At 47.8% G+C, this 71194-nt stretch overlaps 2 protein-coding genes across 2 annotated transcripts in view; one reads left to right on the forward strand and one right to left on the reverse strand.

Moving 5' to 3' along the window:
* Positions 1–13907: 13907 nt before the first annotated feature.
* LOC310697478 (acidic leucine-rich nuclear phosphoprotein 32 family member D-like) lies at positions 13908–38241 on the reverse strand. Its single transcript, XM_083484167.1, has 7 exons — positions 38056–38241; positions 22325–22474; positions 21098–21220; positions 19820–20015; positions 18555–18670; positions 17005–17041; positions 13908–15945 (listed from the first exon to the last, which is right to left on the reverse strand). Exons 1-7 carry the CDS (start codon positions 38107–38109, stop codon positions 15854–15856), a joined length of 768 nt encoding a protein of 255 aa, XP_083340293.1. The 5' UTR covers positions 38110–38241; the 3' UTR covers positions 13908–15853.
* A 23035-nt stretch (positions 38242–61276) lies between these two features.
* The window catches only part of ACER1 (alkaline ceramidase 1), a 28206-nt gene continuing 18288 nt past the window's right edge, over positions 61277–71194 (forward strand). The window contains exon 1 of the mRNA XM_083484157.1: positions 61277–61316. The gene's annotated coding sequence lies outside the window, so the exon portion shown is untranslated. The remainder of the gene's footprint in view (positions 61317–71194) is intronic.

A 71194-nucleotide genomic window follows, 5' to 3' on the forward strand; every position in this document is an offset into this window, starting at 1 on the left:
AGGGCCAGGTGTGCAGCCTGGGAGACATTTTGGACACACAGCTGTCCATGGAGGCGCAGGTCAGTTCTGTGTCCAGGGCAGCTCCATCTGGTACGCAGGATGAGACCCTCCCTGCCTGCGCACTGTCTTTCCAGAGTGGTGCATGCTCTGGTTATCTCCCGCTTGGACTACAGCAATGCATTCTACGTGGGGCTGCCTTTCAAGGTGACCCAGAAACTGCAACTAATCCAGAATGCGGCAGCTAGACCGGCGACTGGGAGCAGCCGCTGAGACCACATAACACCAGTCTTGAAAGACCTGCATTGGCTCCCAGGACGTTTCCGAGCACAATTCAAAGTGTTGGTGCTGACCTTTAAAACCCTAAATGGCCTTGGTCCAGCATACCTGAAGGAGCATCTCCACCCCAATTGTCCAGCCCGGACACTGAGGTCCAGCTCCGAGGGTCTTCTGGCAGTTCCCTCCCTGCGAGAAGTCAGATTACAAGGAACCAAGCAGAGGGCCTTCTTGGTAGTGGCGCCCGCCCTGTGGAACACCCTCCCATCAAGGAGATGAGTAACTATACAGCCTTTAGAAGACATCTGAAGAGAGGCCGGACACTGAGGTCCAGGTCCAAGGGTCTTCTGGCAGTTCCTTCACGGCGAGAAGTGAGGAACGCCCTCCCATCAGGAAATAAACAACTGTTTGACTTTTAGAAGACATCTGAAGGCAGCCCTGTTTAGGAAGTTTATTAATGTTCATGTTTGATTTTGTGTGTGTGTTTTTAAAATTCTGTTGGGAGCCGCCCAAAGAGGCTGGGGAAACCCAGCCAGATGGGCAGGGTATAAATAATAAACTATTATCATTGATCATCATTAAAGTTATCATCACCTTTCTTCCATGGAAAATATTCCTACATCCAGGCAGGTTATGGGGTTGGGGGCTAACAGCAGGGGTGGGGACCAGTTTACAGTGGTACCTCAGGTTAAGTACTTAATTCATTCTGGAGGTCCGTACTTACCGTATTTTTCGCTCTATAAGACGCACCAGACCACAAGACGCACCTAGTTTTTGGAGGAGGAAAACAAGAAAGAAAATATTCTGAATCTCAGAAGCCAGAACAGCAAGAGGGATCGCTGCGCAGCGAAAGCAGCAATCCCTCTTGCTGTTCTGGCTTCTGGGATAGCTGCGCAGCCTGCATTCGCTCCATAAGACGCACACACATTTCCCCTTACTTTTTAGGAGGGAAAAAGTGAGTCTTATAGAGCAAAAAATATGGTAACCTGAAACTGTTCTTAACCTAAAGCACCACTTTAGCTAATGGGGCCTCCCGCTGCGCCACCAGAGCACGATTTCTGTTCTCATCCTGAAGCAAAGTTCTTAACCCAAGGTAATATTTCTGGGTTAGCAGTGTCTGTAACCTGAAGCATATGTAACCTGAGGTACCACTGTATAGCTTAGGGACCATCTTTCCTTGTGTGCAGGCTTTTGGAGGCCGCATGCCAGCGGCTACGCAGAAACCAATCCCTGTGCTTTGTCTAAGCAAGGGAAACATCGCCACCATTTCAAGAGCACACCTGAGGCAGGTAAGACCAGCACGAGAAGAAAGGGCACCTGTTCTGCATGCCGGTGGTTTTGTTCCAGGAAGCATCTCCACATAGCACCCCCTGAGTCCGAGACCCTGGAAAGTTTGCTCGACGAGGGGTCATCCTAAGGAAAAGCGGGATATTCCAAGGCATAGCTGTCAACTTACAGATTTGAAAATAAGGGACCAGCAGCCTCAAAAATAAGGGATCAGCAGCCAAAATAAGGGATTTTCCGAGCACAGGCATGTTCAACTTCTGAGCCCCTCCGAGCCAAAGGCAGAAAGCCCAGCCAGCAGCCAAACGAAGCCTCAAGCGGTGGTTCCCACAGCGCAGCAACCCGGCAAAGGGGATGCAGCAAGGAAAACCACCGTCACCTCTCCGCTGGGAATCGCTGAGCAAAGGCGAGTCCCCAGGCAACGCGGCCGATTTGATCGGCACAAGGCATGCAAGCTCCACCCCCCAGTCGTTCTTAGACTCCTTATTGGGTGAGCAACGCAGCCAAGCAACACAGTTGGAGCCTCCCTCCTCCCTGGCCGGCCGGGAGGGAGGGAGAGGAGCTGCTTCCTTTGAAACCCGGGAAATTTAAGGGACATCATCAATAAGGGACAGCAGCGCTGGGATAAGGGACTTTCCCGCCATATAAGGGACGGTTGACAGCTATGTTCCAAGGTAAAATCAGAAACCAGGACGGCTTCTGTAAATCTGGGACTAGAAAATTGGGACAGTCAGAGGGGCTGCTTCTGAGGAGACCCTGCTCGTGGGTTGGCGACAACTCAGAAGCAGGCGACCCCTTCCCCCCGAATGCCCTGGATCAGATTAACTTGTGAAGCGGAGGCCAGAATGACCTTTAAACGCCTCTTAAAAATATACACGTTTGCACCAAGTTCTCCTGGACTCTGCCTCTCTTTACTGTTTTGAAGAATTCTCAGTTTGGGTTGGAGCCAGTCAAAGTCGTTCCACAAAGGGCAAAGACTACTGGCTGCCCAATAGAACTTCCCTACCCTCTCCCCTCCCCTCCCCACCCTCTAAATCTACTGGGGGGGGGGTTCCCTCCACCCTCCAGAGCAGATTTTCGGAGGGCAACGTGGTGGCCAGGGCAGGAGGGGCAATGGGGACTTTGCATTTCACCTGCAGAAACCCTTCCGTGCGCGGGGAGAATTCATTGACTAACAGGCTTCCGTTTGTGATTATACGGTTGCATTATTATTTGTTAAATAGTTTTCAATGAATTTTATTTATCTGCTTAAGGATCATGATATGGAACTGTTATATGAACTTCCTTAGAGATTGGACGGCCATCTGTCCTGGATGTTTCAGCTGAGATTCCTGCATTGCAGTGTTGTAAACAAAAATCTGCCCCTTTTCCCTTATGGGGTATCCAAGAGCCCATATAGAGTCCTTACATAGGTTCCCTATTGGTAGGAGAAAATAACAGAGGCCAGCCAGAGAATATTGAGAATCAATGCAGCTAGTAAGCCTGATCTGTATTGATCTGTTGCAACGGGGTGCTCCCCCCACACGCACGAAAGGAGGAGGAACCCAGAACCCAGGTGTGCCTGCCCTTATATAGACATTTTAAATTCCCTGCCCTGGAGCTCAAGACCACCCTTTCATACATCATACCTACATCACAGAGAAGGCGGTCTACAACAGAAATCCGAGTGCGTTGTTTATCTCGTCTGACAGGTTACCTGTTAATGCTCACTTGATTGGATACCCTGGGGAGCCTGGCCAGTCTTTTGTAATGATAAACACTTAGTTCCCGAGCCAGGTCACAGGCTTACCCTATTCAGACATACACACAACACAGACATACCCTTAAGAGAGGATTAGTGAAGGAAAGGACAGTGGGGAGGCTTTTCCATTTTCCTTTGACCTTGCAGAGAAAACATTTGGTCACTTTTGGAATCAAAAAATGGTTCCAGGTCGGTCTTCCTGTGCTGATCTATGTACGTGCTTGGTTGGTACAGTTATGAACATTTATTATACACAGTGGTGCCTTGCAAGACGAAAAGAATCCGTTCTGTGATTCTCTTTGTCTAGCGGTTTTTTTGTCTTGTGAAGCAAGCCCATTGACGGATTAGCGCTATTAGCGGCTTATCGGATCAGCTGATAAGCGGCTTAGCGGCTTAGAAAAAGGGGGGGAGGGGAAAAAACCAGCAGGAACTCGCAAGACATTTTCGTCTTGCGAAGCAAGCCCATAGGAGATTCGTTTTGCGAAGCACCTCCAAAACGGAAAACTCTTTCGTCTAGCGAGTTTTCCGTCTTGCGAGGCATTCGTCTTGCGGGGCACCACTGTATCTAAGACGTTAAAATTCTTATCACAGCAGGGGGTTGGGCTAGAGGACCTCTGGGGACGCCCCTTCCAACCCTACAATTCTATATTACACTTCATATTTCGCAGGAAAAGCCGGATATGAAAAAGTTAATCTCCTGCCGTCACTCCAGGTGCCCTTTGTGCCAGTCTCCCAGGCCAGGAATGATGCTGTGCTGCTTCCCAGCACCCAAATTTATCCCTCCCTCCTCTGTGCAGGCTTGCCATGTTTTGCCCCATTGCTCACGCCTCCCCATTCATCTGGAAAACAAGAGTGTTTTGGTGCTTAAATATAGCCGCTCCCAAGGCCTCAGGCGCTGATAAATCGCCTTGTTTACGCCTCATGAATGTTTACTGCCGTCCTGGGAAAGCTGGAACTTTCACCCTGATGTTGAGAGCTGCTGTTCAGACAACGTTCCCCGCCCCCCCGTGCTTCCCAGACCTGAATATAATATACAGTGGTGCCTCGCAAGACGAAATTAATCCGTTCCGCGAGTCTCTTCGTCTTGCGGTTTTTTCGTCTTGCGAAGCACAGCTATTAGCGGCTATTAACGGCTTAGCGGCTTTAAGAAAAAGGAAACAAACTTGCAAGATGTTTCGTCTTGCGAAGCAAGCCCATAGGGAAATTCGTCTTGCGGAACGACTCAAAAAACGGAAAACTCTTTCGGCTAGCGAGTTTTTCGTCTTGCGGGGCACCACCGTACAGTGGTACCTCGGGTTAAGTACTTAATTCGTTCTGGAGGTCCGTTCTTAACCTGAAACTGTTCTTAACCTGAAGCACCACTTTAGCTAATGCGGCCTCCTGCTGCTGCCGTGCCGCTGGAACACGATTTCTGTTCTTATCCTGAAGCAAAGTTCTTAACCTGAAGCACTATTTCTGGGTTAGCAGAGTCTGGTTCTAGGTGAGGAATCATATGATTATATGCTGCCTTAGAGTTTTTAATTTGATTCAAGTAATTATTAATATTGATTATTTTCAGTTCTTATCTCTGAGAAACGGAGGAAATAACAGGATATATTTATCCGAAAACTTACACAACCCTTAAAAAAATTAGGTAAGGAACCAAATGTTATATAATACTGTTTTATAATTTATGACTGTCTTATAATTTATGATAATGTAGAATTTAAATGTATTTTCATGTAATATTTGATGCTTCCAGCTGATGAAGTTGAATACATCAAAACAGCACCCTGTCCTGGTGTCTGATCCATAACTGACTTCTACTCAATGATTAAAACTAAGACCTTCACGTCAAATCTGACTATGGACTTAACATGATCTCATCTCTACTCATAAACCCTTATTTCTAATTCTGGAACGAATTATTGTGTTATACATATCCTTATGAGTCTGAGTTTGAAATCTCTATTTGAGTTTGTAATCCTTGTCAGAATACATACTTTTGAATGGATTAGTTTTTGTTACAATTGACTATTGATTTGCAAGTAGGGACCAATCCCAATGGGATGCGGGTGGCGCTGTGGGTTGAACCACAGAGCCTAGGACTTGCTGATCAGTAGGTCGGCGGTTTGAATCCCCAAGACGGGGTGAGCCCACGATGCTCGGTCCCTGCTCCTGCCAACCTAGCAGTTTGAAAGCACGTCAAAGTGCAAGTAGTTAAATAGGTACCACTCCAGCGGGAAGGTAAACGGCATTTCCGTGCGCTGCTCTGGTTCGCCAGACGCGGCTTTGTCCTGCTGGCCACTTGACCCGGAAGCTGTACGCCGGCTCCATTGGCCAGTAAAGCGAGATGAGCACCGCAACCCCAGAGTCGGCCACGACTGGACCTAATGGTCAGGGGTCCCTTGACCCTTACCAATCCCACTACTGAAACTTACATTGGCCTGAGTTCTCAGTGTGCTTTTTTCTTGGTACAGTGGTACCTCTGGTTACGTACTTAATTCGTTCTGGAGCTCCGTTCTTAACCTGAAACTGTTCTGAACCTGAAGTACCACTTTAGCTAATGGGGCCTCCTGCTGCTGCGCCGCCGGAGCATGATTTCTGTTCTCATCCTGAAGCAAAGTTCTTCACCTGAAGCACTATTTCTGGGTTAGCGGAGTCTGTAACCTGAAGCGCATGTAACCTGAAGCGTATGTAACCCGAGGTACCGCTGTATATTTAATAACAAGAACTCCAACTTATTTAACGTAAGTGCAGAACCGGAGATTGGCCCCTATTGAAATTCATTTTGCTAGCTTGGGCCCGGTTCTCCGATCTGAACCCGAGCTGTTCGAACCCACCAAGCTGTGGCCGTTCCCAGCTGCTCACTGAGCAACTCATTTTCGTGCAGCGCAGAGGCTGCCCTCCCCAAAATCACAAACTATCCCTCTCCGCCTCCAATCCCTCCCTGACAGTCCAGAGCTGCCCCAGGATCGATGGCTGTTGCATGTCAGCAGCAGCCACGAGCAAAACCATCGGCGCACCAGCAGCGAACAGCGGCTTTTGCTTTCCGGGGTTTATGAATATTGCAAGGGCGGCTGTGCCTTTTATCTCTCTGCCTCCTGGGGAGCCTCGAATTGGCGGACCGGATCCCATCTCGTCCTGCCTATCCCAGGCCCTGAATTATTTACCGTTTTGCTCCTCGGAAGCAATTTGTTGCAGGCCTCAGTTTCAAGCCAAAAGTTGCGCTGCAATCGAGTCTTTCAGGGGAAAACTCCCGCTGGAGTCCATGGCGCCTATTTCTGAATAGACACGTAGGGAATTTCTGCTTTTTCTTTCCTTTTTCCTTGGAAATAACCGCAAGGATTTTAAGTTGATTTTAAAAGGAACCAGTCCGGGTTCAAGTTCACCTAAATGGCCCTCAAAGAGAGAGAGAGAGAGAGAGAGAGAGAGAGAGAGAGAGGGAGAACGAACGAAGACATAGCTTTCCGAATATTCCAAGCTGGCTCAAATCATCAAAACACACACAGAAAGAGTGGAAGGGAACTAGTGTGTTTCCCCCTAAGATTACAGTCGTACCTTGGAAGTCGAACGGAATCCGTTCCAGAAGTCCGTTCGACTTCCAAAACGTTTGGAAACTAAAACACAGCTTCTGATTGGTTGCAGGAAGCTCCTGCAGCCAATCGGAAGCCACGGAAGCGCCGTCGGACGTTCGGCTTCCAAAAATAGTTCGCAAACCGGAACAGTCACTTCCGGGTTTGCGGCGTTCGGGAGCCAAAACGTTTGAGAACTAAGCTGTTCGGAAACCAAGGTATGACTGAATGTTCTTAAAACCAAAGAAATTACAAGAAGGGCGATTCCAGCCAAACATCAGGAAAAAACTTATGATGGTAAGAGCTGTTTGACAGTGGAACAGACTCCCTCAGAAAGTCTCCTTCCTCAGAGGTTTTTAAGCAGAGATTAGATGGCCGTCTGTCATGGATGCTCTAGCTAAGATTCCAGCATCACAGGGGGCTCGACTAGAATCATAGAGTTGGAAGAGACCACAAGGGCCATCGAGTCCAACCCCCTGCCAAGCAGGAAACACCATCAGAGCACTCCTGACATATGGATGTCAAGTCTCTGCTTAAAGACCTCCAAAGAAGGAGACTCCACCACACTCCTTGGCAGCAAATTCCACTGTCGAACAGCTCTTACTGTCAGGAAGTTCTTCCTAATGTTTAGGTGGAATCTTCTTTCTTGTAGTTTGGATCCATTGCTCCGTGTTCGCTTCTCTGGAGCAGCAGAAAACAACCTTTCTCCCTCCTCTATGTGACATCCTTTTATATAGTTGAACATGGCTATCATATCACCCCTTAACCTCCTCTTCTCCAGGCTAAACATGCCCAGCTCCCTTAGCCGTTCCTCATAAGGCATCGTTTCCAGGCCTTTGACCATTTTGGTTACCCGCCTCTGGACACGTTCCAGTTTGTCAGTGTCCTTCTTGAACTGTGGTGCGGTGCCCAGAACTGGACACAGTACTCCAGGTGATATTACACTTGATGATATTAGACTAGATGACCACTGAGGCCCCTTCCAATTCTACGATTCCGTAAATTTAAAAAGACACAACACATGGAACAGAATGAACCTGATTAGCAACTAGAAATTGACCCCAACTCAAATTCAGTTCACCTGGCAATTCCGACAACTACTTCCAGGTATGGTTCAGATTTTGAACCAATTGAGTGGACTTGGCCAAACCGAACTCATTCGTTCTGAGCACTGTGTTTAGTCTACAGTTTAATGAACGAAAGCCATGAATAGTTTTGTTTGGAGGAATTTTTACTCAGTGTCTATTTCAGGCATGGGCAAACTCGGACCTCCAGATGTTTTGGGACTACAACTCCCATCATCCCTAGCTAACAGGACGAGCGGTCAGGGATGATGGGAACTGTAGTCTCAAAACATCTGGAGGGCCAAGTTTGCCTATGCCTGGTCTATTTCATCCTGCCAGAAGCAAAACAGCCCCAGAAAATAAACCACCGATAGATATCTATTTTGCCTCAAATCCTGTTGCAAGGAATAAAAAAATTATTTTTATGGGTTTTGCATGTGTGTGTCCCTAGAGAAAGGGCAAGGGATCAGCCCATTTTTTTTTTGGTCTCAGGTTCCCAAAAGCCCAAGGCAAGCTGGGAGTTGCAGTGCGGTCACAACCAGAGGGTGCCAGGATTCAGAATAATCCAGACCTATGGTTTATATTTGAGACGTTTGCTCTTTGATCTGAACACAGAGCCACTCATCAATATATGCTGCGCATGGGCTGATAAAAGCTTTTCCCAACCCCCCCTCCCCGGCCTCGCCCACAAAAACCGATTCTAACCCCGTTTAAATTAATCATTCGCAGCACTCTTGCAAATACTGCAATTTGGTACTTAAAAGGCATCGTCTAGATGAAAAATTAATCACCCTAAATGATAGATGGGCTGGCCTCCTTGGCTGCAGGCTCTCTCTCTCTCTCTCTCTCTCTCTCTCTCTCTCTCTGTGTGTGTGTGTGTGTGTGTGTGTGTGTGTGAGAGAGAGAGAGAGAGAGAGAGAGAGAGAGAGAGAGAGAGACACTAAACTTCTTGGTCCCTGTCCCTAGCAGTTTGAAAGCACATAAAAAGTGCAAGTAGATAAATAGGTACCGCTCCAGCGGGAAGGTAAACGGCGTTTCCGTGCGCTGCTCTGGTTTGCCAGAAGCGGCTTCGTCATGCTGACCACATGACCCGGAAGCCGTACGCCGGCTCCATTGGCCAATAAAGCGAGATGAGCGCGCAACCTTCCCTCTTCCTCGTAAGCTGCGTGTGCCGCTGTTGAGACACGGAGAAGGGCATCATCTGTTCAGCCATTAAGCTTGGAGATTAAGGGAGATTGCAGTTTGCAGAAAGAAAACCCGACGTGTTGCATGCAAAGACCATTGCTCCACCTAGCTTAGCTATGCCTGCACGGACTGGCAGCAGCTCTGCAGTTTCAGGCAGGAGACCTGCGCGGCCGACACCGGGGATTGAACAGACAACCTTCGGCATGCCAAGCAAAGACTCTGCCCCCCCCCCAACTGCAGCCCTTCATTGCAATCGGTGGAAGAGGTTTCTTAAAATTCAACAGCGCCCCCTTGTGCACCAAGGGTGTGCCTACATCTCGGCCGAAAAGGAATCTTGCAAGAGAGCAACTCTCCAGCTTTTAAAAGAGCCAGTGGGGTAAGCCCCTCCTCAAATAAAAAGCTTCATTCACTTTCTCCACAACATGCCGTATTGGCCTGCATATAAGCCACACTTTCTTTTCCCAAAAGGAGAAAGTCAGTAAAGGTAAAGGGACCCCTGACCCTTAGGTTCAGTCGTGGCCGACTCTGGGGTTGCGGCGCTCATCTCGCTTTATTGGCCGAAGGAGCCAGCGTACAGCTTCTGGGTCACGTGGACAGCATGACTAAGCCACTTCTGGCGAAACCAGAGCAGCGCATGGAAACGCTGTTTACCTTCCCGCCGGAGTGGTACCTATTTATCTACTTGCACTTTGACGTGCTTTCGAACTGCTAGGTTGGCAGGAGCAGGGACCGAGCAACGGGAGCTCACCCAGTCATTGCGGGGATTCGAACCGCCGACCTTCTGATCGGCAAGTCCTAGGCTCTGCGGTTTAACCCACAGCGCCAAGCGTGGCTTAAATCCACAACCCTACAAAAGCAGGCTTTTACGATATCGCTGCTGAAACAGACATACAGCTGTACCTCGGGTTACAGACACTTCAGGTTGTGCGTTTTCAGGTTACGGACGCGCCGAAACCCGGAAGTACCTGAGCGTCCACTATATGGTAAAATGGAAGGGGTGTGAGTGCCTGTGGAATTTTAAGAGAGTGGCTTATATTTGGGTATTCTCTCTCCCCTCCCCATGAATTTTAAAGGCACGGCTTATATTCGGGCCAATACGGTAACACAATTATGACACCTGTATCAACTCACCTTGAACACCTCCCTCATCCTCTCAGAATGGCAATGGCGCCCGCCCCCTTACTCCGTTTTTCCCTAAATTTGGTTTTCCCAAACTTGAGTCTCCAGCTGAACTACCACTCCCATAATCCCCAGCTCGCAGGAGCAGTGGCCAGGGATGGTGGGCATTGTAGTCTATAAACACTGCTGGAGACCAAACCGTGGTGAACAGGAAAGTGTTTCCTAACAGGGAAACAGCCCCAGCCCTTCTTCATCCTTTTGCTAGCTCTTAAAAGTGAAATAAGGCCTCATTTCCAGGCCAGACCTCACCTGGAGTACTGTGTCCAGTTCAAGAAGGACACTGACAAACTGGAACGTGTCCAGAGGAGGGCAACCAAAATGGTCAAATGCCTGGAAACGATGCCTTATGAGGAACGGCTAAGGGAGCTGGGCATGTTTAGCCTGGAGAAGAGGAGGTTAAGGGGTGATATGATAGCCATGTTCAAATATATGAAAGGATGTCACATAGAGGAGGGAGAAAGGTTGTTTTCTGCTGCTCCAGAGAGGCGGACACGGAGCAATGGATCCAAACTACAAGAAAGAAGATTCCACCTAAACCTTAGGAAGAACTTCCTGACAGTAAGAGCTGTTTGACAGTGGAATTTGCTGCCAAGGAGTGTGGTGGAGTCTCCTCCTTTGGAGGTCTTTAAGCAGAGGCTTGACAACCATATGTCAGGAGTGCTCTGATGGTGTTTCCTGCTTGGCAGGGGGTTGGACTCGATGGCCCTTGTGGTCTCTTCCAACTCTATGATTCTATGAAGGCAGTGAAAACACTAAACCACAACTTTTAAGTTTGGGTTTCCTCCCATTCTTGACTTAGGCTTCTCAGCAGCTCGGCAAAACATCTCAGGGGTGAAAGAGTCATGCAAAGTGTGGCTAAAGGGTGAGTGTGATCACACATTACGCAAAACCCATAGTTAGAACTAGGAGCAGATCTACTAGGAAACTATACATGAAGCCCAAGGTCCACTCTGGGATCAGTCCACATTGTTGACTTAAAAGGTGCCTCATGTACAGAACAATTGCCCAATTCTCACCCACCGCTGGAGGTTTCTAAGCAAGGCTGCTCTAGCTGAGATTCCTTCATTGCAGAGGGCTGGACGAGATGACTCTTAGAATCCCTTTGTTATGAGAATTTTAAGGTCTAAGATGTAAAATACCGCGTTTTTTGCTCTATAAGACTCACTTTTTCCCTCCTAAAAAGTAAGGGGAAATGTGTGTGCGTCTTATGGAGCAAATGCAGGCTGTGCAGCTATCCCAGAAGCCAGAACAGCAAGAGGGATTTGCTGCTTTCACTGTGCAGTGATCCCTCTTGCTGCTCTGGCTTCTGAGATTCAGAATATTTTTTTTCTTGTTTTCCTCCTCCAAAAAAACCTAGGTGCGTCTTAAGAGTGAAAAATATGGTAAATGCTCATAAATGTACCAGGCAAACACATACATAAATATATAAACCACGTGTCTGAAGCAGTACAGGAAAACAGTCCTAAAGCCATTCTGACTCTTTCAGTGACCTCAAATATTCCTCTGCAGTTTGGAAGGGAATGGGAAAAGCCTCCCCATTGTCTCTGTGCTCACAAATCCTGCCTTAAGGGCACATTTGTGTATGGATTGGGTGAGCCTGTGACCTGGACTCAGGAATTAAGTATTTATCATCAGAATTTGTTTTTTAAAAATTCCTTCCAGTAGCACCTTAAAGGTAAAGGTACCCCTGCCCGTACGGGCCAGTCGTGTCCGACTCTGGGGTTGTGCGCCCATCTCGCTTAAGAGGCCGGGGGCCAGCGCTGTCCGAAGACACTTCCGGGTCACGTGGCCAGCGTGACGAAGCTGCTCTGGCGAGCCAGCTCCAGCGCAGCACACGGAAATGCCATTTACCTTCCCGCTAGTAAGCGGTACCTATTTATCTACTTGCACTTAGGGGTGCTTTCGAACTGCTAGGTGGGCAGGAGCTGGGACCGAACGACAGGAGCTCACCCCGCCTTGGGGATTCGAACCGCCGACCATACGATCGGCAAGTCCTAGGCGCTGAGGTTTTACCCACAGCGCCACTCGCATCCCTTTTAGTAGCAACCTAGAGACCAACTAAGTATGTTATTGGTATGAGCTTTCATGTGCATGCACAGCTCTTCACGAAAGCTCATACCAATATCAAACTTAGCTGGTCTCTAAGGTGCTACTTTTTGAATTCTGGTGCTGGAGGAGACTCTTGAGAGTCCCATGGATTGCAAGAAGATCAAACCTCTCCATTCTGAAGGAAATCAGCCCTGAGTGCTCACTGGAAGGACAGATCCTGAAGCTGAGGCTCCAAGACTTTGGCCACCTCATGAGAAGAGAAGACTCCCTGGAAAAGACCCTGATGTTGGGAAAGATGGAGGGCACAAGGAGAAGGGGACGACAGAGGATGAGATGGTTGGACAGCGTTCTCGAAGCTACGAACATGAGTCTGACCAAACTGCGGGAGGCAGTGGAAGACAGGAGTGCCTGGCGTGCTCTGGTCCAGGGGGACACGAAGAGGCGGACACGACTAAACGACAACAACAACAAGGTTGCTACTGGAAGGAATTTTTTAAAATTTTGTTTCGACTACGGCAGACCAACACGGCTACCTACCTGCAACTATCATCACCAAAGAATGGCCAGGCTGTCCTGGTAAACCCATTAACAGGTTTCCTGCCAGACAGAATTCTGCTGTAGACTGCCCCTTCTGTGATGCATGTATGATGTTTTGAGGGGTGGTCTTGAGCTACAGGGTGGCAGTTTCAAAAGTCTATATAAGAGCTTGCGCACTGATGTTCTGGGTTCCTCTCCTCCCTGTTGCCTGGGGGTGGAGCACCCAGCTGCAACAGTTTAATAAAGATCATGCCAACTAGCTGTTTTGCTTCTTAATATTCTGTGCTCCCATCATCCCTAGCTAGCATGACCGGTGGTCAGGGATGATGGAAATTGTAGACCGAAACAGATACTCGAGTTGGCGAAACCCCGGTCCCAAGGGTTAGTGATTCTTTTTGGGTGGAAAATTATTTCCAGCTGACCAGAAGTTAGCTTTTTTACTGCAGTGCTAACTTGGTTCTCAAACGCCTTGGAACTCAAACAATTTGGAACCCAAGCACTGCAAACCCGGAAGTTAGTGTTCCAGTTTGAGGACATTTTCCGGAAGCTGAACGTGCTCCATTTTGAGTGTTACACTTCTGTTTTGATTGTTTCACCGAGGTCTGTCTGGTTTTGCCATTTATTTTGCGGTTTTTTGTGGCTCTTTTTGTTTTGTTTTCGGGACTGTGTGGAAGCCAGTTCAGCTGCTGACTGATTGATTGCGTGACTGCAGTTTATTGCTTTCATTTTAGGGATCAATGGTCTCGTTAGATAGGAAAATTCATGTTCAATTCCTGTTTCAGGGGTTGTTTTTAAAAGTCTGGAACGGATTAATCCGTTCTGCATTACTTTCTATGGGAAAGCGCGCCTTGGTTTTGGAACGCTTTGGTTTTGGAACGGACCTCAGGACGGATTCAAGTTTGAGAACCACTGCATTCCTTTCGAACTCTCGCCTGTCTGGCTGCCTCCATTTCAAATGGAAGCAGTAGTTTTGTTTTGTGAAACAAAATTCTTCCCGCGAGACACCAAAGAACGCATGCATATCTCAGAACGTCGCAAAGGTTGGTTTTTAAAAACTGAAGTCTTTTATTAAAAGTCTTATTCAAATTTCTCTTAACAAAAAGGAGATATATAAAAAAAGGACCGGAAAACCCCAGAAAGAACAAAACAAAAAAAACCTGTACGCACAAAATAAGGAGAAGGGACTCTTCATTTCTGGGTTTAGCTTTTGACCACATCATAAGGCCTGCTTTGGAACGAGGGCTAATATCTTAAAACTCAGAAAAACCATGTTCTGCTGTGAAGTGGGGGCAGGCAGGCTATCCCACGGAAGATGGAAACACAACTATTTGTGGTGGTGGTGGTGGTGGTGGTTTTTTGGTGGGAGCAAAAAGAAGGTGGTGTTACCAGCCCTGGGACAAGATACTGAACCCCAGAATCTCCAGCAATCAAGCTATTCCTCCCCCCCCCCAACCAAGCAAAGATCTGGGATTCAGTAGGGAAGACCCTATCTCTCCCCCCCCCCAAATCTTGTAGGATTTTTATCGCCAACCTCATTCCTAGGCCCCAGCACCGTGTCCAGATGTGCAGCCGTCAGTCTCCCCAACCCCGAAGGAGGGACCCCTGAGACCGCCCCCCACCCAACTTGTCGCATGCTGCCGCAATTCCCTCCGAGAGAGACAAAAAAAAGGAAAGAAAAAAAGAGTTTCTGGACTGCAACTAGGCTTGACAATGAAATATCGCCATCTGCGGACACAGAATTTAAGGAAAGGCTTTTGTGTTTGTGTACGCGCCAACTCCATTGCCCCCCAATGAAACATTATCTATGATTCCGCAGCACAATTTCGCTTCGCTCTTCGTTCATTCTTGCCCTCTCCCTCTCCCATTATTGTCATGTTTTTTGTGCAGCCCGTACAAGTTAGAAGCCTCAGGTGGAATTTCCAAAACCGGGAAGGGAAGGAGAAAATAAAATAAAAATAAACACAGGAGTCGGGAAGACGGCGACTCTGTTTTCCTTCTAAAGCACTCGCCTTGTTAAGGATACAGCCAGTGAAGGAGCGGGGCTTGGGATTCAAGCCCCAACTGGGGGGGGGGGAGAAAGGCGAGCTCTGAAATAATACGGCAGCCCTCCATCGGGGAGCAGGACCCCCCTCAAATTAAATTGGAAATCTGAGCAGTTATACAAGGAATTCTCCCCGCAGGTCTTCGGTAACTCAAGTCAACCCAACTGGGGGAAAAATATCAGAACAGTTGGGGGGGGGTTTACAGGGACACCACATCCAAAAAAAGCCCCCCCAAAAGAAAAAGTGTTGGGCCGATGACCGCAGATTCATGGCTTTAAAAAAAGAGGCTTTTTTTCTCAAAAAAGAACAGTTGGGAAAATGGAACAGCATCCAGAGTGGTCTGGGAACCTGCCATGACAGCTGGAGAATTCGTTGCCATCGTCATCACTGCACCCCAATTCCAAAACCGCTGTCTGTGGGAGGGGGTCCCCCACCCAGCCCTGCCCCCTAGTGCCAGAGCAGATAACTTGTTTTTTTTTTGGGGGGGGGGACAAGTGGTGTGGAAGAGAGACGGAAATGAGCTTATCCGACGCACCATCCGATTTGCGAAGCCTTTGGTCACAAAATACCCGAAAACAGGAGAGGAGTTGAAGCAGCTGGGGTATTTGGGGAGGGGGGGGGAGGAGAAAAACTGTGCGCATTTTCTGTGGGGGGGGGGAGGAGAGAAAGCCACCCGACAACGTCTCCTGAAACACCTCAACTGTATTCTACATTTTAAAAAAATATACTGTGGATGTCGCAGCGATACAAAGGGGTTGGTGGGCCGGGAAGCAACTGTGGGGGGGCCGGGGGTCAGAGTGCGGGTGGGTGGGGGGCCCACAGGGGCGGGAGAGAAAGGGGAGTGAAGAAATTTGTTGTCACAGTCTCACTTGCGGAACAGCAGGGGCCAGGAAAGTCACAGTCCGTAAAAAAACGGATCGTCTGGCTACGAGAAAGAGGAGCCGGTCAGTCGTCTTCGTCGTCATCATCATCTTCGTCAGGGTCGTCTTCCCCTTCGTCCTCAATCTCTCGTTTCCGCTTCTCGCCCTGAGGGAGATCTTTGGGGTGGTGGGGAGAGAAAACACACATATTTAAAAACGAACAGCAATGTCCACCCCTGGCAAAATTATTTCTTTTGTTCTGTATTTGTAAGAACAAGGCTGGGGCTGAACACTGGAACTCACTGGCTATCGAAATCAAGCAAGGAACTGCTGAAAATGTTCTCGACAAGCCAGCATGACGAAGCCACTTCTGGCGAAACCAGAGCAGTGCACGGAAACGCCGTTTACCTTCCCGCCGGAGCGGTACCTGTTTATCTACTTGCACTGGTGTGCTTTCGAACGGCTAGGTTGGCAGGAGAAGGGATCGAGCAACGGGAGCTCACCCCGTTGCGGGGATTCGAACTGCCAACCTTCTGATCGGCAAGCCCTAGGCTCTGTGGTTTAACCCACAGCGCCACCCGCGTCCCCCTTGTTAGGTAGGCTAGTGCAATTTGTGATACAGACAGGAGGCTGGGAGATGGGAGATTTGCTCAGAGCTACAGGACTATTCAAACTGAGGACCTGGGATTTAAAAGCCCATGCCTAACCGGCCCTCAGATTATATTTTTTTAAAAAGTTTATTTTTATTAAACTTTCTGTTTTACCATTTAGACTGATATTTTAAGGTTGTTTGAATGAATAATGGCTTCCCTTCTCTTTCCATGGTTCATTCTGCATATCCTGCGAATTTTACACAAATTATACCATTCGATATTCCATCAAAACCTATTGACACTGTTGAATTTATCTTAACGCTGCCCACGTTTTCAAGTGTACACAATTCCCCCCCCCCCCGTATATTCCATAAACAATTTCTTCTCTAAACATACATTCTTCTTGTTCTCTTATTCAATATTAGGTCCGCCAGCTGCGCATATTCCACCAGTTTAAGTTTCCAATCCTCTTTAGTTGGGACCTCGCTTGTTTTCCATTTTTGGGCTAACAAAACACAGGCCGCAGTAGTAGCAAACATAAATAACCTAAATAGCCCTTGGATTAACTATCCTTTGGGAGGAAAAGGCTTGCAACCTCTTCGCCATCCCTCAGAGACTGGAGCGCTGATTTAAAAAGGCTCACCTTCGTCTTCGTCGTCATCCTCGCCTTCCTCTTCCTCCTGAAGTCAAGAGAGGAGAAGAAACTTTTACCTCAACCCAAGAAGGGGACACAGCCCGCAGCTTGCACAAATTTAACCTGTGCGCGTTCAGCTATTATTTATTCAATTTATAAACCTCCTGCCATCGAAAGATCACAGGGCAGCGTGCAACATTAAAAGCACATTACGGAACATCAATAATGGTTAAATAAAAACATGAAGGAGGATACGGACAGGAAGGCAAAAGAATAATCGTTAATAACACTCCTCTGTCCCACACGTTCACAGGCCACAGTTTATTTCATGCAGGCATGCCCAAAGTCTTGTTTTGGGGGACTAATCCAGCCTGCCGGTCGATTTAATCCGGCCCCCGATTTAATCCGGCCCTCTTTGAAAAAAGTTTGGGCAAAGAGGTAAAGAGGAATGTTTTTCGCCTGGCGCCTAAAGACATGAAATGATGGCGCCACCAATGGCAGTTAAAAAAAAGAACAAAATTCAAAGAGGGTGCCCAGGAAATCTGTTGCCATCCACCCCCCAAATCCCACCCACCGCAGACCCCATGAGACTTTTAATCTCAGGGTCGTGGGTTTCGAAGCCCCAACGTTGGGTGAAAGACGCAAAGACCCTCGCAGTCCATTCCAACTCTAAAAGCCGACGATTACAGCTTTGCGCAACGTCCCCGAAGCATAGCCCCAGTGCCAAGTTGAGAATAGCCTGTATCTAACCCCCCCCCCACAACCCTAGATTTTGGGGATAGGCGCTGTAGCGCAGCGACAGAGAAGAGCACTGTCTTTGAAGCGCTGGTGAGCCGCTGCGGCTAAAATCGAGCTAGGTAAAGGGACCCCTGACCATTAGGTCCATTCATGACTGACTCTGGGGTTGCGGCGCTCATCTCGCTTTCTTGGCCGAGGGAGCTGGCGTACAGCTTCCGGGTCATGTGGCCAGCAGGACTAAGCCGCTTCTGGCGAACCAGATCAGTGCACGGAAACGCCGTTTACCTTCCTGCCGGAGCGGTACCTATTTATCTACTTGCACTTTGACGTGCTTTCGAACTGCTAGGTTGGCAGGAGCAGGGACTGAGCAACGGGAGCTCACCCCGCCATGGGGATTCGAACCGCCGACCTTCTGATCGGCAAGTCCTAGGCTCTGTGGTTTAACCCACAGCGCCACCCGCGTCCCTTTTGGAGCTAGAGGGCCCCTATTTGAAACCAGCTCTTTAACCACAACAATGAGGACCAGAATCTTGCGCCCCCCTTTAGAATATGGTAAGAGCATGCATTTGATCTCAGGGTTAAGCAGCCTCTCCTGGGTACCTGTACAGAGGAAAAGAATTTTATTGTGATTATTTAAATGGCCTGGCTTTGTGCAAGGCAGTTTTCCCGTCTGAAGGATCAGCTATCTGCAAAACAAATCTCTTTTTCCTCTCTCTTTGAGGGTGAGATGCTGTTACTGAACAGAGCACCCTTTGTTCTAACCGCTCTGGGAAACGCGAAGTTAAAAGCAGGGGGGAAGGAAAGCTGCCTTGCAAACTTACTTCATCATCAACCCCGTCCTCCTCCTCTTCCCCATCCAGATCTTCTTCATCCTCCTCGTCGTCGACTGCATCCTCGTCGAGTTCTTCTTCGTCTTCTTCCTCTTCCTCTTCACCTTCTGGGAAAGGGGAAGAAGCGGAAGAAAAAAAAATACATATATTCCAGGTTTGAGGGAGAGGAAGGATTTTTCCCACCACAGCACGTAAAAAACAACGACAACGACCCCGATTTGCGTGAAGCTTTTCTCCCAGGGATAATCGATTCAGAAGTTCCCAAAAAGGAGATTATAAGCAGTTTATTAAAGCAGCTGGGATTCTCCTTGCATAAAAACAGGAGGAGGAAGTTGTTCCCACCGAGTAAAAGCAATGGGGGTGAGGCAGAAATGGCAAAGGGCTCTGGGAAAAAACACAGCACCGCAAAAGGAAAGACTTCATTACAAAGTGGGTTTGGGTTTGTTTTTGATATAACCAAAAAATGCACTTCTGTTTCTCAAATGTAATGCATTTTAAGTTTCGCTGTTAAGGCCAATTGACCAGGCAGAGGGCCTTCTCGGTGGTGGCGCCCACCTCGTGGAACGCCCTCCCATCAGATGTCAAGGAAATAAACAACTATCTGACTTTTAGAAGACATCTGACACCTGTTCGTGGCCCTCCAGATGTTTTGGGACTACAATTCCGATCAACCCCGACCAATGGTCCTGTTAGCTACGAATGATGGGAGTTGTAGTCCCAAAACATCTGGGGGCGGAGTTTAGGGATACCTGGTATAAGGGACGGAAGTTAAAGGTAAAGGGACCCCTGACCATTAGGTCCAGTCATGGCCGACTCTGGGGTTGCGACGCTCATCTCGTTTTACTGGCCGAGGGAGCCAGCATACAGCTTCCGGGTCATGTGGCCAGCATGACTGAGCTGCTTCTGGCGAACCAGAGCAGCGCACGGAAACGCCGTTTACCTTCCCCCCAGAGTGGTAGCTATTTATCTACTTGTGCTGGTGTGCTTTCGAACTGCTAGGTTGGCAGGAGCAGGGACCGAGCAACGGGAGCTCACCCCGTCATTGCGGGGATTTAAACCGCCAACCTTCTGATCGGCAAGTCCTAGGCTCTGGGGTTTAACCCACAACCCGTGTCCAGTTAGGGCGCAGCAAATGGGGAAGAAATAAAAAAAGCACCAGGGCCAGGAAGTTGGCGAAAGGAAAGGAAAAATCCACGATGCATTGGAGCGTACGGCACGCGTTCGATTTCCAAAAACTCAAAAGCCCTGAGTCTCACCTTCCCCGTTCTCGTCGTACTCGTCGTCCAGCCCGTCCACTTCCGGGTCGGAGTCAGGTGCCTCTTTGTCGTTCGTGTCAAAGCCGTCGAGGTAAGTGAGTTGCGGGAGAAGGGTGAAGATGCTCTCCCGGTAGCTGATGAGCGTCGTCACTTCGCAGTTGAAGAGGTCCAAACTTCGTAGGTGAGACAGCTTTTTCTGTGGAGATTTTGGAGGTGAACCAGGCGAACGATAATCGCATGAACCCCTCCCCGTCCCCGCAAATCAGAGCCGGGAGCTGCAGCCAGCACGGAATGCTGCAGCAAAATTGCTCACCGGCGACAGGTTTGTTACTGGGACCAATTTAAAGTGTGCATAAACCACGTTTTGCAAGCCACCACCTTCAGATTAGCAATGGTATGTAAAATTAATTTAAAAAATAAAATGTTTTTTTGCAGCAGGGGGAAAAAAAAAACCACCCGCTGGAAATGTAAAGAAATAGAAGGTACCTTTTATCATATGTGGCGGATGTGTAAGGTGGTGAAAGCTTTCTGGGAAATGATATATAATGAATTGGAAAAAAATGTTTAAAATAACTTGTTTTTTAAAAAAACGCAGAAGCTTTTAACATGTGCCATTAAGGTAAGACGGGGAAGAAGAAATGATTCTGAGGAGATATGGAAGGTGTTTGTTGAATTTGTACTGTTAAAATGGAAAGGGGTCAAACCATCGCAAGAGGTGTTGAAATTTGGGGAGGTTGGGTAGTTACAATCGAACGGTCTCGGTGGTGGGGGCGCATTTCTATTCATGATTTTTACTTTGTCAAGATAAAATATAATAAATGATTTTCCAAAACCTTGTTTTTGCCTAGGCAAGGCCACTCATACGTCTAATTCTGGCACATTATGTCCATTGGTTTCAATGAGTCTACTCCAGAGAAACAGGGCCCAGTTGGCTACAACCCCAAGACCCTGACCAACCCCCCTGCCAGTTCAAGGTTTTGAGGCCTCGCGTTCCCACCAAACCACAACCGTGCAGTTCTTGGCAAACCATGAGGACTATGTACTTGACTTTGGGTTACAAAGCAAAGCAGCAGCAGCAGCTGAATTCTGGCAGGAGGGAGAATAAAAGCACCTCAGAATTTGAGGGTGAAAAAAGGGGTGCACCCCCTAGGAAGAAAAGGAGAGAGGAGACTTCACCAAAACAGGAACACACAAAGATAGATAGATAGATAGATAGATAGATAGATAGATAGATAGATAGAGTTTCCTCCAGCCCTTTGAGAGAAGCGTTTTACTCACCAGTGGCTCCAAAGTGTTTATATCCTTGATTTTGTTTCCGCTAAGGTTCAAGTGCGTCAAGTTTGGAGTTTTCTCAGCAAGGACTTCCAAGCCGCCGGAAATCCTATTGTCACTCAGCTCCAGCTACGGAGGGGGAAAACAGAAAAGCTTCAGGCTTCGCAGTTTATTTCTTGGGGGTCAAATCCTAAAAAAAACCTCAACAGCAGCAGATCGGCCCTCACGCATCTTCACTTCATCAAACCTGGCCCTCTCTGAAAAAAGCTTGGGCACACCTGTCTTAGAGGGAAGATGGCAGTGAAGGTGGTGAAGGTCCTGTGTGAGTGCCTGGAGGCGGTTGGAGGATGGATGGCGGCTAATGGATTGAGGTTGAATCCTGATGAGACAGAAGGACTGTTTTTGGGGGACAGGAGGCGGGCAGGTGTGGAGGATTCCCTGGTCCTGAATGGGGTAACTGTGCCCCTGAAGGACCAGGTGCGCAGCCTGAGAGTCATTTTGGACTCACAGCTGTCCATGGAGGCGCAGGTCAATTCTGTGTCCAGGGCAGCTGTCTACCAACTTCACCTGGTACGCAGGCTGAGACCCTACCTGCCCACGAACTGTCTCGCCATAGTGGTGCATGCTCTGGTTATCTCCCGCTTGGACTACTGTAATGCGCTCTACGTGGGGCTACCTTTGAAGGTGACTCGGAAACTACAGCTAATCCAGAATGCGGCAGCTAGACTGGTGACTGGGGGCGGCCGCCGAGACCACATAAAACCGGTCTTAAAAGACCTACATTGGCTCCCAGTACGTTTCCGAGCACAATTCAAAGTGCTGGTGTTGACCTTTAAAGCCCTAAACGGCCCAAGTATATCTGAAGGAGCGTCTCCACCCCCATCGTTCTACCCGGACACTGAGGTCCAGCTCCAAGGGCCTTCTGGCAGTTCCCTCACTGCGAGAAGCAAAGCTACAGGGAACCAGGCAGAGGGCCTTTTCGGTAGTGGCACCCGCCCTGTGGAACGCCCTCCCATCAGATGTCAAAACGATAAACAACTACCTGACATTCAGAAGACATCTTAAGGCAGCCCTGTTCAGGGAAGTTTTTAATGTATGATATTTTAGTGTTTTTTGGTTTCTATGGAAGCCGCCCAGAGTGGCTGGGGAAACCCAGCCAGATGGGCGGGGTACAAATAATAAATTATTATTATTCCTGGAATGATCCCTTTAGCTTTACGTCTTGCTACTTACCTTGCGCAGTTTATTGAGTTTTGGGAGGTTGGCGACGGAGAGGAGGTTCACGTTGATCATACTGAGGAATTCGAGGTTTTCGAAGTCAGAGGAGAGCCCTCCGATCTTGCCGTCGTCGGAGCGGCAGTTGTCCAGAACTAACTCCTTCACCTGGGGAATTGTGGTAGAACAGCAAAATGATTTGAATTGTGCAGGATGTTTATGTTATCCAGATTTAATATGTTTCCCTCGAATGATAGTGAGAGGAAGATATTTAGCTCTCCCGGAATCAGAGCGTCTCTGCAAACGTAGTAAACAGGAACCTGATACTTTGGAGCATATTTTGTTTTTTTGTGATTTTGGCATTTACGCCAGAAGACAATTATTAGAGGCCTTACAACTCAATAGGCTGATGTCTAACACTATCAACGGTTCAGGACCTGCTTTCGGACAGGAATGATCAAATTACTTCAATAGTGGCTGAATTTATGAGTGCTGTCCATGTAGAAAGACTGGGCCATTATAAAGAGATTTAGCAGTTGTATTGTATTTGTAATGGTTGGGAGTTACTCGTGCGTAATCCTGCTCCGATTGAGCATTAGATTGCCTGGTTAAACCCTCCGGACTGCACAGCCCATCTCAGCGTGGCTGCCCTTAGTCACTTGTAGAATCTGTCTGTGGGCGTTTCTTAAAGCGCTGCCAACATGAGAGTTGTTTGACGCCCAATCGTCTCCGCCTCTCACTGCGCGGGAGTCTCCTGCGCAGGGTGGGCGTGGGCAGCGGGGTGCCTGGACTCTCCTCACTAACTTCCAGCGAAGAGTCCTGGAGCCCCTGCACCTCCCTGTCCCGTTGCTCTCCTGGATCCCTGGTGTTACACTTATTCCCTTCCCCTTCTTCCCAGCTGAGTCTCCCCCTAGCGCTGGGACCTTCTCCTGCAGAATCAGAGACCCTCTCCTTCTCCCGTGCCTCTGATGTCAGTTCCCTGACAGTATTATTTATGCAAATTGATTTTCTCTGGAGTTAAAGATCTGACTGGGCCAAACCGTGTTATGTTGAGCTTGTACTTTGCACAATTTGTATACGGTGTCTGTTTGATAATCTGTGGTTTGCTATGCCTAATAAAGGATATTTGAGAACCACAAAATGATAAAAGGATTTCTGGGAAATGATATACAGTCATACCTCGGGTTACGAACACTGCGGGTTGTGCGTTTTCGGGTTGCGGACCCTGCCGAACCCGGAAGTACTGGAATGGGTTGCTTCCGGGTTTCAGCACTTGCGCATGCACGCAAAATGACATTGTGCGCATGTGCAGAAGCGCCGGATCACGTCCCGTGCGTACGCAGATGTCAGAGCTGCTTCCAGGTCCCAGCTCACAGAGGACCACGCTAGTAATGGCAGTAATGTACAAAAGTCTTTATTGAGTTACAGTTTCCATTTCCAAGCCGCAGCGCGCAGCTCTACGTCTTAGAAGCTAGACCGGCGAAGCTCCGTCTGAGTCTCCGCCTCCTGTACACCAACTTAATACTCTAGCCTTACTCCACCTCTTCCGTCTTTCCTTCCTCCTCTGGGTCCCTCTGCCCCCCGTGGTCTCTTCCTTTCTGGACTCTTCTGACGCTGACCCCCCGGACTCTTCTCCCTCCTTGTGGCGGGCTTTAGGACCTGGCACCCTATCCGGGCTGCTTACTGTGCCGCCTTCCTGTGCATTTGAACTTGGCGCGCGCGCCCAGCCTTCAACCTTCCTCTTGACCGTTTCCTCGCTCCCCGATGGAGGTGTGGCCAATCCTGACTCATGCCCTCCCGCTTGCGGCGAGCCGCCTGATCCCGATACCTGGGACCCCTCCCCCCTACTGCGCTCTGGCGGGGAAGCTGGTCCCGATTTCCAACTGCTCCCCTCTGAGCCCCCTCTGGCCCTTTCTTCCTGGGGTGTTCCCCTAGGCGCCCCCCTTGCTCTGACCACTGGCGCCCCTTTCTGTGAATCTTCCGATTCACTGGAAAGACTCAGATCTCGGGCCGCTGTCATCGCTCATATTTCCTTCGGATTCCTCCCCCTCGATCTCTGTTTCCTCCCTTTCCTGTGCCTCTGCTCCTGAACCCCTGACAGCAGACATGGTTGCGAAGGAGCCTCCGATACAGATCACGTTCACAACCTGAGGTATGACTGTACAGTGGTACCTTGGTACTCAAACAACATGGAAACCCGGAAGTTAAGTGTTCCGGTTTGCGAACATTTTTCGGAAGCCAAACGTGCTCCGTTTTGAGCGTTACGCTGAGGTGTGTCTGTTTTCGCTATTTATTTTGCGGTTTTGTGGCTCATTTTTGTATGTGGAACCCAGTTCAGCCACTGATGGATTGTGTGACTGCAGTACAGTGGTACCTCGGGTTACATATGCTTCAGGTTACAGACTCCGCTAACCCAGAAATATTACCTCGGGTTAAGAACTTTGCTTCAGGATGAGAACGGAAATCGCGCGGCGGCAGCAAGAGGAGGCCCCATTAGCTAAAGTGGTACACCTCAGGTTAAGAACAGTTTTAGGTTAAGAACGGACCTCCAGAACGAATTAAGTTCTTAACCCGAGGTACCACTGTACAGTGGTGCCCCGCAAGACGAATGCCTCGCAAGACGGAAAACCCGCTAGACGAAAGGGTTTTCCGTTTTTGAGATGCTTTGCAAGACGATTTTCTCTATGGGCTTGCTTTGCAAGACGAAAACGTCTTGCAAGTGTTCCGATTTTTTCCCGCTTTCCCCCCTTTTTCTAATCCGCTAAGCCGCTAATAGCATTTTAGCCGCTAATCCGCTAAGCCTTTAATAGCCGCTAAACCGCTAATAGCCGCTAAACTGCTAATAGCGCTAAGCGGGTTGCTTCGCAAGACGAAAAAACCGCTAGACGAAGAGGCTCGTGGAATGGATTAATTTCGTCTTGCGAGGCACCACTGTACATTGTTTATTGCTTTCATTTTACGGATCAATGGAAAGACAAGATTTTATGGATCAATGGAAAGACAAGATACCAATGGAAAACGGACTGGCAGATGAAATTATTGTGACTATGCAGAGATTGCAAGACCGACCAGGAAAATCTGAAACCAGGAGGACCAAAACTTCAACAGAGAATGGCACAAATAAAGATTGTATCTAAAAGAACACTGTTAAACACTTGAACTCTTTTGGGCAGACTTTAAATAACTCTTACGACATTACGAAGAGACTGTTCCTTGAATGAACTTAAAATATGCACTTGACAAAAAGTTTTTTTTTAAAGAACCCACGGATGGGATGAGGGAAGCCCCTAAGATTCGGAAGAATCTTGTTTTTAATTTTAACAATTGTAAGAACTTTATGCGTGTGAATGAATTTGTAAAACCAAATAAAACTTTTATTTAAACAAGGTAAAGAAAGGAAGAAGGAAGCCAACCTCTCTTTTTTTACAGAAAAGACACATTATTGCTGGTATAATCTCAATATTTACAACCAGATGAAGGTTTCAGTTTCAACTTTTCTGCTGTACTTTACAGGAAGGTGAAAAACAATCATTTCCTTAGTCATTTATTTAACTAAAACAGTAACATTATAGCATATGTATCCATGTTTGTTAAGTTATAGCACACATGAAAAACTGGGGAAAAAATCCTTATTTCCTGATGAATAGCCTTTGGAGTATAATGTAACTTATGAATAGTAACTTTGGAGTGTAATGTAACCTATCTTTTGGGGGGGGGAATTCCCCAAAAGCATTTTATTTTAAAAATCCGATTTAAATAAATAAAAATCCAATTTAAATGAAAAGAATCTGATTTTTAAAATAATAATTGATTTTTATCCACCCTGGGACAACTGCATATTCCTGCATCGCAATGGCACAAGGTGCAATTTCTGAAACAGACCCAGGGCCTTGAGTTCACCCCCAGCTCTTAAATCCATAAATTACAAGAAGTGGACCCAGTTCTCACGACACCAAGGTGGCTCAGGTCTTGGGCTTTTTCTACAGGAACAGTATATACCGTATTTTGCCCCCCATAGGACGCACCTAGTTTTTTTTGGGGGGGGGAGAAAAAAAATTATTTCCCCCCCAGGTGCGGGGCTGGAAGAACCAGGTCGGGGAACAGCGGGAAGGCACGCTCTGCCTCCCCGCTGTCCCCCGAGCTTGTGGGGCTGGCTATGGGGAGAAGTGCGCTGATCCCGGGACTGCAGGCAGCTCTGCGCGGCCATCCGGAGCAGGGCGGGACTTTGCGCCCGGCTCCCGGTGACCGCGCAGAGCTGCGCTGAGCCGGGGACTGCAGGCAGCTCTGCGCAACCCTCGGAGCCGGTCTGCGCACCGACCCCTCTCGCTCTCCAAGCTACAGCGAAAGCCTGCATTCGCCCCATAGGACACACACACATTTCCCCTTCATTTTTGGAGGGGAAAAAGTGCGTCCTATAGGGCAAAAAATACGGTATATGGCCTTTGGAAAGGCAAGATTTGCTTTGCCTCCGGTTTTCTTATCTGTAATTACGAGGGCTTCCATTTAATTACGAGGGTAAATGGGACGGACCACCTCATAGGACAGTCGTTAATAATAATAATAATAAATTTTATTCATATCCCGCCCTCCCCAGCCGAAGCCGGGCTCAGGGCGGCTAACAACAATCAAATAATCCAACAGTCTAAAAACATTTCATTATAAAATTAATTAAAATCAAATTGATGGCAACTGTTAAGCAGAATTCTGTGCAGATTGCCAGAGGAGGGAGTCAGGCTGTTAAGAGTCATAGATAAAACGCTCGCTAAGAAAAAAAAGATTTTGGGCGTTTGAAAAGAGCAGCATCGGCAAATGAAACAGGCCTTTGTGCTAAAGATCAGGAGCTGGAGGACTCTGTACCAAACATGTCCGTCCATCCCCCCCCCCCCCCAAAAAGAGACATTTGCCAACCTCTCCAGAAAAAAGTTTTTCATTAAATCAGGAATATTTTCAGCCAAGCTCACAGAGCCGCCTGGTGGCCGCGAGCCGCAAAAGGACTCCGGCAACGTAGTTATGGAAGCAACAGCCATTTCCCAATGCAAGGAATAAGGACTATTTTTTTAAAAAGGGCTTTAAAAATCCTCCCGGAAAACACACAGTGGTTCTAAGCCCTCCCCCCCCAGCCCCCGTTTTTAAGCTGATTATCAAACACTGCAGAGGGAATTTATCTCCTGATGCACAGGCCTTAGAATAGTTTTAATTGGAGTTTGAACAAATGCACAATTAACTGTGCTCAAGTGTTAGAAACCCAAGATATGTAGGCCAAACGGCACCTTAAAGCTAGGCTGCAGGTCCCCACAATGGGGCGTCTACGTGGCGTTCTCTTTCTCAATGAAAGTTATTATTATTCATTTCATTTCTATGCTGTTTTGTATTTTAAAGCCGGGGGGGGGGGATATATCTCAAATCAGTTTGCAGCACATGAAAACACCTAATACAGGGGTCAGCAAACTTTTTCAGCAGGGGGCCGGTCCACTGTCCCTCAGACCTTGTGGGGGGCAGGACTATATTTGGGTGAATTCCTATGCCCCACAAATAACCCAGAGATGCATTTTAAATAAAAGGACACATTCTACTCATGTGAAAACACGCTGATTCCCAGACTATTAATGGGCCGGATTTAGAAGTTGATTGGGCCGGATCCAGCCCCCGGGCCTTAGTTTGCTTAGCCACGATCTAATACAGGCTTCCTCAACCTCAGCCCTCCAGATGTTTTTGGTCAGGGATGATGGGAATTGTAGTCTCAAAACATCTGGAGGGCTGAGGAAGCCTGATCTAATTTAACAAAATAAAGAAAGAAAACTCAAGCCTCCGTGAAAATATTTCAGATCTAAGGGACATTTTTACTTTTCCCATATTGATTGACCCACTTAATTTATAGGAAAACTGAAGCAGCAACAGGCAACATGTGGCTAATAATGTTCTAACAACTTAATTTGTCCCTGCTCCTGCCAACCTAGCAGTTCGGAAGCACGCCAGTGCAAGTAGATAAATAGGTGCCGCTCCGGCGGGAAGGTAAACGGCGTTTCCGTGCGCTGCTCTGGTTCGCCAGAAGCGGCTTAGTCCTGCTGGCCACATGACCCGGAAGCTGTACGCCAGCTCCCTCGGCCAATAAAGCGAGATGAGCGCCGCAACCCCAGAGTCGGCCACGACTGGACCTAATGGTCAGGGGTCCCTTTACCTTAGGCAACCTAAGGCCCGTGGGCCGGATGCGTCCCAATCGCCTTCTCAATCTGGCCTGACAGTCTGGGCATCAGTGTGTTTTTACATGAGCAGAATGTGTGCTTTTATTTAATATGCACCTCTGGGTTATTTGTGGGGCATAGGAATTTGTTCATTTCCCTCCCCCAAAAAATATAGTCCGGCCCGCCACAAGGTCTGAGGGACGGTGGACCGACCCACAACTGAAAAAGTTTGCTGACCCATGAATTAGATGGACCAACTTAAGGAAGCTTTTTCTGTCCTTACTGAAATCTGCTCCTACCCTCCTAAAGAAAGGCAACAAACGGTTCGCTGGGAAAACACTCACCCCCCTGGCATCTCTTTGCAGGTCAGCGAAGACAAGACCAGGCTACGCAGACAGACTGCCCGATTTTGGCAGGAGGCACAGAGTTTCCACAGCAGCAGCCCCACAGCCTGGGTGAGTCAGCTGTACGGTATCACGGCTGAGTGACCTAATCCTGGCCGCCAGCAGCAAAGCCGCCGAACCGGCTGCGTTAGCAGACGGCGCGAGAAGCAGCCGCATTCTTTGCACTGCGAAAACCAAGCTGTTTTTTGGCCTCCTCCTTCAAACCCAATGGAAGGTGCAGCCGTCCGGATACAACGAACCAAACGTCGAGATCGGGGAAAGGGAGGACTTGGGTTAAGGAAGCCAGCACCCTATTATGCCAACATCAACTTCGTTGGACTGGTCATGTTGTGTGGATGCCTGATTATTGTACAGTGGTGCCCCGCAAGACGAATGCCTTGCAAGACGGAAAACTCGCTAGACGAAAGAGCTTTCTGTTTTGGAGGTGCTTCGCAAAACGAATTTCCTATGGGCTTGCTTCGCAAGACGACAATGTCTTGCGAGTTCCTGCTGGCTTTTCCCCCTCCCCCCCTTTTTCTAAGCCGCTAATCCGATCAGCAGATAAGCCGCTAAAAGCCGCTAATCCGTCAATGGGCTTGCTTCGCAAGACGAAAAAACTGCTAGACGAAGAGAATCGCAGAACGGATTCTTTTCGTCTTGCGAGGCACCACTGTATTCCAAAGCAACTACAGTGGTACCTTGGGTTACATACGCTTCAGGTTACAGACTCCGTTAACCCAGAAATATTACCTCGGGTTAAGAACTTTGCTTCAGGATGAGAACAGAAATCGCGCGGCGGCAGCAAGAGGAGGCCCCATTAGCTAAAGTGGTACACCTCAGGTTAAGAACAGTTTCAGGTTAAGAACGGACCTCCAGAATGAATTAAGTACTTAACCCGAGGTACCACTGTACTCTATTCTGAACTTAAAAATGGGAAGCGTGATGCTGGTGGTCAACGAAAAAGGTTCAAAGACTCTCTCAAGGCAAATCTAAAAAAATGTAGTATAAACAACAATTGGGAAACACTGGCCTGAGAGCGCTCCAGTTGGAGAACAGCCTTTGCCAAAGATGTCGTGGGCTTTGAAGACACTCGAATTCAGGAGGAAAGGGAGAAATGTGCTAAGAGGAAGGCACGCTTGGCAAACCCTCACCGGGATCAACTCCTGCCCGGAAACCTATGTCCCCACTGTAGAAGGATGTGTGGATCCAGAATTGGCCTCCGCAGTCACTTACGGACTCATCATTAAAACCATGTTTATGGAAGACCAGCTTACTTGGCTACGATGGATTGCCAAAGAGAGAAGATGGCCGCTAACGGAAGCTTTGTAAGCCACAAGTCTTAGCACCCCCTTATCATTTGCTTATGGTATTTCAGAGAATCATATAATTGTAGGGACCCCATAGGGACATCTAGCTCAACCCCACAGCAATGCAAGAATCCTGCACACAGCTGGAAGCACCAATGTTCCGGCTAACATCCAGGCGCACAGACCCATTTTGCCACTAGAGAGATGCATTTGTGTGCCCTTTTATAGCCCCCCGCCCTGCAAACAGCTCATGGCTTCCAAATGGAGAAGTCTCTGCCCTCTAAAAATCTAAAACAGACATGGCACAAGAGGAAAGAAGAACAGGAGGGAGGAAGAGAAAAGCAAGCACAAGCTTTTAACAGTTGCAGCTTTTGTCTAGGTTCTGGCTATCGTGGCATAAACATACCGTGGCATGTTCAAAAATTCATCCAAGGAAACTAACACCCCCGGAAGCTTTGATCAGGACCTAGATCTCTCGGGGGGGGGGGGTTCCCAAGAAGGGGGTGCTGAGCAACACCTCCCCTTTCAAGTGACCCCTCCCCTGCCATTTACACAAATTTAAACCCAAAATCAGAATCCTCTCATTAAAAGAACAGAAGGAGTTAATTCATCCTTCCGTCACCAAAATCGTTTGCATTTTTAATGTAAACCAACCTCTCTCTCAACCTGCCCCACAACATCTCCAAATTGCGCCAACATTCCAGAGACTTTTCCTGCGCTAAATGTCCAGATTCTGCAACAAGAGGACAGCAGAGATTGGGGAAGCGGTTGCGCTGACGGAGGGAGGTTTGGCCCAGAGGTTTAAGGCTGCAAAGAGTTCCCTGTCTCGTTGGTTGTTGTTTTTTTTGACAGCTATAACTCCTATCGGGATGCGGGTGGCGCTGTGGATTAAACCACAGAGCCTAGGACTTGCCAATCAGAAGGTTGGTGGTTCGAACCTCCGCAATGATGGGGTGAGCTCCCATTGCTCGGTCCCTGCTCCTGCCAACCTAGCAGTTCGAAAGCACATCAAAGTGCAAGTAGATAAATAGGTACCACTCCGGCGGGAAGGTAAACGGCGTTTCAGTGCACTGCTCTGGTTCGCCAGAAGCGGCAGAGTCCTGCTGGCCACATGACCTGAAAGCTGTACGCCGGCTCCCTTGGCCAGTAAAGCGAGATGAGCACTGCAACCCCAGAGTCGTCTGCGACTGGACCTAATGGTCAGGGGTCCCTTTACCTTTACAACTCCTATCAGAAAGGTCCCCTTCAGAGAAACGCAATTTTGTGCTCCAGGAAGACTTCGCCATCTCCCCCCCCCCCCACAAACCAGTGTAGATAAAAAAAAAATCAATGGTCTTTTGTTAAAAAATGAGGATTTGTTTCAAGTTTTTCATGTGTGCTAAAACTCAGTCTAAGGTGTGTTTTTTAAAAAAATAATCGTTTAACCACATCAGTTAACAAACATGGATAGATATGCTATACAGTGGTACCTCGGGCTAAGAACTTAATTTGTTCTGGAGGTCCGTTCTTAACCTGAAACTGTTCTTAACCTGAAGCACCACTTTAGCTAATGGGGCCTCCTGCTGCCGCTGGAGCATGATTTCTGTTCTCATCCTGAAGCAAAGTTCTTAACCTGAAGCACTATTTCTGGGTTAGCAGAGTCTGTAACCTGAAGCGTCCGTAACCTGAGGAACCACTGTAATGTTATTGCTTCAGTTAAACAAATTGTTAAAATTCTTATTAAGGAAATGATTCCTTTTTCTCCTTCCAATAAAGCGCAGCATAAAAGTTGTCCAAATATAAACAGTTAACATATTAAACCTCACCATAATTTCATAATTATCTGTCCATGTATTTCTAACGGTATAACCAAATGATTTAAATCAAGTCTTACTAACTAGTGATTTAAATAAATTTAATTAAATCCACCCTACTGCAAACTGCTCAACTGTACGTAGTTCCCATCCGCCGCTTTGCCACACTAGGGACTAGTGTCATGGGAAGGCGGAAGGCGGCCTGGAGAGCAGGACGAATTGTAAAAAGCAGATTGGTTTTGATTTCAATCAAATCAATTTAAATCGCTAGTCAGAGAGCCAGTGTGGTGTAGTGGTTAAGAGCAGTGGACTCGTAATCTGGTGAACCGGGTTCGATTCCCCGCTCCTCCACCTGCAGCTGCTGGGTGACCTTGGGCCAGTCACACTTCTCTGAAGTCTCTCAGCCCCACTCACCTCACAGTGTTTGTTGTGGGGCAGGAAGGGAAAGGAGAATGTTAGCCGCTTTGAGACTCCTTAAAGGGAGTGAAAGGCGGGATATCAAATCCAAACTCTTCTTCTTCTTCTTCTTCTTCTTCTTCAGTAAGACTTGATTTAAATCACTTTCTTACAGAAAGACTCGTTCTCATTGGTATTATCTTAATATTTACAACCAGATTTAAGGTTTCATTTTTGGAGCAATAATTTTTCAGAGTCCTTTTTTAAACAGTTGTATCAAAAATTACCGATTTGGCTATACTATTAGGAATACATAATTATGAAATCATTGTAAAGTTTCGCAAGTTAACTGTTTATATTTGGAGAACTTTTCTGCTGTCCTTTAGTGGAAGGAGAAAAAAAATAACCATTTCAACAACTTATTTAACTAAAACAGTAACGTTATAGCGTATGTATCCATGTTTGTTAACAAATGTGGTTAAACAATTAAAAACAGCAACAACTTAAGACTTGAGTTTTAGCACACATAAAAAAACTTAAAACAAATCCTTATTTCCTGTTGAATAGCCTCTGGAGTATAAACAGAAAACTATCCTTAGAAACATTTTTCCTCCCAAAGCATTTTGTATTGTAAAAATCCAGTTAAAATCAAAAACATCCAATCTTTTGATTATTATTTTTTAATCACTGGTTTTTATCCACCCTGGTATAAAGCAAAGCCTCAAAGGTTCAGGGGAGATATTTGACTCTCCCCCTATTTATTTAGTACATGCAGTGATACCTCAGGTTAAGTACCACATCAGTTAACAAACATGGATAGATATGCTATACAGTGGTACCTCGGGTTAAGTACTTAATTTGTTCCGGAGGTCTGTACTTAACCTGAAACTGTTCTTAACCTGAAGCACCACTTTATCTAATGGGGCCTCCTGCTGCTGCTGCCGCGCTGCCGGAGCACAATTTCTGTTCTTATCCTGAAGCAAAGTTCTTAACCTGAAGCACTATTTCTGGGTTAGCGGAGTTTGTCACCTGAAGCGTATGTAACCTGAAGTACCACTGTACTCAATTTATAGAGCTGCCCCATAGCAGGAGACCTCTAGGAAGGCAGGGTGGGATAGTGGTTAGAGTGTCATAGACTGGGACCTGGGAGATCAGGGTTCGAATCCCCACTGCCATCGGGAAGCTCACCGGGTGACTGGAGCCAGCCACAACCTCTTGGTCTACCTCGCAGGGTCGTTGCAGGCATTAACTAAGGAGGGGTGTGAACTATGGACTCCTTGGGGGAAAAGCTGGGAGATCAGGTCAACAAATAAGCTCTTCCGCTGAGCTGCTTAAGGAAGCTGGAGGGACTAGCCAGGTGGCAATGCCAGGCGCCAAACTGGCACACAGATCTCCGCGTGGTCACAATCGGACCCACGCCAGTCGCAAAATGCACATGGCTAATTTCTAACACTGCTGGTCAGCCCAGCCATATACCGCCAAAGCGGGTTTGTACTCCAAAACCCCGCAAGACGAACGCCTCGCAAGACGGAAAACCCGCTAGACTAAAGGGTTTTCCATTTTGGAGGCGCTTCGCAAAACGAATTTCCCTATGGGCTTCCTTCGCAAGACGAAAGCCCATAGGGAAATCTCCGGGACAGTGGGGAAGCGCAGCGCGTCTTCCCCACTGTCCTCGGACCTCCTCCGAAGGCTGGCGGTGGGGCGGAGAGACCTTCTCCCCGCGCCAGCCTTCGGATGGCTGTCCTGAAGACTTGCGGTGGGAGGAGGGTTTTCCTTCCCACCGCCAACATTCAGAATGCTGTTCTGAATGTTGGCGGTGGGGAGGAAAAACCCTCCTCCCACCGCAAGCCCCGGGAACAGAGGAGAAGCGCTGCGCCCCTTCCCCTCTGTTCCCGTACCTGTCCTGAAGGCTTGCGGTGGGGAGAAAAGCCCTTCTCCGCACCGCCAGCCTGGCAAGCGGTTTCCATAGGAACGCATTAATTGATTTTCAATGCATTCCTATGGGAAACCGTGCTTCGCAAGACGAAAAACCCGCAAGAAGAAAAAACTTGCGGAACGAATTAATTTCGTCTTGCGAGGCGCCACTGTACTTGTGGCAGACCCCTGTCAAGGGCAGCAGAAAAATATTTGCCGTGCCCTCGTCTGCTAAAGCTCATTCCCCTCTCGTCCCGCCCAATAAAAGAGCTCTCAGTAGCTTAAAAGCCCACACCATTTCAGACTGGCCCCAAATTTGCGGTGTCGCCTTTTGACAAACAGTCCCTAAGGCACTTTCAAGGCAGGGGGAAATGGAACGAGTCCAGGCCGAATAGACACTGGTTTCCATCTTGACACAGCCACAAATGTTATGAGCAAGTCCTATCCTTATCCCCATTTCGCAGGTGGAACAGCCAAGGTCATTGCTAACCCAACTTACTGGGGGGGGGGGGAGAATTACGGAAAAGCATTTCCGCACACCTGAAACGTTCTAGGTTGGAGTTTCCCAAACTTGGGTCTCCAGCTGTTTTTGGACTACAACTCCCATCATCCCTAGCTTGCAGGACCAGAAGCCAGGGTGGCATATAAATAGTATATTATTATTATTATTACCACCATCTATAACATTTGAAGCAAACACAATGGGTTGTTAGTACTATTCAGAGCAGACCCGCTGAAATTAAACCGCCTTTTTAATTCAGAGCCACTAATTGCAAATGTTATAATTTAGTTGGATGCAACCCACTGCAATTTTCTCTCATTCTCCCCCCCCCCTTTGCCTATTTTAAACTGCAAGCTCCTTGAGGACAGAGACTCATCATCTACTGGCGAGAAGGATCTGAAATGTTTTCCTTGGAGCTTGAATTTGTTTCGTTCCAGACCATTTGACTGGACGTTTTAATGTGTTGTAAACCGCTTAGAGACAGCCCTCCCCCTTTAAAATATAAAAGCAGAAGAGAAACCGAAATAATTAATAACGGTAATAATAAAGTCCACTGCAAAAATGAAAAAAACAGACACCTAGTCATTCTATTGTGGCAACCGTAAGCTAGGTCTAAGGTGCAAGTTTGGCGACTAGCTTAAAAATCGGGAGTTTCTAACACCAAACAGAGAGGCTGCCCCCCCATCACCCTGTCTCAACAATGTGATGAATACATAGGTTCTCAGTGGCAGAACAACTGCTTGGAGTAAAGAAGACCCCCCAGCACACCTGCTAGGCATGAAGAAAGCTCTCAGCTGGAGAGCTGCTACCATCCAATGGAGACAATGACCTGACTCTTGTTTTACGTAGTTAAGCGTGGCTCTTTTTAATTTTTAAGGGAGGGTGTTTTCTACGTGAAACACGCTGAAATTATTCTTAAACACAGGTACAATGATCACAAACTGTCCCTCCAAACGGGATTCCCCCAGATGTGCCAGTTTATAGTCCCTCCCCCCCAACAAACTACAATTCCCAGAGTTCCTTGCTGGGGGAGCCATGATACTGCCCAAGCTATCAGTAGTGGAGAAGGCAATCCTGGCTCCTCCCCAAAGAGGCGGGGGGGGGGGCGCCAAGGCTTAACCCCCACAATGGCAGCCACACACACAGGAAGCCCTGGCGCCTGGAAACCAAGCGAAGCAACAGCAGAGGACCAGTGTCCACACCTGGCAAGCCCCCCCCCCCAAAATGTGGCTGATCTAAACTGCAGCCAAGCAACCCACAGTGATACGGGTCAGCTTGGCTCCTGGGTGCAACCCAGCCAAAAGCATTGCTCAAAATGGACCAGAAAGCCTAAACACACACACACACACAGATTGTGTGTTTGTGTGTGTTCTTCCACACACAGATTGTGTGTTTGTGTGTGTTCTTCCACACACAGATTGTGTGTTTGTGTGTGTTCTTGCAAGACTTCTAACAGCAGTTTCAGAACCGCCCCCCCTCCAAGTCAGGGTCAAGGCTCCATCTCCCAGCTCCTGGGTGCAACCATAAATTCAATTGGTTCGTGTGTGTGTGTGTGTGTGTGTATGTAGCACCGCCCTCTTCCCCCCCCCCCGCAACCCGCCTTTCATTCAGCCCAAGCCACGCTCCCCCCCTGCTGCTAGACCATCTTGGATGACCCTTTAACCCCCCCAAACCATAAAAGGCCCCCTTGGCCTCTCCATCCGCCTGCCTGACCCAGTCCCCATCCCTCCCCCCCTCCAAAAAAAGCTACACGTGGACGCGGCTCGGCATGCATCCACTCCGCCCCCCCCCCCGCAACATCCCCTTCCTTTCCCTTTCTGCTTCTCTCCCAAAACCAAGAGGGGGGGGGGAACTCTTGAGATTTTAATCTCAACACCCCCCTTTTTTTTTTACAAAGCAGCGCCTTCTTTGGCGAGGCGCGCAGCCACCCAGCGCCAACCCCCCCCCCCTCCTTTCCTCTGCGCTCTCAAAAGCTCCAGTGTGGTTTTTCTCCTCCCACTCCCCGAGGTGGTAAAATTGGGGGGGGGGGGTTAGGAGGAGGGAATTAAGCGGGTGGGAAACAAACTCTTCCCTCACTGATCGCCCTTCTCCCAGCACCAGGAGTTATATATACTGTATATATAATCGTCTGGGGTTTTTTTTTTTTTTTTAGTAAACGCGTTTCCACGTGCGCAGCTGGCGGGGGGGGGGCGGGAAAGAGAAGAATTGTGCTTTTGGGAGGGCGCAAGGAAGCGGTTTATGGAGGGGGGGAGTGCCTATGGGTAGGGAGGAAACTGCCGCCATCCTTCCTCCCCCCCCCCCCGCGACCCAAGATTGCATAAAAAAAACCCACCATGTGCGCTTTAGTTACGCATCATTTATAGACCGGGTAAAGCGAGCCCGGACTAACGAAGCCGGGGGAAATCACAATTCACAACTCTGACCCGCGTTCCCGGGATGGAGGGGGGGCCGTCCAAGGCCTACAGGGCATTTCTTTCTCCCTTTGGGGTGGGGGTGGGGGGGTTATTCCGCTCCACCTTTCCGGAACACATTCAAATGCCTACTCCAACATTCCTGGGGTGGGAATATTTTTTAAGCCACCCCCCCCGCGGCCACATAACTACCCCACTCACCGAGCTCTCTCTTTCTCTCCCCCCGTCCCCGCAAAGAAACAAGCAATTCCTCCCCCCCCCCCCGTTAAAAAAACCCTCAACTAGGCGTGGGAAGTAGCCAAGTAGGCCTCTGTTCAAGCCCCTAAGCGAGCATTCAAAATGTAGGGGGAACCAGATTCCCCCCCCCATACACACACACTTTACAAAACATATGGGTCAAGGGGCGGGACAGGAGCCCCCTCCCCCCAAAAAACAGATCCCAATTTGATTATTTTATTTTTAAACCCGCCTGTTCCAAGAACCCCCTAAAACTTGTGCGTAAAAAAAATACTTGTGCGTAAAAACACACTTTTGGAGAGTCGAAAGGCAAAGCGGCGCATGTGTTGCTGTTGGGTTTTTTGGGGGGGTTCTTAAAAGGGGTCGCCAAAAAAATAGGTCGAGGGCCCCCCCTTTTTTTCTCTCCAAGAGACAGGGATGTAAAGGATCGGGGAGGAAAGGAAGAAGCCGAGAAGAAACGGGGAAAAGGGCACTCCAAAAACTGCAAGGCGAGGATGGCTTTCCGTGCGCCCAGGAGCGCGGCGCGCGTCTCCAACATGTCGGCCGCGCACACGTGTGCGCGAAGCGGGCCGGAGGCGGGGGAAGGCAGCCGGGCCTGGGCCGGGGGAAGGAGGGAAGGCTCACCTCGGCCGGCTTCTTGTTCCGCAGCTCCAGGTTAAGCCGTTTCTTCATCTCCATGGCGGCCGGGCGACGTCTCCGCGCGGCGGTGCGAGTCTCGGGCGAAGAGGAGCAGCAGGCGGCCGCGCGGAAGGGAGCAGCGAGCTGCGGGCTCCTCCCCGCCGCCGCTTATATAGCAGCCAGGCACCCCAGGCAACAAAAGGGAGGCGGGCGGGGTGGGGGGGGGAGTCGACGGAGCCGGGAGAAGCGCCCCCTGGCGCCGGAGAATTGCCGCTGCGACGCGCCCGCCTCAGAGGAACCCGCCGGGCAGCGTCCTCTGCTGGCCGCGCGGCGCATTCGTTCGAGGGCGCGTTTTCCTTTCAACGGGAAAATGTATGAACACAGTGGATTGGTCGTGCGAATACTGCTAATAGTAATGACCAGTGCTTTTTTTTATAAAGGTGGGGGGACTCACCACGAAGTTTGTTTTATTTTATTTTATTTTATTTTATTATTTTATTATTTTATTTTATTTTGTTTTGTTTTGTTTTGTTTTGTTTTGTTTTGTTTGTTTAGGGCCCAGTTGCAGCGTTGTACCCTCACCCCAACTGTGGGAAATGTAAGATTGGATGAATAAACTCAAGCAGACATTGATCTGGAATAGAAATGGCCACAAACGTTATTGCTTACAGACATAGGTGGAGTTTTGGCTCAGGAATTGGGTGTAAATAATAATAATAATAATAATAATAATAATAATAATATAGGTATAGTGGGCCAGCCCTCTGTCCTAGCCCTCCCTGACCAAAAAAAATCAATTATTTAATTTCAACAAGGGTAAGGTAACTCATTTCCCCAGGATTTCTACTCAAAAACCCCTCTAATAATAATAATTTTAAAATCCTATCGCTGCTAGAAAGAATATTATTATTATTATTATTATTATTATTATTATTATTATTATTATTATTTGTACCCTGCCCATCTGACTGGGCCAACCCAGCCACTCTGGGTGGCTTCCAACATAAACTTATAAAAACATAATAGAACATTAAACATGTGTTTGTTTGTTTTTTAAATCCCTCTACAGGGCTGCCTTTAGATGTCTTCTAAAGGTTGTATAGTTACTTATCTCCTTGATGGGAGGGCGTTCCACAGGGCGGGTGCCACTACCAAGAAGGCCCTCTGCCTGGTTCCCTGTAATTTTACTGGACAATGGGGAGATGCTCCTTCAGGTATACTGGACCGAGGCTGTTTAGGGCTTTCAAAGTCAGCACCAACACTTTGAATTGTGCTCGGAAACTTCAGGTTACAGACTCCACTAACCCAGAAATAGTACCTCGGGTTAAGAACTTTGCTTCAGGATGAGAACACAAATCGTGCTTCGGCAGCGCGGTGGCAGCAGGAGGCCCCATTAGCTAAAGTGGTGCTTCAGGTTAAGAACAGTTTCAGGTTAAGAACAGACCTCCAGAATGAATTAAGTTCTTAACCCGAGGTACCACTGTACTAGCAAAATTCAGCCTGAGACTGGGGGGCCTTGCAAGATGGCCCAGGGCATGGAGAAGAGGAGGGGGCTTTCCGCTTTTCTCCTCAGGTGAGAGGTGCTTGTGGAGTCAATGGTTCCATCCTGCCCTCTATCAAGACATTGTCTCTATTCAAGTCCTTGTGCCCCAACTGGTGAAGTGGAGTAATTCAGGACTGATTGTGGTGGAGATCTAATCAGGCATGATAAAGTCAGGCAGGCTTAATGGGGAGGAGACACAACAATGGAGCATTGTGGACAGGGTGGTATTGGCACAAAGCCCTGGCTTTTGAAGGTCCCCACCCAACACATTAGCTTTCAGGAGGAGTCCCAATGCTCAACCATCAACGAGGTTCAGGTGGGTAGCCGTGTTGGTCTGACGCAGTCAAAATAAATAAATTAAAAAATTGTCCAGTAGCACCTTTGAGACCAACTAAGTTTGTTTTGGGTATAAGCTTTCGTGTGCATGCACACTTCTTCAGATACCTTGGAGAAAGTGTGGCATAGTTTCTTTGCCTACTCAGTAGGAAAGGTGAATTGTGTGGTTGTTGTTTAGTTGTTTAGTCGTGTCCGACTCTTCGTGACCCCCTGGACCAGAGCACGCCAGGCACTCCTGTCTTCCACTGCCTCCCGCAGTTTGGTCAAACTCATGCTGGTAGCTTCGAAGACGCTATCCAACCTTCTCGTCCTCTGTTGTCCCCTTCTCCTTGTGCCCTCCATCTTCCCCAACATCAGGGTCTTTTCCAGGGAGTCTTCTCTTCTCGTGAGGTGGCCAAAGTCTTGGAGCCTCAGCTTCAGGATCTGTCCTTCCAGTGAGCACTCAGGGCTGATTTCCTTCAGAATGGAGAGGTTTGATCTTCTTGCAGTCCATGGGACTCTCAAGAGTCTCCTCCAGCACCATAATTCAAAAGCATCCATTCTTCAGCCATCAGCCTTCTTTATGGTCCAGTTCTCACTTCCATACATCACTACTGGGAAAACCATATCTTTAACTGTACGGACCTTTGCTGGCAAGGTGATGTCTCAAAGCTACAAGCATGTTTGACCAAACTGCGGGAGACAGTGGAAGACAGGAGTGCCTGGCATGCTCTGGTCCAGGGGGTCACGAAGAGTCGGACACGACTAAGCGACTAAACAACTAAAGGTACATTCATGGATACAGTTCAGTAAGGATACATTCAGATACACTTTTATACATTCCAGTGATACATTCTTATACATTTCAGTGACAGCAAAGGTAAAAAGACACAGCAAAATGATTTATTCTCAAACGATGCATTCTCCGAGGCACAGTTCATTTTCTGGTGGGGTTTTAAAGGTAGAACACTAGAATTCTGATATTGGTAGGGTCATTTCCCTTTATTCCCCTCTCTGACCCTGGCTCTCTTACAACAATTTGTTGACCTTTTATTAGGGTTGAAGTTGTTGAGGTTTTTTTTTTTTTTTAGGATTTTAACCCCAAGAAATAAACTGGCATAGGGTCTGGATTAAACTGACCGGCGGGCCGAATTAGGCCCCCAAAACAGTTTCTGGAGCTGCCTGCTCTAAATAGTTAAAGAATGAGCCTATCAGCACATTTTCTGCAGCAAAGCCTCTCCTCTTCCTGGAGGGGAGATGTTGTGGGCGGGGCGCACCACGCCCACAGGTAAGCGCCCAACCGGGCAGCTAGGAGGGGGCGTGGTTTGCGGTTTAAGATACCACTGCGCCAGCCATTCCGCCTCACTTTTCAGCTTCTCGTCGCGAGTTACCCATAATAATAATAATAATAATAATAATTTATTATTTGTACCCCGCCCATCTGGCTGGGTTTCCCCAGCCACTCTGGGCGGCTTCCAACTGAATATTAAAAACAGTACAGCATCAGACATTAAAAACTTCTCTAAACAGGTCCGCCTTCAGTTGTCTTTTAAAAGTAAAATAGTTGTTTATCTCTTTGACATCTGAAGGGAGGGTGTTCCACAGGGTGGGCGCCACTACCGAGAAGGCCCTCTGCCTGGTTCCCTGTAACCTTACTTCTCGCAATGAGGGAACCGCCAGAAGGCCCTCAGCGCTGGACCTCAGTGTCCGGGCTGAACGATGGAGGTGGAGACGCTCCTTCAGGTATACAGGACCGAGGCCGTTTAGGGCTTTAAAGGTCTGCACCAACACTTTGAATTGTGCTTGGAAACGTACCCACCGACCACTCCCTTATGGCTTAGGGCTTAGCTTTTCGCTTGACCTTGCTATGGCCCTTTGGTTGGTCGCCCAGGTTGCCCAGGGGGCCTGGTAGGAATTTTTCCAACTGGTATTAGGCCTTTTGGTTTTTTCGCCTACCTCGTAGCAATCGTCACAACTTTCTTGGTATTTGGCGATTAGGCATTGGAATGTGTTCATAGAATCATAGAATCATAGAGTTGGAATAGACCACAAGGGCCATCGAGTCCAACCCCCTGCCAAGCAGGAAACACCATCAGAGCACTCCTGACATATGGTTGTCAAGCCTCTGCTTAAAGACCTCCAAAGGAGGAGACTCCACCACACTCCTTGGCAGCAAATTCCACTGTCAAACAGCTCTTACTGTCAGGAAGTTCTTCCTAATGTTTAGGTGGAATCTTCTTTCTTGTAGTTTGGATCCATTGCTCTGTGTCCGCTTCTCTGGAGCAGCAGGAAACAACCTTTCTCCCTCCTCTATGTGACATCCTTTTATATATTTGAACCAAAGTGAAAGGAGGTCCTTTCTTAACCTGAAACTGTTCTTAACCTGAAGCATTTTGAAAGCATGCCAGCGCAAGTAGATAAATAGGTACGGTTGTGGCAGGAAGGTAAACAGCGTTTCCATGCACTCTGGTTTCCGTCGCGGTGTCCCTTTGCGCCAGAGGCGGTTTAGTCCTGCTGGCCACATGACTGCTTTCTTTGTCTTGGAGACATCATTGACCATAGGAAATCAGAGAAAAGGAGCTATGTGAGACAGTCTATCTGACACTCTGGTGTTACTTAGGTAAAGGTAAAGGGACCCCTGACCATTAGGTCCAGTCGCGGACAACTCTGGGGTTGCGGCGCTCATCTCACTTTATTGGCTGACTAAGCTGCTTCTGGCGAAGCAGAGCAGCGCACGGAAACGCTGTTTACCTTCCCGCTGGAGTGGTAGCTATTTATCTACTTGCACTCTGACGTGCTTCCGAACTGCTAGGTGGGCAGGAGCAGGGACCGAGCAACGGGAGCTCACCCCACCACGGGGATTTGAACCACTGACCTTTTGATCGGCAAGTCCTAGGCACAGTGGTTTAGACCACAGCGCCACCTGCTGTTTAAAAACCTGTGCTGACATTTCCACGTGATGCAATGGTGCAGTTTGTGTGCATTTCAGTTTTCAGATATACATGGTATATCAGTGGTTTAACTCACAGCACCATATAAACAGCCTTGATTTTCCCCCTTTAAAATATGAAGTGGTATATACATTATAATTATAATTATAATTATTATTATTATTAAACATTTTTCAAGGGAAAGCCCTGTGGAACGCTCTCCCAGCAGATGTCAAGGTAATAAACAACTATTTTACTTTTAAAAGACAACTGAAGGCGGCCCCATTTTGGGAAGTTTTTAATGTCTGACGCTGTACTGTTTTTAATATTCGGTTGGAAGCCACCCAGAGTGGCTGGGGAAACCCAGCCAGATGGACGGGGTATAAATAATAAATTATTATTATTAATATTATTATTATTGTAACATTCTGACATAATTCCCCGGGCTCTCCAGATGACTCGCTGCAAGGTAAAAGGCTGTAGCTATGACATCATCTCTTGACCTGTTTCTCCTATAGGTGAACTGACGTTTATCAAAGTCTGGTGGGAAGCACGACCTAAGATGTTGAAGGACCAACCTCAAATCATTTCATCACTACAGATTAAAGGAACATCAGTAGTTTCTCTTGGGAAGGTTGGAGTTGTCTAGAAAGAGAAAGCTGCTTGCTCTGTGATATATTCTCGGAGTCGAGTGTGAATTTCATGCTCTTTATTCAGCTCATGGTAGCAATGAATGAAACTTTTCCCCAAAATGTCTAGCTATATATACATTATTTACACAATGGGCCCCGCGTGATTGGCTAATTCCGGGCTGCTCCTGTAGGCCAATCAGGTTGCGGATTCACCTCCTCCAGAAGCTTGATTGGCTGCTCCTACAGGCCAATCAGGTTTATGATTCACTTCACCCAGGAGTCTGATTAGCTGCTCCTGCAGACCAATCAGGCTGATGATTCACTTCATCCAGGAGTCTGATTGGCTGCTCCTGCAGGCCAATCAGGTTGATGATTCACTTCATCCAGGTGTCTGATTGGCTGCTCCTGCAGACCAATCAGGCTGATGATTCACTTCATCCAGGAGTCTGATTGGCTGCTCCTGCAGGCCAATCAGGTTGATGATTCACTTCATCCAGGTGTTTGATTGGCTGCTCCTGCAGGCCAATCAGGTTGCGGATTCACCTCCTCCAGAAGCCTGATTGGCTGCTCCTGCAGGCCAATCACGTCACTGATTCGCTTCCACCTGGAGCTGGAATGGGTGGCTCCTGCGGACCAATCAGACCGCTGCATTCTGGATCCTATTGTTCTAGGATTCAGCACCGTACATAACACTCTGTTTGCGAGTGTGGCAGGGGAAGGGAGGGAAAGTTCATAAACTTCATGTGCTCTGGGAGCTGTTTCTGGCGATATCCCCATGCAGTTTACACCCCTGTGCAATTTGGGGATCAGCCCACCAGTCGACTCTGCCCAGCAGCCTCCTTTTTAAAAGTCATTCACTAACCACAGCCTGCCAGTCTAATGCTAGATGACAACATTATCAGCTCACGTACAGTGGTACCTCGGGTTACATACGCTTCAGGTTACATACACTTCAGGTTACAGACTCCGCTAACCCAGAAATAGTGCTTCAGGTTAAGAACTTTGCTTCAGGATGAGAACAGAAATCGCGCTGCGGCAGCGGGAGGCCCCATGAGCTAAAGTGGTGCTTCAGGTTAAGAACAGTTTCAGGTTAAGAACAGACCTCCGGAACAAATTAAGTACGTAACCAGAGGTACCACTGTACAGGCAATTGAAACAGGACAGCCCCAACTTGCAGGCTTCGGAACGCACAAACCGCGGCACACAAGGCGAAAGGGAGGGGGAGGGAAGAGGAAAACCCCAAACTGGGGCGCCAGTTCTTTTAAGAATTGTTTCTGTAATGATCAGCTGGGGGGGGGGCTTTAGGCAAGGCTGATGGAGGGGCCCCTGCTGTTTTCTCTCCTGTGGAGACAGCCTCATGAAATGACATACCCTCCAACATTTGTCCGATGAAAATAGGGACACCCTATTCCATTATATGGGACGCGGGTGGCGCTGTGGGTTAAACCACAGAGCCTAGGACTTGCCGATCAGAAGGTCGGCGGTTCGAATCCCCGTGACGGAGTGAGATCCCGTTCCTTGGTCTCTGCGCCTGCTAACCTAGCAGTTCGAAAGCACCTCAAAGTGCAAGTAGATAAATAGGTACCGCTCTGGCGGGACGGCAAACGGCGTTTCCGTGCGGTGCTCTGGTTCGCCAGAAGCGGCTTAGTCCTGCTGGCCACATGACCCGGAAGCTGTACGCCGGCTCCCTCGGCCAATAAAGCGAGATGAGTGCCGCAACCCCAGAGTCGGCCACGACTGGACCTAATGGTCAGGGGTCCCTTTACCTTTACCTATTCCATTATTATTATTTTACTATTTGTACCCCACCCAGCCCGTTTAGGGCTTTAAAGGTCAGCACTGACATTTGAATTGTGCTCGGAAACATACTAGAAGCCAAGTGTACAAATATACATACCCTCAAGTGTACTTTATAAACTGGTCCCTAACCGTAATAAATTATCTATCTACTAGGAGCCATAATTCCAGAGGTAACAGCCTCCCAGTTGGCTGCCTTCAGCCTGGGAGAAGCAGAGAGCGATGGAAGCAGCTGTTTCCCCAGTAAGGAAAGGAGAGGCAGGGAAATGACTGGCAGAATCCGAGACCAGGGAGAATAGTCGGTGGAAGAAGATTGGAAGAAATTTAAAGACTATTTACAGAAATATTGCAAAATTAATGAATGTTAGAATGATGTCAGAATGAAGTTAAGTGGTTTTAGCAGCAATGTTATAAAGGGGTATGTAAAAATGGATTGTTAACAGGTGAGAATCCAAAGTTATAATAGATTAAGTTAAAGGATTAAGATAAAAATAAAGAGGGAAAGGAATTGCTGAATTAACCAATTGAACTGGAATACAAAAAAGGGAGGTGAGAGGAGGTCAGGGAAGCAAGGAAATGAAATATAAGGTACGGAAAGATTGATTTGTTTTTAAGTATTTTTTATTCTTTTATTCTTTTTTTCTGTATTTTGTATTTTTTTCGTTTTTATCTTTTCTCTTGTTTTTTTTCTTTTTATCTATGTAATCTTTTGTTTCTGAAACTTTAATAAATATCATTTTTTTAAAAAAAGGAAAGGAGAGGCAGAAGCAGCCTTAGGAGCCTGTGCCTGCCCAGGTGGACTGTCCCTTCCAAACACAGGTGGACTGTCCCTTCCTTGACCCCTCCAGGCCCACCTGACTTCAAAGGCACCATGCAAAGGAGACTGATGGCTTGCTACAGATTTCGTTCCTCCATTGTTGCTTAATGTCTTCTGACGTCACTGCAAAGACTCCTTGGAACGACTGGGGACTCGGCTACATTACTAAAAAACAACAAAAGCGTTTTGAATGCGTTATAAACATTCAACACCAGATGGCGCTGCAGAGCAGAAATCTTTTCGATGCGATTTTACCTAGCGGTTTCTTCCCCTTTTGTTATAACGATTTAATATCTTACTTCCTTATCGTATTTATTTTTTGTGTACTTGAGGGTTGATTTCAAAAAATCCCACTAGAAAAAATGGTTATGTCCCCGTGGAGATGGGAGTATTGAGTCAGGGGCTTGTGTGGTTCTGGCTTGCACTCTTTATAAAGATTTGAGGAGTGAGGTTATTACCCCTCTATTATTCTCCATATTGGGTCGCTTGATCATTGCTACCATGTCCTTTCTTTAGCAGATCAAGGTGATCAGGTGACAGCAAAAACTGCAAGGTTTTTAGCGGGGGCCGTTAGAATAAGATCTATTATTTGATTATTGATGTAACCCCCCCCCCATGTATTTCCTATGGTTAAGTTTTTACCTCTATCTTCAGGACATTTTGTTTTATTTTATTGCTATGTCTAGTGGCTGATGGAAATAAAGATTCTTCTGCTCTCTCTCTCTCATTTCCCACCACCCCTGTGTGTAAGGTAAAGGTAAAGGGACCCCTGACCATTAGGTCCAGTCGTGGCCGACTCTGGGGTTGCGGCGCTCATCTCGCTTTATTGGCCGAGGGAGCCGGCGTACAGCTTCCGGGTCATGTGGCCAGCAGGACTAAGCCGCTTCTGGCGAACCAGAGCAGCGCACGGAAATGCCGTTTGCCTTCCCGCCGCAGCGGTACCTATTTATCTACTTGCACTTTGACGTGCTTTCGAACTGCTAGGTTGGCAGGAGCAGGGACCGAGCAATGGGAGCTCACCGCGTCACAGGGATTCGAATTGCCGACCTTCTAATTGGCAAGCCCTAGGCTCTGTGGTTTAGACCACAGTGCCACCCGCGGTTTAAAAACCTGTGCTGACATTTCCACATGATGCAATGGTGCAGTTTGAGAAATTTTTGTTTGTGTGCATATCAGTTTGCAGATATACATGCACACACCCAGTTTTGATATTCTGGCTTTGTACTTGCGGCTGGGTTTGGATCTCCTTGTTTCGTGATTCACATGGGGGGGGGGGAGGGAATGCTCCAAATGCAGTGGTACCTCAGGTTAAGTACAGTGGTGCCTCGCAAGACGAAAAGAATCCGTTCTGTGATTCTCTTCGTCTAGCGGTTTTTTCGTCTTGCAAAGCAAGCCCATTGACGGATTAGCGGATTAGCGCTATTAGCGCTATTAGCGCTATTAGCGGCTTTTAGCGGCTTATCTGCTGATCGGATCAGCTGATAAGCGGCTTAGAGGCTTAGAAAAAGGGGGGGGGAAACCCCCAGGAATTCGCAAGACATTTTCGTCTTGCGAAGCAAGCCCATAGGAAATTCGTTTTGCGAAGCACCTCCAAAACGGAAAACCCTTTCGTCTAGCGGGTTTTCCATCTTGCGAGGCATTTGTCTTGCGGGACACCACTGTACTTAATTTGTTCCAGTGGTCCGTACTTAACCTGAAACTGTTCTTAACCTGAAGCACCACTTTAGCTAATGGGGCCTCCGGCTGCTGCCGCGCCGCCAGAGCACGATTTCTGTTCTCATCCTGAAGCAAAGTTCTTAACCCGAGGTACTATTTCTGGGTTAGCAGAGTCTGTAACCTGAAGCGTATGTAACCCGAGGTACCACTGTAAATAAAGATTTCAAAAAACGGATGCATCCGTAGGTGTCGCTGTACCTCGGATGGCCACAAGGTGGTGATCAAGAAAGCATAGCTTTTGCATTGAAGGGAGAAAGGAATCTCAGATATTTGCACATGTGTGTGAGAGAGAAAGAGTGGGAGAAAATGAGGACCTCATCCTGGGTCTCCCTGTCTTTGAAATTTAGATTATGAAGTGGCCCGCAAGTGGCTACCTGACCTACCGAGACGATCCAAGTGTCCCTATTTTCCAGGGAGAGTCCTGGATTTACAGATTTCTGATTTGGTCCTGGAACGTCTTGCTTTCTCTTAGGACAGAGGTTTCCAACCTTTCTGAGTCCACAGCTCCCTTGACCAACTAGGGTTGTGGGTGGCGCTGTGGTCTAAACCACTGAGCCTCTTGGGCTTGCTGATCGGAAGGTCGGCGGTTCGAATCCCCATGATGGAGTGAGCTCCCATTGCTCTGTCCCAGCTCCTGCCAACCTAGCAATTCAAAAGCACACCAGTGCAAGTAGATACCGCATTTTTTGCTCTAGTTTGGGGGGGAGGAAAACAAGAAAAAAAATATTTTGAATCCCAGAAGCCAGAACAGCAAGAGGGATCTGGCTTCTGGGATACCGTGTGGCTGTTCTGGCTTCTGGAATAACCGTGCCAAGCCTCTTCAGGGCAGCAGGATGAAGGCTCCCCCTGCCCGAAGAGGCTGCGCAGGGATAAGGCACAAGCCAGGGCAGGCGAGTCACTGAAGGGGCGCTGCACAGTTCTCCCACTCTGCGCAGCGCCTCTCCTTCGCAGGAGAGGCGCTGCGCAGAGAGGGAGAACTGCGCAGCGCCCCTTCAAGCGAAGCTGGAGAAGGAATAGAAGGAGACCCTTCTGTTCCTCCTCTGGCCTCCAGGCAGGCGCGTGGCTGAAGCCTCTGGAGTGCAGCGGGACCTCGCACTGTGCTCCAAAGACTTCGGGTTCCTTTGACTGAAGCCAGGAGAGTCTTCCTCTCCCGGCTTCAGAAAAAGGAACCCGAAGCCTTCGGAGTGCAGCGCGAGTTCCCGCTGCGCTCCAAAGGCTTCAGGTGGCTATCCCTGAAGCCTGGAGAGCGAGAGGGTCGGTGCGCACCAACCCCTCTCACTCTCTAGGCTTTAGCGAAAGCAACGCGACGCCTCCGGAGCGCGGAGAGAGCGCTCCCTTTGCGCTTCAGATGCTTCACGTTGCTATCGCTGAAGCCAAGGAGCCTGCATTCGCTCCATAGGACGCACACACATTTCTCCTTAATTTTTGGAGGGGAAAAAGTGCGTCCTATAGAGCGAAAAATACGGTAAATAGGTACCGCTCTAGCGGGAAGGTAAACGGCGTTTCCGTGCGCTCTGGTTTCTGCCATGGTGTCCCGTTGCGTCAGAAGCGGTTTAGTCCTGCTGGCCACATGACCTGGAAAACTGTCTGCGGACAAACGCCGGCTCCCTCGGCCTGACAGTGAGATGAATGCAGCAACCCCATGGTCATAAATTTGCAAGGCAAACACATACATAAGTATATAAACCACGTGTCTGAAATAGTACAGGAGAACAACCCTGAAGCCATTTTGACTCTCCCAGTGACCTCAAATATTTCTCTGAAAGGAGGAAGGAAATGGGAAATCATAGTCTTTTGCTTACCTGTCTTAAGGGCGTATTTATGTATGAATCAGGTGAGCCTGTGAGCTGGACTCAGGAATTAAAGTATTTACCGTTCCTCATACGCCAGTGTGGTGTAGTGGTTAAGAGCGGTGGACTCGTAATCTGGTGAACTGGGTTCGCTTCCCCACTCCTCCACATGCAGCTGCTGGGTGACCTCGGGCCAGTCACACTTCTCTGAAGTCTCTCAGCCCCATTCACCTCACAGAGTGTTTGTTGTGGGGGAGGAAGGGAAAGGAGAATGTGAGCCGCTTTGAGACTCCTGAAGGGGAGTGATAAAGCGGGATATCCAATCCAAAAATCCCTCCAGACCCCTGATCATCTCAGTCACCCTCCTCTGCGCACCTTCCAGCTTCTCAACATCCTTCTTACATTGTGGTGCCCAGAATTGGGCACCATATTCCCAGTGTGGCCTGACCAAGGAAGAACAGAGTGCAGTGGCGTAGCGTGGGGGGTGCAGGGGGGGCCAGCCGCACCGGGTGCAATATCTGGGGGTTAGGGTTAGGGGGCGCAAATCCACGGGTTAGGGGGGCGCAAATTACTTGCCTTGCCCCGGGTGCTGACAACCCACGCTACGCCACTGACAGAGTGGTACTATGACTTCCCTTGAAAGTCCCCCATCTCTCCTCTGCTGAACTGCTCTTACTGTCAGAAAGTTCTTCCTGAGGTTTCATCAGAACCTCCTTTCTTGCATCTATTAGTTCGGATCCTACCCTCTGTTGCAGAAAGAAACACGCTTGCCCCATCTTCCATGAGATAGCCCTTTAGCTATGCGAAGATGCCTATCTTATCACCTCTCAGCCAAGATAAACATCCCCAACTCCCTCAATGTTCCACGGCTGCAGGTTTAAATCACAGCTTGTGCTGATTAAATCCACAAGCATCACTACCCAATCTAGTCCAGCCGATAAACTATCTTCTGCCCCCAAAGCTGGCAGTCTGTTGAAATCTGCATCCTGGGTGTGGTTGGCACAAAATTCCCACGCACCGAGAACCCAAGTAGGGAGCAAGTGGGTCTTGGAGTAACTTTCTGGAACGGTTTGAGAAGCTTCTGCAAGTGTTAACTGAATGAATGAATGATTCTTTATTTGCACCAGCCATTGGCCATAGCAATAGAACAACAGTACGATGTGCAAAGAATAGAAATAAGAAGTCAATTGCCGTATTATTCGCTGTATAACACGCACATAGTTTTTAGAGGAGGAAAACAAGAAAAAAAAAATTCTGAATGAAACAGTGGATGTATCATTTTTGTGCTTCATGCTGTGGCCACAGACATGTGATTTGACGGTGAGTTTGGGGTAGCCCAATGCAAAAATCCTGAGGATCCATGTGGATCCATGCTTTGTAACCATGTTTTTGCACCATTGCAGCCCCAGGCAACAGTGGGTGCGTGATTTTTTTGGTGCAGGCTGTAGCCATGGACATGCTATGTGATCTGATGGTGAATTTGGGGTGACCCTATGCAAAGATCCTGAGGATCCATGTGGATCCATGCTTTGTAACCACGTTTTAAGTGGGGAGGGAAGGAAAAACATAGAAGGGACAAGGAGGGGTGTGCAGAGAAGCAGCTGGCTAAGAATGCAGGAGAGGGGTTTAACGGGAGGGAGGAAAGGAAGGCAAAAGTTTCCCCCCACCCACCCAAGCCAGCCCTCTCTCTCTCTCTCTCTCTCTCTCTCTCTCTCTCTCTCTCTCTCTTCCACCTGCATGTTTTCCGGCTGCCTGCGAGTCCCTAGAATGCTGGACGCGGCAGCAGCAGCACCGGAGCACGGAGAGGAGGAGGTGGTGGCTGTCGGCTGCGCTCCTAGCCGACGGAACCTGAGCTGGGTGGGCTGGAGCCTGCGTGCAGTGTGACTAGGAAGGAATTAGAAGGAAGGATGCGATCCTTTCCTTTCCCCTCTGCTTGCCAGGAGGGCAGGGGATTTCCCTGCTCTTTGTTGTATTTGAGCAAACACAGCAACTGAAAACAGAAGAGGGTGGGCAGTAAGACCCTGAGGCAGAATGCAGGAAAGCAGCAACCTCCTCTCTTTAGCCTTCCCTCCTCTGCGCGATCTGATTTTTGCCCGATTTTTGCCCCTGCACTCGGGCCTGTCGGCTCCAGGGACCACACATTCGCTCAATAATACGCACAGACATTTCCCCTTACTTTTTAGGAGAAAAAATGTGCGTGTTATAGAGAGAAAAATACGGTATATAAAATACATTTTAGGGTTTCGAATCAATAGTCAAATAGTGGATCTTATTCTGAGTTCCCCAGCTAAAAACCTTGCCACCTTTGCTGTCGCCTTCTCATCTTGATCTGCCAAGAGAAAGGACGCTGGGGCAGTGGTTGGGCAACCCGGAATGGACAATAAAAGAGGGGTGATAATCTCATCCCTCAAGTCTTTATAAAGAGGGCAAGCCAGAAGGGCATGCGCCACTGAATCGGGACTGCCATCTCCACAGGGACATAAGCGTTTTTCGTGTGGAATCTGTTGGAATCGTCCCTCAAGCCCAGCCGAGGGCAGTGCATTCAATCTTGCAAGAGTAAAAGCACGTCTATCTTTTAGAATTGCTAGGTTATGCAGATAGGGCGCGAGAGAGTCGAAATGGGAAGGTAGAAAATAGTCATACCATGGGCAAAATTTCCTTATTGCGGCCAAGTTGTTCTGACGTTCGATATCATTTAGGCGCTGACAAATTAGACTGTTTGCTTTAGTAAAACCCAAAGTGAATAGCTGTTGTGGGGATAAGCCACAAGAGTGAAGTTTTTGATAGACAATTTTAGTCCAGGTGCTCTTGTGACAATTTTGCAGCACTAGGGATAGTAAACCGGGGGGATTTGAGTTTAGGCGTTGTTGTTTAGTCGTTTAGTCATGTCCGCCTCTTCGTGACCCCCTGGACCAGAGCACGCCAGGCACTCCTGTCTTCCACTGCCTCCCGCAGTTTGGTCAGACTCATGCTGGCAGCTTCGAGAACACTGTCCCACCATCTCATCCTCTGTCGTCCCCTTCTCCTTGCGCCTTCCATCTTTCCCAACATCAGGGTCTTTTCCAGGGAGTCTTCTCTTCTCATGAGGTGGCCAACATCTTGGAGCCTCAGCTTCAGGATCTGTCCTTCCAGTGAGCACTCAGGGCTTGCGCAGAGCTGCCTCTATCCCGAAGCCTGGGCGCGCTGAGCAGTCGCGCCCGGGCTTCGGGTAGCTCTGTGCAAGCCGTGGGAGGGCTCCCACGGCTTCCGGAGAGCAGCCTGTTCTGGGGGCTGGGGTCGGGGGAAGCTCGGGCTTCCCCCGCCCCAGCCCTGCGCCTGGGGGGAAATAATATTTTTTTCTTTATTTCCCCCCCAAAAAACTAGGTGCGCCCTATGGGCCGGGCGCCCTATGCGGCGAAAAATACGGTAGTTGTTTATTGCCTTGACATCTGATAGGAGGGCGTTCCACAGGGCAGGCGCCACCACCGATAAGGCCCTCTGCCTGGTTCCCTGTAATTTGGCTTCTCACAGTGAGGGAACCGCCAGAAGGCCCTCGGAGCTGGACCTCAGTGTCCGGGCTGGATGATGGGGGTGGAGACGCTCCTTAGAATCATAGAAAGGTGATTGCAACAATAGCATATGCAATCCCATTATGGGGGTCCTTTGTTAACCCATTTGGAGGTAATCCAAAACCAGCTTTTAAGAAGGTTGCTAAAATTACCCAGGTGTGTAAGCAATACTGCTATACGACTGGAACTAAATGTGACATCTCTAGAAACCACACTATGGAAATGCATCCTCTGTTACTGGTTGGCATTATGGCATAAACTCCCAAATCTCCACTTGATCCAGTGTCTCTGGAGAGATGACTTCCCTAGCCCCTGGGCAAAAATAATACATGGGAAACTTGTGTCCCTAGGACTATCTCCACCTGTACTATTAAAATTGGATTTAATTTCTGCCAAAAGAATTATAACTTACAAATTAGAGGAGATGGATTTACAATTAAATATTGCGACAGGTGGTGGCACCTGTTCGCCGATAAACCTTGGCTTAACACCACCAACGAAACTTCCATCTTACTTAACTACCTTATCTGTGGTGACGCACAGGTATGCCTTTATAAAGGCTAGATTCAATGTTTTCCCATCAAACGTGTTGGGTAACAGACTCTCCAACGGTCAGATCTCACTCCTCTGTGACTGTAAAAGTGGATCTATAGAATCGTTATATCATATAATCTTCTGTTGTCCATTACATTCGGCTGCACGGTCCAAGTTTCTGGCCCCATATTTATCGAGAATTGCTGACGGTCCTCAAGAAGCCCAAATAATACACTTGTTAAACGACGAAGATACAAGTAGATCACTTGCAGTCGCTAGATACCTGATTAATGTATTATTTCAAAAGAGGAGAAATGGATCACTGTATGTCTCTGACAGCTTAGCTAAACTTAAGAACCATCAATAAGTGCCAGAACTAAGACGCATACCCCCCAAAATCTGATGGATCTGAATGGCGGTTTACATAGAGGGAGCTTATTGTGTATAGTGTTTACTTAACTGAAGTAAAATTGGTTCTATATGGGTGTTTTAACTTGGAACTGTTTAAACTGTATTGTTTATGGATAAATTCTGATGTATTGTTTCGATATGGGCCAATGGCCTCAATAAATCTAATCAATCAATCATAGAATCATAGAGTTGGAAGAGACCACAAGGGCCATCGAGTCCAACCCCCTGCCAAGCAGGAAACACCATCAGAGCACTCCTGACATATGGTTGTCAAGCCTCTGCTTAAAGACCTCCAAAGTAGGAGACTCCACCACACTCCTTGGCAGCAAATTCCACTGTCGAACAGCTCTTACTGTCAGGAAGTTCTTCCTAATGTTTAGGTGGAATCTTCTTTCTTGTAGTTTGGATCCATTGCTCCGTGTCCGCTTCTCTGGAGCAGCAGAAAACAACCTTTCTCCCTCCTCTATGTGACCTCCTTTTATATATTTGAACATGGCTATCATATCACCCCTTAACCTCCTCTTCTCCAGGCTAAACATGCCCAGCTCCCTTAGCCGTTCCTCATAAGGCATCGTTTCCAGGCCTTTGACCATTTTGGTTGCCCTCCTCTGGGCACGTTCCAGTTTGTCAGTGTCCTTCTTGAACTGTGGTGCCCAGAACTGGACACAGTACTCCAGGTGAGGTCTGACCAGAGCAGAATACAGTGGCACTATTACTTCCCTTGATCTAGATGCTATACTCCTATTGATGCAGCCCAGAATTGCATTGGCTTTTTTAGCTGCCGTGTCACACTGTTGGCTCATGTCAAGTATGTATATCCTTCAGGTATACTGGGCCGTTTAGGGCTTTAAAGAACAGCACCAACACTTTGAATTGTGCTCGGAAACGTCCTGGGAGCGAATGTAGGTCTTTCAAGACCGGTGTTATATGATCTCGGCGTCCGCTCCCGGTCACCAGTCTAGCTGTCGCATTCTGGATTAGTTGTAGTTTCCGGTTCACCTTCAAAGGTAGCCCCATGTAGAGCGCATTGCAGTAGTCCAAGCAGGAGATAACAAGAGCATGCACCACTCTGGCGAGACAGTCCAAGGGCAGGGAGGGTCTCATCCTGCGTACCAGATGGAACTGGTAAACAGCCACCCTGGACACAGAATTGACCTGCGCCTCCATAGACAGCTGTGAGTCCAAAATGACTCCCAGGCTGCGCACCTGGTCCTTCAGGGGCACGGTTGCCCCATTCAGGATAACTGGGTGCTTTAGTTGAGATTCCTGCATTCCAGGGCGTTGGGTTCGAGGACCCTCGGGGGTCTTTTCCAACCCTACAATTCTACAAGTTTTTAATATTTAATGCTGTACTGTTTTTAACACTTGATTGGGAACCGCCCAGAGTGGCTGGGGAGACTCAGCCAGATAGATGGGGTATAAATAAATTATTATTATTATTATTATTATTATTATTATTATTATTATTATTATTATTATTATTACAATACCCATTTTGAGGGGAGGTGTCCAGTACTGTGCACAGTATCAGTGGCGTAGCGTGGGGGGTGCAGGGGGGCCCGGCCGCACCGGGCGCAACATCTGGGGGTTAGGGTTAGGGAGCGCAAATCCACAGGTTAGGGGGCGCAAATCCACGGGTTAGGGGGCGCAAATTACTTGCCTTGCCCCGGGTGCTGACAACCCACGCTACGCTACTGCACAGTATTCTATGACAGCAAAAGCAAAAAGGAAAGCCATTAACAGATCCCCAGACCTCTTAGGGCAGAGAGGTCCACTGCCTGGGCAGCCCCAGTGCAAAGCCCCTTTTCCTGCACCCCAGCCAGGAGGACACCCCAATTTTCAACGGCCACAAAGAACTAATAGCTCTGGAGCCAACTTGATCTGCTCCCCAGCCACACGACGCCTGTCTATTGTGAGAATCTGGGCGCTTGGTGCTTTTGAAATCTCCTGGCTTTCTGACTGCAGGCAGTTTCCCTCTATCCCTTGTGAAGATCTCGGTTTAATCTGCTCCGCAACTGGGAGGGCGAAGTCTACCTTAAATTAGCCAACTTTGCATTAGCATACCAGTGGGAAAATACTCCCCGGCTTGCAAATGCCTTTCTGCTAGTCTGGATACGCATGGGATCGCCTCCACTTCAGTCGAGGCTTGCTTAATTGGGAATGGAGCAATGGGGACGTGTGGGACGGGTGCCGCTTCGAGGCAGCCAAGATGAAAACTCTCGCTACAGCCGACCAGAGACAACCAGCCACACCCCAGGCCACCCCCAACCTCTCTCACCACCAAGGAAACGCAACAAGCGAATGGTAAGAGAACCCCTACAAGTCTCCCCCCCCATCATTCTACCTGGACACTGAGGTCCAGCACCGAGGGCCTTCTGGCAGTTCCCTCACTGCGAGAAGCCAAGTTACAGGGAACCAAGCAGAGGGCCTTCTTGGTAGTGGCGCCCGCCCTGTGGAACACCCTCCCACCAGATGTCAAAGAGAACAACAACTACCAGGCTTTTAGAAGACATCTGAAGGCAGCCCTGTTTAGGGAAGCTTTTAATGTTTGATGTATCACAGTATTTTAATATTCTTTTGGAAGCCGCCCAGAGTGGCTGGGGAAGCCCTGCCAGATGGGAGGGGTATAAATAATAAATTATTATTATTATTATTATTATTATTATTATTATTATTATTAGCTGTCAGTGAGTGGCTGGTGGCAGAGTAGGGACCACTCCCACTACTGAAACTTACATTGGCCTGAGTTCTTGTGCTTTCTTCTTGTCATATTTAATAACAAGAACTCCAACTTAGTTAATGTTAGTATCATGGCCAAATGGTTTGAAGAAGGCTCAGAGCCTTCTTGGTGGCAGGGCAGTGATGAAGGCGAAGAGGGCACTTGCGTCATATGACCTCCATGGTTCTGAATGGCACATACTCTCACACCTGGTGGAAGTGCACTCCAATAAGAGGGTTTTCACCACATGCACATAAAGGACTCGTTCATATTACAGCTGATCATAGTGTTCCTAATCATAATATGGTCATAATCATATTGCACTCCAAGATTATTATTATTAATATTATTACTCTCTAGGTTTACAGGAAACAATGACGACATCAATTCTAAGGGCCTCGCGGCGCATTTGCAACCTCTCACTTGACAGTGGAAAGGAGCTAGATAAGCTATCCTTACCAGCACGGTACGAGTCGGACTTTAGCCCTGGCAGAGAGAATGGCACATAAAATCCCGGCTACGCAAGGAAAAGAACGGCCACAAGCATTTCACACCATCTGGCAGAACTTTATTGCGTTAGCCTCCAGCAACGAATTGCAAACTGCATGACAACGGCAGTTATGGATATCTGGCAACTTCGCTGCATGTAAGCTGAACTTTGGAGTGTTTTATTTCTTAAGGTTATGGTGTGTCTTGTATATTGCGCCTGTGCCTTTTTCTGTACTCCCTCCCCCCCTTGTTTTTATATTAAATTGTTTTTATTTTGAAAATTATACACACACATACACTTTTTTCCCTAGAAACCTGATATGTCTTTGCAAAGCAAAATTCTTACTGAATTCTTACTCCCTAGAATCATAGGATTGGAAGGGACCCTGAGGATCATTTAGTCCAACCCCCTGCGAGGCATAAATATGCAGCTGTCCTTTACGAAGAAGAGTTTGGAAGAGGGGTCTGCAACCTTTAAGACAAAAAGAGCCACTTGGACCCGTTTCCAAAGAAAAAAAAAACTGGGAGCCGCAAAACCATTGCGACATTTAAAACAAATATAACAGCGTACACATAACCAGCGTACATATAAATATATAAATTTATATAAATATAAATATAACCAGCGTATATGCCCCCTTTCAATGCAGTGACCAGCGTACATGCCCCTTTCAATGGAGTGACCAGCGTACATGCCCCTTTCAATGCAGTGACCAGCGTACATGCCCCTATCAATGCAGTGACCACCATACATGCCCCTTACAATGTAGCGGGCGCGCAGGCGGGCGGGAAGGTGACGTCGGGACGGTGCGTGACTAACGCACGCACCGCCCCCATGCGACGTCACAGCCAGTACAGCGCCCGCCACAGTGGGGAGTGTCGGGGCGCACAATGCGCCTCCTCCCCTCGCTAGTATCCACCCCGGAGCCGCGGCAAAGGTGTAAAAGAGCCACGTGCGGCTCCGGAGCCGCGGGTTGCAGACCCCTGGTTTGGAAGAAGAGTTTGGATTTGATATCCCCCCGCCTTTCACTCCCTTTAAGGAGTCTCAAAGCGGCTCACATTCTCCTTTCCCTTCCTTCCCCCACAACAAACACTCTGTGAGGTGAGTGGGGCTGAGAGACTTCAGAGAAGTGGGACTGGCCCAAGGTCACCCAGCAGCTGCATGTGGAGGAGCGGAGACGCGAACCCAGTTCACCAGATTACGAGACTACCGCTCTTAACCACTACACCACACTGGCTCTCAAGGATCGAACTGGCTCTCAAGGATCTTACGAGGATCGAACCTGCAACCTTGGCATTATCAGCACTGCACTCTAACCAACTGAGCTATTCACTTGGATGTTTAAGAGGAAGACCGGAGCAACCCCTTTGCACGCAGAACATTCCAGTTTCAATCCCGGGAGACACCCCTTCCCCAACCCCCCAAAGAGCCTCTGCCTGTCAGTGAAGTCTATCCCAAGAAAGATGGAGCAATGATCAGACTTGAGAGATGATGGCTTCTTATAACATGGGGTCTTCTGCTGGGCGATAGCATCTCCCTGAACATGCAAAAGCCCTTCTGCTCCCCTCCTTGCAATTCAGCTCTTGAGAGACAGCCATATAGACTCTGCTCCTGTCTCCTCCTCCTCCTCCTCCTCCTCCTCCTCCTCCTCCTCCTCCTCTTCTTCTTCTCTCCTCCTCCTCCTCCTCTCCTCCTCCTCCTCCTCCTCCTCCCCTCCTCCTCCTCCTCCTCCTCCCCTCCTCCTCCTCCTCCTCCTCCTCCTCCTCCTTCTTCTTCTTCTTCTTCTTCTTCTTCTTCTTCTCTCCTCCTCCTCCTCCTCCTCCTCTCCTCCACCTCCTCCTCCTCCTCCTCTTCTTCTTCTTCTTTTTCTTCTTCTTCTTCTTCTCTCCTCCTCCTCTTATTCTCCTCCTCTTCTTCTTCTTCAGCAGCGATCCCTCTTAGCCAATTAAGACCCGGTGAGGGTTTGCCAAGCGTGCCTTCCTCTTAGCACGTTTCTCCCTTGCGTCCTGAGTTCGAGTGTCTTCAAAGCCCATGACACCTTTGGTCAAGGCTGTTCTCCAACTGGAGCGCTCGCAGGCCAGTGTTCCCCAGTTGTCGGTGTTTATACTACTTTTTTTTTTTTAAGATTTGCCTTGAGAGAGTCTTTGAACCTCTTTTGTTGACGGCCACCATTGCACTTTCCATTTCTAAGTTCGGAATAGAGTAGTTGCTCTGGAAGACGATCATCAGGCATCCACAGAAGTTGATGTTGAAGAATCATTGCTTCAACACTGGTGATCTTTGCTTCTTCCAGTATACTGCCATTAGTTCACCTGTCTTCCCAAGTGATGTGTAAAAATTTTTTTATGGCAACAACAGCAGCGGAGGAGAACAGACAGATGCCAACAACCTTTCGTAAACTAAGCATGTCTAGGCTAAACATATCAAGCACAACTAGCGATAATAACCTAGAGATGGCAGAATTCGAACCTGTTTCTGCCTGCGCTGTAGGCTGTGAATGACACCTGTATCTTCATACTGATGAGTCAATAGACAGTACAGAAAAGGACAAGAAGTGTTTTCCAGACAGCAAAAGCCTTGTGTTCTGCAGAACCCTTCTTTTCTTTACGGCGTTTCTTTCTTTCTTTCTTTCTTTCTTTCTTTCTTTCTTTCTTTCTTTCTTTCTTTCTTTCTTTCCTTCTGTTAATAACCAACAGAGGAGATAGGAAGAAAATAGAGCACATAAAACATAATATAATGCGTTAAGTATACTATTAAATGTAGAGTTAGATTAACCCAAAGTACTACAGTGGTACCTCAGGTTACATACGCTTCAGGTTACAGACTCCACTAACCCAGAAATAGTGCTTCAGGTTAAGAACTTTGCTTCAGGATGAGAACAGGAATCGTGCTCCGGCGGCGCAGCAGCAGCAGCGGGAGGCCCCATTGGCTAAAGTGGTGCTTCAGGTTAAGAACAGTTTCAGGTTAAGAACGGACCTCCGGAACGAATTAAGTACTTAACCTGAGGTACCACTGTACTTAACCCGAAGTACCACTGTATTTCTGGATTAGCGGAGGCTGTAACCTGAAGCGTCTGTAACCTGAAGCGTCTGTGACCCGAGGTACCACCATAGCTTTCAACGTTTCCCTTTTTTAAAGGGAAATCCCATTATTCCGAATAGGATTCCTCGCAAGAAAAGAGAAAAATTGACAGCTACGGGTACCACTGTAAAGTCCGAAATGCTCCCGTGAAAGCCAGACGGCAAAACCCGGCAGAACGTCTGGCGGCAAGCGAAAGCCGGCGGCAAAGACCCCAGAGGAAAGCGGTGTGTGTGTGTGTGTGTGTGTGTGTGGTGGCAGGGAATCTCTGTAGGAAAACGTCTGTCCGGCAGTGTCGTAGCGTGGGGGGTGCAGGGGGGGGCCGGCCGCACCGGGCGCAACATCTGGGGGCTAGGGTTAGGGGGTGCAAATCCACGGGTTAGGGGGTGCAAATTACTTGCCTTGCCCCGGGTGCTGACAACCCACGCTACGCCACTGCTGCCCGGGCCCTGCAGGGGCAGCATGGCATGTAGCCAACCATGCCCACTTCTAGCGTCGGCCCTGCAAGCCCCTTGCGCCTTTGGGGCGACTGAGCCAACGTGCAAGGAGATGTGTTGAAACGGTGCTGAAACACACAGGTGCGCAAAGCGAAGGGACCAAAGGCTCGATGGGAGGAGATAAACAGCTTGGCATATGTCGAAATGTGTGTGTGTGTGTGAGCTTCAGGGCTCGGCACCCGTGCCTTTGCCACCCTGCCCCTCCCCTGTCCTCAAAGCCATGTAGATTTATTTAAATTTCCCCCAGCCCTGCGATTCGCAGAGGTTATAGAAGGCCGGGTGCGGACTGTTCCCTGAGACAGAGCCATCTCTCGGCTCGCTGCTCTTGTCAACTTCCAGTCTGACTTCCCTGAGGCTGGTTCTTTCCCGGCAAAGGGAAGGTGGCAAGACAGGTTGCAGCGGCAGGACGTCTGGAGTTTCGGCTTTGCGGAGGGAGCGAAGACACCGCAGGTAGGCAGAAGGACTCACCTTCAACCCAGGAATTCCAGATCTATAAAAGCGGGTAACCTGAAAGCCTTCTTTTTTTAATATAACTTTTTTATTCAAAATCAAAACAAAACATATTATCCAGAAACAGATCATCCTTATTCCCCCCATTTTTCCTTCCTCCCCCCACAGAACCCACCCACCCCCCAATTTCCCTCAGTTCCAGTCTTTGATTTCTCTAGAAATGCTGTTTTCTGCATGTTACACAGTTGTATAGATCCCAGTGGTGTAGCGTGGGGGGTGCAGGGGGGGCGGCCGCACCGGGCGCAACATCTGGGGGTTAGGGTTAGGGGGAGCAAATCCACGGGTTAGGGGGCGCAAATTACTTGCCTTGCCCCGGGTGCTGACAACCCACGCTACGCCACTGATAGATCCTCAAACTATTTAGCTGATTATTATCAATAAAAAGTTTGTGAATGTTTATGCAAAGCCAGCCAAGGAGTCCAGTTCGCTTTGTTGCGTCTTCAGATACTTTGTAAAGGGTTCCCATTCATCTTTAAAGTCACAGTTATCCTTGTCCCGTAGCTTGTATGTCAGTTTTGCCAGTTCTGCATAGTCCATCCATTTTTCTTGCCGTGATTCTTTAGCTGGGGTTCTGAAAGCCTTGTTTTGTCTGAAATCCCGCAAGGTGTCAACGCCCCCTCTACCGCTTCGGCTCTCTGCATATACTCTGCGCCACTCTGCGCATGCTCAGGGGAAATCAGGGTCTGGTTGCTCTGCGGAAAGATGTTCCTTCCATCGATGTGCATGGAAAGTGATAATAAAAAAAAAAATCCTTCCAGTAGCACCTTAAAGACCAACTAAGTTAGTTCTTGGTATGAGCTTTCGTGTGCATGCACACTTCTTCAGATACCTGATGCACAGTTCTTCAGGTATCTGAAGAAGTGTGCATGCACATGAAAGCTCATACCAAGAACTAACTTAGTTGGTCTTTAAGGTGCTACTGGAAGGAATTTTTTTATTTTGACTATGGCAGACCAACACGGCTACCTATCTGTAACTGGAACCATGGAAAGTGATGTGCAGGTGATGGATTGGTAGTAATAATAATTTATTATTTCTACCCCACACATCTGGCTGGGTTTCTCCAGCCACTCTGGGCAGCTTCCAGCAGAATATTTAAAACACAATAATCTATTAAACATTAAAAGCGTCCCTAAACAGGTAGATGAATGCTGGTTTTATAAGCAAGGGTTGGATTTGAAAGGTGCGCGTTCTTTTCAAACAATCCCCATTTTAGAAGTTGCAAAGCCATTGGGCTGTGCTTGCCTTGCTCAGAGTAGACCCATTGGAATGAGAGGGATGAAGTCAAAAGTCCGTTGCTCTCAGTGGGTCAACTCCAAAGTTCGGGCTTCATCAAATGCAAGTTATTCTTACTTCTGTTCCTTGTATCTTTGCAAAGTTCAAGGGGGCAGGTGTCTGCCCCAAAAGGCTTACAATCTAAAACGCAGCGCTCTAGGAAGCCGCAATTTAAGAGGATGGAGGTGTCAAACTGGCTGGTTGCAATTTGAAACTTTTCGAAGAGTTGGAAGCCGACTCGAGTGCAGGAAAGAGTTTCAATCATGAAATGAGCAAATTGCTTTTAAAAAAAGCTCACAACCTATGTATGCTTTTAAGAATCACATTCCTATATCACTTGCTATTGAGGTGACAGGTGGGTCTTCATTTAAAGAAGAACCTTTCAGATTTTACCGTCCGAAATATTTCACAAACTGAAACACAGGCATCCTTTGAAATCTGCACTTCTCTGAATTTTGCAACACAATTCCTCAGCCAAGTAAGGTGTTGAAAAATCACACAAACTGGGGCAAACTGTATGTAAAAACGCATAGACCCATAAACTTGGGAGGGACCGTGAGGGTCATCCAGTCCAACCCCAGCATATTCGTAAAAATAACATGCAAAAAAGGGCATTATATTAGGAGAAATTGCTTTGCAAAAATATAAATATCAGCTAAAATGGCAAGCAAACATAGGTATTCTAGGATAAATGCACACCTGCTGCACCTGACTTGGCAGTAAGTGTCATTACACAACAGATGAAACATGTACAGACAGTTTATGCTTCTTCTTGTACTTGTTGTTTAGTCGTTTAGTCGTGTCCGACTCTTCGTGATCCCCTGGACCAGAGCACGCCAGGCACTCCTGTCTTCCACTGCCTCCCGCAGTTTGGTCAAACTCATGCTGGTAGCTTCGAGATCACTGTCCCACCATCTCGTCCTCTGTCGTCCCCTTCTCCTTGTGCCCTCCATCTTTCCCAACATCAGGGTCTTTTCCAGGGAGTCTTCTCTTCTCATGAGGTGGCCAAAGTTTTGGGGTCTCAGCTTCAGGATCTGTCCTTCCAGTGAGCACTCAGGGCTGATTTCCTTCAGAATGGAGAGGTTGGATCTTCTTGCAGTCCATGGGACTCTCAAGAGTCTCCTCCAGCACCAGAATTCAAAAGCGTCAATTCTTCGGTGATCAGCCTTCTTGATGGTCCAGCTCTCACTTCCATACATCACTACTGGGAAAACCATAGCTTTAACTATACGGACCTTTGTTGGCAAGATGCTGTCTAAGTTTGTCATTGCTTTTCTCCCAAGAAGCAGGCGTCTTTTAATTTTGTGGCTGCTTCTACAGACCCCTTAATTTTATTCTGTGCTCCCCAATTGGACCCGTGGCTACTCCTGACTCCCCAGATTGTTCCAGCGCCCCCCAGGTGCCCACTTTGGGCAATACTGTTTCAAAGGATGCTTTGATTCAATAATAATAATAATAATAATAATAATAATAATAATAATAATAATAATAATTTCATATCAAGGTTCTTTCAAGGCTGAATGCCCCCACAGGTGCAATGCTCAGACTCTCAGCTCAGATTTTGCCAAAGGTCTTAAGGCTTATATGTATGGTTTTGTTGTTGTTGTTGTTGAGTCGTTTAGTCGTGCCCGGCTCTTCGTGACCCCCTGGACCAGAGCATGCCAGGCACTCCTGTCTTCCACTGCCTCCCGCAGTTTGGTCAAACTCATGCTGGTAGCTTCGAGAACACTGTCCCACCATCTCGTCCTCTGTCATCCCTTCTCCTTGCGCCCTCCATCTTTCCCAACATCAGGATCTTTTCCAGGGAGTCTTCTCTTTTCATGAGGTGGCCAAAGAACTGGAGCCTCAGCTTCAGGATCTGTCTATGTCTGGTTAGAATAGGCCAACTGAATTTGCCAGCAAGTTTCTCCCACATTTTGTCTTCTGAAGTCTTCCACCACCCTCCAATATACTGGGCAATTTTCTATTTAAAAAACAAATTTATTTTGAAATTAATGGACTATGCAGAATTAGATAAGATGACAGGAAGGATCCGAAAGCTGCGGGACCAGAGATTCTCAGAGGACTGGAGTAACTATTTGAACTATTTGAAAAGCAGTTGCAATAAACAGATTACGCTAATAGGACTGCAAGAAGTTTTGTAAGGAGGACATTGCGAAATATTGCAATGAAGATTATGAGGAGAGTTATTAGTTAAGGATGATTAAAAGTAATAGAGAAATTAAGAAATGTAGCTAAAGTGATGAACATTGAAAAATCTTCAGATGCGGTTGATGGAAGTGCAAAACATTGTATAAAATAAGAAAATATGTTAAATGATTGTTGGAAATGATATGTTAATTTAAAAAAATAAAAACATATTTATTTGGTTTTTCAAATTAAAGTTTAACAATCACAAACATACAACACACAACATAAAAACAAGATTCCAAAGAAACTTCTCCCTATTATTAATCAATTTTAATTATATTATTAATCATTAATCATTTCCTCCTGGATCTTTTATAATCATCCAAATATTTTACCTCTCCATTACATCCAAAACCCACCATTAAACTACAAGCGTTATTCCAAATCCTACCTACAATTTTAACTGATTGCAATGGTTTTTTAAAGTTAATTATAAATTCCCCCCATTCCTTATTAAAATTTCGGTCTTCCTGATTTCTGATTCTTCCGGTCATTTTTGCCATTTTGGCATAAATCCATCAATTTAATCTGCCATTCTTCTCTGGTCAAGACTTTGTCCTCTTTTATCTCTGGGCCAATAACATCTGTGCAGCCGTGGTTGCATACATAGCCATCTCTGTTCTGTTTGGATTTCGGCACCTAATTTTCTATATTACACTTTCAGCAAAGCTATCATTCTTCCGCAACTTGTCCCAGATGCCAACAACAGCATCTTTCATCCTCATATTGAGGTCAGGGATGCTGAACTTGTTGTTGCAGGGAAGGTTATAAGAAGGATAATAATTTTAATTTTTATACCACACCCATATGGTTGGCTTGGCAGGGTATTATAATTATGTACAGAGGGCCTTCTCAGTGGTGGCGCCAGCCCTGTGGAACACCCTCCCATCAGATGTCAAAGAAATAAACAACAACCTGATGTTTAGAAGACATCTGAAGGCAGCGCTGTTAAGGGAAGCTTTTAATGACTGATGTTGTAATGCATTTTTAATCTTTTGTTGGAAGCCGCCCAGAGTGGCTGGGGAAACCAAGTGTGTGTGTGTGTGTGTGTGTATATATACAGTGGTGCCTCGCAAGACGAAAAGAATCCGTTCTGTGATTCTCTTCGTCTAGCGGTTTTTTCGTCTTGCGAAGCAAGCCCATTGACGGATTAGCGGATTAGCGCTATTAGCGGCTTTTAGCGGCTTATCGGCTGATCGGATCAGCTGATAAGCGGCTTAGCGGCTTAGAAAAAGGGGGGGGAACCCAGCAGGAACTCGCAAGACATTTTCGTCTTGCGAAGCAAGCCCATAGGAAATTCGTTTTGTGAAGCACCTCCAAAACGGAAAACTCTTTCGTCTAGCGAGTTTTCCGTCTTGCGAGGCATTCGTCTTGCGGGGCACCACTGTATGTATAAATAAATAAATAAATAAATAAATAAATAAATAAATAAAATAATTATAATGGTACCTAAGGTTACATACGCTTCAGGTTACATACGCTTCATGTTACAGACTCTGCTAACCCAGAAATAGTGCTTCAGGTTAAGAACTTTGCTTCAGGATGAGAACAGAAATCGTGCTCCAGCGGTGCGGCAGCAGCAGGAGGCCCCATTAGCTAAAGTGGTGCTTCAGGTTAAGAACAGTTTCAGGTTAAGTACGGACCTCCAGAACGAATTAAGTACTTAACCTGAGGTACCACTGTATTATCATCATCCATCATCATACCACCTTTCCTCACATGATCTCAGGGCCATTCACAAGGTAAAACCACAAATATATAGTTAAAACAAAAGCAAAAAATGTGGCCTCCTGTACAGTCATACCTCAGGTTAAAGTTGCTTCAGGTTGAGCATTTTTGGGTTGCGCTCCGCGGCAACCCGGAAGTAACAGAATGCGTTACTTCTGGGTTTCGCCGCTCGCGCATGCGCAGACGGTCAAAATGATGTCGCGCGCATGCGCAGACGCGGCGAATCGCGACCCCCGCAGATGCGGGTTGCGTTCGCTTCAGGATGCGAACGGGGCTCTGGATCCAGAGGTACCACTGTAGTGTCCCAGGCCAGTCGGTTTAACTCATTTCCAGGTGGCAAAGCTGACCAGAATTCTGACAAGGTGCAGGCAGTTCTCTTTACTCTAAAACACGGACGCCCAAAAAATTTACTTCGGTTTCCATTGTGGCTCTTCGAACTCGGAAAGGCCAGAGCTCAATTTCTCTTCCATCACCTCAGCTGTTTTCTTTTTAATATTGTTCTTGTTTTTTATTTATTTGCGTTTCTGATATAATTCCCTATCAACAAAAGATAAACAAAAACGATGCGAAAGGAAAAGAATATCGGAGATAAAAAAAGAAGTAGCGTTTTCGGATATCAAAGAATAGACAGAAAAGAGACTTCCCACCCTCTCCTTCCATGATTCTCTTTTCCCCGCTTTTTCTGCCCCCCCCCCATCTATTGCAACTACTTTTTTAAACTTTAGTTATTTCTTACACTGCTGAAACTCTTACCATGTGGCTAGGCCACCTCATCTGTTTTCAGACAGAATCCTAGAATTGTCTGACCAAAGTGGGACGGCTTCTAAAATGGATGGATTATGCAAAATCGGCTGCAAAACTAAGAGATCGAAATGATGAACTGTGGAAAATTGGAGGCATTTCCCCCCTGTTTCCATCGGAAAAATGTCGGAGGGTATGCAATATGAAATCGCGAGCAGGGTTCGAGATACGAGCGGCAGAGCAAAGACAATAAGATGGAGTTAGCGGGGTTACCAGCGAGTTGAATGCAGCAATAAAGGATATGAATTAAAACGTCAGGGTGGGAAGTAAGAACGAATCATGGAAGCATAGAACTGTAGAGTTGGAAGGGACCCCAGCGGTCATCCAGCCCAACCCCACGTAATGCAGGAATCTCAGCTTAAAGCGTCCATGACAGATGACCACCCGACCTCTGCTTATAAACCTCCAAGGAAGGCGAGTCCACAAATGTGTGAATGATATACTGTAGGTGAAGTCAATTTGTTAAAACCTTTGAATAATCTAATAAACAATAGTAAAGGTAAAGGGACCCCTGACCATTAGGTCCAGTCGTGGCCGACTCTGGGGTTGCGGCGCTCATCTCGCTTTACTGGCCGAGGGAGCCGGCGTACAGCTTCCGGGTCATGTGGCCAGCAGGACTAAGCCGCTTCTGGTGACCAGAGCAGTGCACGGAAACGCCGTTTACCTTCCTGCCAGAGCGGTACCTATTTATCTACTTGCACTTTGACGTGCTTTCGAACTGCTAGGTTGGCAGGAGCAGGGACCGAGCAACGGGAGCTCACCCCGTTGCGGGGATTCGAAGTGCCGACCTTCTGATTGGCAAGCCCAAGCACCTCTGTGGTTTAACCCACAGCGCCACCCGCATCCTTAATAAACAATAATATCCCTTTAAAAAAGAAGAGTTGGGAGGGAATTGCGAAGGTTAACAAGTCCAACCCCTTTGCAGTGCAGGAATATTTTTGCCCCATGCCGGGCTCGAACCCACGAACCTGAGATGAAGCGTGCTCTATTGACCTAGCCATCCCACTTGGGAGGTTACAAAGCACACTGGCCCACAGGTTCAGCTGGGCACAAGGCGTTGTTCCGGCTTTCCTTTTGAAGAGCAGAATGAGCACAGTCCTATGTGCGTTTGTTGTCCCGAGGACCAGAATTGTGCAAGGCCAGTGAACGTTCCCTTGAGTCAGCAGGGTTTGCTGAAATTACCGTATTTTTTGCTCTATATGACTCACTTTTCCCCTCCTAAAAAGTAAGGGGAAATGTGTGTGTGTCTTATGGAGCGAATGCAGGCTGCGCAGCTATCCCAGAAGCCAGAACAGCAAGAGGGATTGCTGCTTTCACTGCGCAGCGATCCCTCTTGCTGTTCTGGCTTCTGAGATTCAGAATATTTTTTTTCTTGTTTTCCTCCTCCAAAAACTAGGTGCCTCTTGTGGTCTGGTGCATCTTATAGAGCGAAAAATACGGTATACATTTCAAGGGTTGAAAACATGCTTCGGACCCCATCGTTTTCATCCTTACAACAGCCTGGGAAAGCAGACCAGGCCATGTGGCCCCCTGCCATGGCAGGTGGAAGGGAAACAGGACAATTGAAGGTTGCAAGAACAGATGTTCTCGGCTAAGGCATGACAGCAATCTCTCCTGGGTTGATGTTATCACAGTCTCAGTGAGGCAAGGGATGGGTGGATCTGTCAATCCCAATTTCTGATCCCCTCCCCCGTCTTAAATCCAGTACTCCACACTTCCACATCAATCTGAGATTTTATTTTTCCCTCGCGAAAATTCATCAGCACCGTTTTCTCCAAACCTTTGCAATTTTGCTCCGTGTAAACGTTTTCGCAAAGCATAACGCAATGGATCTGCTATTTTGTTTTCACTCATTTCCACACGCACTTTCACCCCGGAATATGCCTTTTTTAGACGCATCCCTTTGGCTGGATAATTTCACGGCAAAATTCGGAGAAGGGCGGGTTTCAAAAGAGGCTGTGTTCGGGTTTGTGTATCTTTGTGCACAGCAGTTGCCTTTAAACGCGGACGGATTCGAATTCCTTCCCCCTCCATCTTTGAGAGTGTGAACTCTGCCCTGCTCTCCTAAGCACCTTGCAATTGGCCAGACGAAACCGACTGCATGGCAATAAAATGTGAATTGCCACCAATTTGCGCTTAGCTAGCTCTACAAAACTCGTTTACAGCCACCCCTGCCCACCGCCTTCATTACTGTGGAGAGGGAGGCAAGAGGCGTGGGAGAATCTCTTATCTCAATACAGTGTGTGTGTGTGTGTGTGAGAGAGAGAGAGAGAGAGAGAGAGAGAGATTCTTGCATAATTCCAGGAATATATAATCTGAAACAACGGCTTGTCTTTTCCTTTGCCGATTCCAGGTGTAAGGGAACTGCAGGCTACCAGCCTGGCCTACAAACCTTTCCCCCAAACCATGCCCACCCACCAGAAGTGCCAGCTTCGCACTGCGACTGTGGGTGCCCAGAGCCAAATTTTGTGGGTGCCTGGCCCCTTGATGGGCATTTTGTGGGTGCTTGGGCCCACGGGGAGTTGGCACCTATGCCTCTCACCCCTGCTCATCACGGCAAACGCGATGCCAGGCGTCATTGTTGTTTAGTCGTTTAGTCGTGTCTGACACTTCGTGACCCCCTGGACCAGAGCACGCCAGGCACTCCTGTCTTCCACTGCCTCCCGCAGTTTGGTCAAACTCATGCTGGTCGCTTCGAGAACACTGTCCCACCATCTCGTCCTCTGTTGTCCCCTTCTCCTTGTGCCCTCCATCTTTCCCAACATCAGGGTCTTTTCCAGGGAGTCTTCTCTTCTCCTGAGGTGGCCAAAGTCTTGGAGCCTCAGCTTCAGGATCTGCCCTTCCGGTGAGCACTCAGGGCTGATTTCCTTCAGAATGGAGAGGTTTGATCTTCTTGCAGTCCATGGGACTCTCAAGAGTCTCCTCCAGCACCAGAATTCAAAAGCATCCATTCTTCGGCGATCAGCCTTCTTTATAGTCCAGCTCTCACTTCCACTCTCACTGCCAGGAGTCAGATGGGTACAAATTGAGGAAGGGCCATAGCTCAGCTATGGGATAGCTTCCTTGCAAGCGGAAGGTGGAAGAGACTTCTCCCCGAAATTATGGAGAGCCTCTGTCAGTCAGTGTAATCAACCCTGATTTAGGTGGACCAAATGTTCAGTTTCTGCATAAGACGGCTTCCTAATGGTCTTGCTCAGGAGGTAGTGGGCTCTCCTTCACTGGAGGTTTTTAAGCAGAGGTTCGGTGGCCATCTGCCAGGGTGCTTTAGCTGAGATCCTTGTGTTGCAGGGGGTTGGATTAGAGGACCTTTGGAAGTCCAATTCCAACTCTACCATTCTATGATTCTACGTTCCTACAGGTAAAGATTCATTTTTTAAAAAAAGTAATATTTATTAAAGTTTCATAAACAATCAAAAGCTTCAAAATTTAAACATAGAATACAAAAACCAAAAAAAGCTACAAAAATGAGAAAATACAAAAGAAAACACATAGAGGTACACAATAGAGAACAGTTAACAGAATAGAAAAGAAGAAGAAAAAACACCAAAAATCAAAACAGAAAAAAGATTAGTATTTTCATATCTTATACTTCATTCACTAGTTTCTTGACCTCCTCACACCTCCCTTTTTGTATTCCAGTTCAGATATTTAGTTCAGCAAATCCTTACCCTCTATCATTTATCCTTACTCAACATCTTAACCTATAATAAATACCGTATTTTTTGCACCATAACACTCACTTTTTTCCTCCTAAAAAGTAAGGGGGAATGTCTGTGCGTGTTATGGAGGGAATGCCTACGGGTGGCATGCCTACGGATTTTCCT

The sequence above is a fragment of the Podarcis liolepis genome (genome assembly GCF_965112155.1).
Source record: "Podarcis liolepis genome assembly, chromosome: 18".
NCBI lineage: Eukaryota > Metazoa > Chordata > Lepidosauria > Squamata > Lacertidae > Podarcis > Podarcis liolepis.

What these genes read in the sequence shown, in the direction of transcription:
- LOC310697478 (XM_083484167.1), bottom strand. Translation starts at nt 38,109, where the DNA reads ATGGAGATGAAGAAACGGCTTAACCTGGAGCTGCGGAACAAGAAGCCG. An exon ending in GGAACAAGAAGCCGGCCGAG is followed by an intron (nt 22,475 to 38,055) that starts GTGAGCCTTCCC and finishes ACAATTCCCCAG; the next exon opens with GTGAAGGAGTTAGTTCTGGA. An exon ending in AACTCAATAAACTGCGCAAG is followed by an intron (nt 21,221 to 22,324) that starts GTAAGTAGCAAG and finishes CCCCCTCCGTAG; the next exon opens with CTGGAGCTGAGTGACAATAG.